Source organism: Artibeus jamaicensis, unplaced genomic scaffold, assembly GCF_021234435.1.
Source record: "Artibeus jamaicensis isolate MK-2021 breed Jamaican fruit bat unplaced genomic scaffold, CSHL_Jam_final scaffold_916, whole genome shotgun sequence".
Classification (NCBI taxonomy): domain Eukaryota; kingdom Metazoa; phylum Chordata; class Mammalia; order Chiroptera; family Phyllostomidae; genus Artibeus; species Artibeus jamaicensis.
Genome location: NW_026522059.1, coordinates 58,389,936 through 58,462,024, shown reverse-complemented (window position 1 = coordinate 58,462,024; position 72,089 = coordinate 58,389,936).

Here is a 72,089-nt window from a genome sequence, read left to right as displayed (position 1 = left end):
TGTCATTTGCATAAAAGCATTTTGGAAAGAGCCAAATTCATCCAGCAGCTACATGTTTGATCTTAGATAAATTATTTTAAATATACCTGGGTAAAAGAAGGGAGGTCCATTGGCAATGTGTGAAAAAAAACAAATTATTATGACTTTGTTTACATTTTGAGAATCAAAATGTTCAGGAATATAATTTCTTCTGGTTTTGATGGGGTCCTAACTTAGGAACACAGGCTTTTAAAAATAAATGATACAGTATTTCTTAGTTCCTATTCTTTTTGAAAATTGTGTCAGTAGAGTATTCTTCAATGCTTGTCAAGTTTTATTTCTCTGGCATAGTTATATAATGTGATCTTGATTCATTGAAAGAAAATCAAAACGCTTTGTTTATTTACCTATCTAGGAAGCTCTCCTAACAACTACAAGTGATCTCACATCAACTGTGGGTTGAGAATGTATGTCCACAGTAAGTTAAGTGGGACCCCTTCCCTCTAACCTTCTAAATAGTAAGGACATGCCTGTTTCATTAAAGTATATAATATTCAATATTGCTGCATATTGGACTGCTGCACACTTAATGGTTTAAACAGCAATCATTTTATTTGCTGACAATCCTGAGTAGTTAAGTGTTTAGCTGGAGTTCAGCTGGGTGGATATTGTGAATGACATGACAGCAACAAGGAATCTACTGCAAGGTTTCAGAGCACAGTGAAACCTGATGAAAATTCCAGCTTCCCTACCTCAATACCTTTTGGCAAGCCATTTATTTAGGTTTCTCTAAACTTCACTTATTCATTCATGAAATAATTAATAACAATAATATCTATTCTCTAGGGAAAGGATGTTCCAGCTTATTTTGTACAGAATGTCAAGCACAAAATTATTCCAAAGACATCTTTGGTTATAAGAAAAACACTCACTACTCTTTACAAATTGCTACCTTGGATCTTTGGATGTTTCTGTTCTACTCCAAATTCAGTGGTGGAATCAACTAGTTAAGGCAGGCTGCAAAGAACTTTTATCTCTACTGGTTCCTTGCAGTTGGATATTTAAATAGAACCAGGGATTCTCTGGGGATCTGCTAATCTCCTTCTCTTTACAAGTATACCTAAGTGTGTGCATCTCAAGCATTATTTTTAGGTGGAAGTTTGAGCCTTTATTTGATGCCCAAGCATACACCACATACATCAGTTTCTTTTATTCAAGCTTTGCTTACATTCTCAGAAATCTTTGTGACTCTTTACTGAAGTCATTTCTTTATTCTCAGCTTGTAATTAAAAAAATAAATTTCATACTAGTCCATTAGGACTGTATTGTAAAAAGGTGATCCAGCCATTCCTGGATCTCTAGTTATAATCCCCTGATAAACAGCCCCCAAATAACCCCCATAAACCCTAAAACCTGTTTTGCAATGTTTTGATAATCAGAATGTACTCAGATTTAGTTGCCCTCCTTTTTAATAAGTCAACTCTTAGATATTCATTATATAAAAGATTGAGTTTCTAAACATTTATGTGGTTAGACATATCTTCAGGAGCTAAATATAAAAATTTTAATCTCATGCAATTTATACAATTTTAGTAGGCATATAAACTAATAATAAAGATGCAGCTGATTTTAGGTTATAGCAGTAGTTAGAAACAACAAGGATTAATGTTAGAGAGTGATCTTTTAATTTTCAATAAAATTCTTACAGATATATTCAAACATTTATTGAGCCATGCTTCATGACCCACTGAGGATTGCAAGATGTGGAGAAGAACACAAACTTCACATGCAAGGAATGTATTATCTAATTACATGGATTGATAGCTGGGGGGAATGGTGAGTCACAGGCATAGACAAGTATACCAATACCCAATATATGATGATTTCTGTGACTGTGGAAGTAGTGGGTGCTATGGAGACAAAGAGAAGTGTCTGAATTCAGAAAGGGTGCCAGGAAGTGTTTCAGAGAGTAGCCCTCTGTTTTCCCTCACTTTTACTTGACAGCCATAGACACACTCTCCTCAAAACCATACCCCACCCCCCGCCTCAGATTTAGTCCTTACCTGCAACTAGCACAAACATTCTCAAATCTATCATCCATTTTTTCATATAGAAAACCTTTCTTGACAACCCTGATCCCAAGTAGCCTAAATAATAAAGTCAAAGGACCTTATTATGGCATAAGGATCCTTCCTGACTTGATCTTTGCTCATCTCCCAATTTTATTTAAAGTATTCTTGTCTATTCTTCATGTCTCCCTAATATCATACTGCTTACATGTTCTTCACGATATTGTATATGCTATTTGTTCTATATGGATTATGTTATCACCATTGTTTGCTTCAGAAATTTAGACTTCTATTTTCACACTCTTCTCACACATTTTCTTTCCTGTGAGACCAACTCACAGGTGGTCTTTTCTGACCAGTAATCTTCTATTCCAAGCTCCTACCATCACATAGACAAAGTCACTCCTGCTCTCATTATCTCTGTTCCTTATTATTTCTTATGCATAAGGTGAGTGAGTTTGCCTACAAGTATCTTTCTTCCACTAGACTTCGAACTATACTGGAGAATAGTGCTCTCTCTCCCAAGCCTTGTAAGATGCATGCCACAGCACATTATTTTTAAGGGCTACCAATTAAAATACCAGTGCAAGAGATTATATCATGGAAACAGTCATGGAGACGAGAGGCAAAATTAGAGGTATGGAAGTAAAAAGCAAATTGGGCCCTATTGCAGAATAAGGTGAAGGAAAGAGATGAATATAGGATATCAGTATTAATGGTCTTGGCAATGGGTAAATACTGGTTGGATTTCTGTAAGTCCTGAGTTTTCTTTATTTTCCACAACAAATTTAAAGTTTTGATATCACATAATATTCTTAGGCCTAATCCTCATAAAGGGAAATGATTGTTAGAATAGTCACCTTAAAATTTAGGTATAAAACTTGAATTATTGATCATAGAAGATTGTTAAGACAATGAAAACACTCTGTATTATACTATAATAGATATGTGGCATTATACATTTACCCAAACCCGTAGAATGTACAACACCAACAAAAACCCTAATGTAAACTCAGGATATTGGTGACTATGATGTTTCAGTGTAGGTTCATTAATTATAATAAACTCTAGTGGGGATGTTTAAAATAGGGCAGCCATATGTGTGTGGAGGAAAGGGTATATGGAAAATCTCTGGATCTTTTGCTCAATTTTGCTGTGAACCTAAAACTGCTACTGTAAAAAAAAAAGTCTTAAAAAATAAAACTGTGGCCCTGGCTGGTGTAGCTCAATGCATTGAGCTCAGGCCTGCAAACCAGAGTATCATGGTTCGATTCCCAGGCAGGGCACATGCCTGGGTTGCAGGTCAGTCCCAGGCAGGGGACACACAAGAGACAACCATACATTGATATTTCTCTCCCTCTCTCCTTCCCTTCCCCTCTAAAGATAAATAAATAAAACCTTTTAAAAAACGAAACTGTTTATTTTCTTAGTTAAAATTAGTCCTAATTCTTAACTTTTATTTATTTTATTTTTATTATTGTTCAACCACAATTGCCCCCATTTTTTCCCTCATTACTCTCCCCGCCCCTGCCCCCCATATTCTTAACCATTTGGTTGTTCACTGTATTCATATTGAGCATAGTGTTTATTACTATAAGTAAAGGGACTGATCTGCCTACATGGCTTACAAAATTCAGCATTTTCTCTTCTAATCCTTTTCACATACAGTATTGCTCAGTTACTTTTCCATTAACTTCAAGGAGGCAGAAACTCAAGTCTATAAACCATGATATTAAAGTCTAAATTTCAATTGTGCTAATTTAGCAGGCTGTTTAAAATATATGTTGAAATTTTTGAAAAAACTTCATACAGTTCTTGCAATTTTTCAAACTGATATTCTAGACCTTCTGGTAAAAGGTAGAAATGAGGGTTTGGAGAATAATCACTGACATTTCAAACTCTTTAGGAATATGAAATTACAAATATGAAAATTTAAGCAGGTAATATTGATGTTCAGCCCAAAATAGAATGATTAATTTTTATATGCAAATTCTGTCTTTTGAACTCAGTTGAAATCTACCCTTTTGTATTGCAGGGAAACTCCTCAGAAACTTAATTTACAGGAAAAGGTAGTTTCCTTTGAGGGAAATATTTCTCATAGATACCTCCCCACTGAAGTTCAACTGAGTGAAACATGGAGCTTTAACCACTTGAGACTGTGATCTGAAAATATCATTTTGGGGGTATTTATGTCAAACTTTTAGAGAAAATAAAAATTAATATAAAGCACAGCTCAATATTTTCTTAGAGTAAAAAATACATTACACAGAGTTGACACGGAGCACTTCTCTGTAAGGAGATATGATGAAATACCTGGCCTGTTTCATTCGTATAAATGGTCTGAAATGGTTTATGTTCTCACATCAGTTCAGTCATTTAAATGCTGGTGTCTAATTCTCATAGCGGAGCCTATATGAATCTGGAATCAGGTAACTAATCAATTGTACTGCCCTGAGCTGCAAGAGCAGAAACAGCAGCATATAAACCAGATGAAACAGCTTCATTTACAATTATGGAAACAAGGACTTTCACAGGACAATACACCTGGATTGTACCAATTTCTTTTTCTAGATGCCAACTTCATTATTTGAGAAATATGCAAAAGCATGTAAAATGAAGCTTCTGTCTTAGAGTATACTAACATTTGAGTTGTTTTATAAAAAAACTTGAAAGCAGAAGAGAGTGTTTAATCATGTACGTATAATTCTGTGGCTGTTTTATAGCTGTCTATTTTGAGACCAAACTGTTACTTTTGAGTTAGGATATAATCCAAATTAAGTTTCCACAATATTATTGGGCACTATCATGCCATCATTGCTGTATTCTCTTGTATTTCAAGATGACATTCATAGAAGATCTTATTATGTTACAAGATATGACCACAAAGGTAGGATAATATTATGAATAAAGTTATTTGTGATTATATTTTCTTTGATTATTTAAAATGATTCAAGGTATGAATTTTAACACAGAATAAAAAGTGTATGCTGTATCAGTAATGTGACTAGTAAAGATCATAACATGTAATGTGTTTTTTTAACATTAATATAATATCAGTGATGCATGATTTTTAGGTCAATGCCCATTGGATGATCATATCCATAACTGAAAATAAAAGGTGAAAGAACACCGTGCTACAGCATTTCTTCAGAGAGAAAAAATATTATAACATTTTATTTTGGGGTTTATATTTTTTAACCTGAAAAAGGTATTCTTAAATGTACCTTAAGGTAACTATCTTAGAAAGTAAACTCTGTAGTCAAATTTTGACATCTGTTAACTGGTTTTCTACAACAGTTTTTGAAGCTGGCTTCAGAGATCATTATGTAACTATATACAAGAACCAATAATGTCAGCATGCCCTAACAACAAATCACTGTGGTTCGATTTCAAATACTGCTGTGCATTTAATAGCTTCCTGAACGCATTGTGTTTTTGTCACAAGAATATGATTGCATTTTGGGGCACAAATTAGTAGATTAGTATTGATAGCTTTTGTGTTCGATTAAAACAATTGTGTATCTCGCTCTACATTTTCAAGCAGAATTTTACATTTCCCTGGAAAGCTATAACATTATTACAGCAAATAATTAGAAAATGGTTTTATTGTAAAGTCCAATTCTCATGATATTGGGTTTATCATTATTTTTTTTCTCTGTTTCCCTCAGTCTTGAATGCCAGACTATATTCTAAAATGGATTTCTGATTTGAGATTTCCTTAGTGATTATGAAAAACAACCATTCGAATTAAGTAAGAATAAATACCTTTGGTATTTCAAAATTTGTTTTGATTGTATTTTTTTCTTCACGAACAAGTAGCAAGGCATACTATTTTTCTTACCAGTAAAGATGCATTCTATCGTGATATAAAATGATGTATTTTACCCCCAAATGTACTTCCAGACATAAAACTAATTATGTTCTTTTTATAGATCTAGTACCCTAGTTTTATAGAAGATGTTCATCAAACTTTGATTATGATTTATATTCATAAAACCCCAGGCTCTCACATACACAACATAGTTGATAAGTTACATTATGCAATGGGAATGTAAAATTCAATTTTATCCATGTAAAAAGCCTGCAAGCAATATTTGCTGGGTAAGAAAAATACAGACAGCATTTTTTATACTACTCTGAATGTAGTGTACCTGAATACCATAATACACTCTAATCTGCTACATATATTATGAACCCAATCATAAGAACACACTTAAGATTTCCAAAGTCAACCTCTGAAGGGAACACTAAGGCCAAACACTCCTTAAATTTTCATTTTACTACATTAGCAAAAATTTCCTGGGGGAATAAAAAGTTCCGAGCTCATTTTGCATTTCCAATTGTCATATATAAACATATAAAATAGGATATGAATGATTTGATCCATGGCGCATATGGATTACAAATAAATACAAAAGCCTTATTTCTTCCAGATCCTGTTCACTTTTAAAACATCTCTGTGATTTGGTAGGTGATTTTACTTTTCCTTAACCATGCAAAAGCTGTATTATTTCAACGCTGCAGATTAGCAATGGTGGCAGCTTATTTCTTTTGGTTATCTACACACCATCTTGGTGTCTTGAAGCATAAAAAATATTATCTGTGTGACAGTTATGGCTGGAGCCATCTAGGCTATTCATAGTATCAGCACTCAAAGTGCTCTGAACAGAAATTATTCAGTTGAAGACCTTTACTGTAATTTCATTAAAACTGAAAATCACAAAGTACTGCATGTTTCCTGTAAAGTAAGGTCATACAAAATTCTCATTGAGTTTCTTACATGAAAAACTCTGTCAGTGGTGGGATTTTGCTTTTTGGGTTTTTGTGGACGGGGCGTGTTTGTGTAGAGGGGCTAATCTTTTGCAGAAGCACTGACCATAGCCAGGCAACCTAGAAATCTGGGGTTTTTTTTTACTTAATTTTCATCATCAATAATGTGCCTCTTTGCTTGTGTGAAATCATTAGGAGTGCCTTCAGTTACTAATGCATGCAGTCTCTCATCATAATTCCTTCCTTCATTCTGAACCTGCATCGAGGGGTGCATGGGATGTGGAGAAAAGAAGCGGGTTGAGTGGCCAGAGCATAAATGCCCAGCTCCTGATGCCTTACAAATGTCGGGTTAGAGAGAGAGTGTATCCATCCCTATAAGATAATTTCGAGCTGGGGTTGTGATTGCAATAATGGCTCCTTCATATCTGCATTTCATTGAAATGCCCTGTTTAGACTCACTGAACAATTGTTGAAGATGGTGGAGCTAAACTTTTTCACGTGACCACTGAGATAATGACAGCATTACATTACCAGGAAACTGCATGACTTGCTGATACTCTCATTTTTCACAGCAGCTTATGAAATAATCAAAATGTGTGCATGAAATGGCGGCCTGCTCTGAATTTATTTTAATACAGATGGGCTTATGCGGAGAGCAGCGTCAGACTCCCAACACAAGAGACAATGACTTTGCACAAAGCTGAATTTCACTAGCAGAGAAGATGGATATATGAGTATTAGACTTTCCATAGCTATAGGAAGGATAATCTTTCAATCAGATTAATGAGAAAATATATTGCATAGGCCCTACAGCCCTTTTTGCTTTCCAGGCTAATGCGTGATTTAAATCCCCAAAGTACATTTTCAGCATTACCAATATCCTTTGATAATAATGTCGCTTGCACAAAGACAGATAAAAATAAAACAGTCCCCCTTGATTTCCCGTTTTAGATTTGAAGTATATTTTCTGTTCTTTGCTGGCAATGAAAGTGAATTCTATTGAAAAGAGTCACATTTAATAAGACAAAGAGAATTTTCTAATTATGCTACCTGTCAAGATTGGAATCTATGTGATTGCAGTTGCAATTGAAGAAACAGAAAAGCAATTGTGTATAGTTCTGTGCACTTTGGTGTATGATAACTATTTGCACTTAGATGTTGCTCAATGTAAATCAGGCAAACATACAGATGCATGCTTTAAGGTAAACATCAAAAGGCAGGTTTTAGAAAGAATCCAACAATCCCCATTTCAATTTCACTAGTTGATTTTCTAAGATTTTATAATTTATCTAATAACAAAACATAAACCACTGGAAATTTTTATCCAAGGACAAAATTGTATGCTGTGTTACAAAACTAGCAAATGTGAACACTTATAAGGCCAAATATACTTGTGCAATAAATATATATATATACATCATAATGCATAATGAAGAGATAAGTGGCTTTCAGGAAAAATTTATACTAGCAAAAACAGATAAAATGACTCTGAAATACAGGCATACATTTTGTTATCTGTACCTAGTATATATTAGAGCTGTGCAGACATTAAAGAAAATCTCACTACTATTCAAATGCTTCCCTGGAAGTTATATGGTGTTCTGTGTGAGTCGCTAGGGAACAGTTGCCTGTGCCCCATCAAACATTACTCTCTTTTTCCCCCAGCATGGCAATCGTTAAAACACTATGGCACATTAGACAAGAAAAATAAATATTATGCTTTCACTGACTTCCTCATATGATGTGTATATACAAACTGACACACAACCAATTAATTAAAAATATTATCATCTGCTAAAAATAACTCAATGAGTAACAGGTGATAATAGTTATGACAAATAAGAATTTAATAAAATCACATTTTCAGAGATGCAATGAAAAGGGAAAAATAGTTAAACAAAATATATGATAGAAGAAAGCCTGTGGTTGGAAATTTAGTTTTTAAGAAAAAATTAACCTTTACTCTTTAAAAGAATAACTGATAGCTCAATTAAGTTCTATAAATACATTGACAAGATATTCAAAGGTTCTCAGCTTTGCATAAATTTCAAATAAGTGTTTCTAACTACCTAAGCCATACTTTTGGTTTTGCTATCCATTTTTTGACTGTGCAGATAGAATAGGATAGTCTGAAAGCATTAAAGCATTAATTTAAAAATTAAACTATGCATATGCTTTTTTAAATTATAAGCTATTAAATGCTTTCAAAAGAAATATGTCAGTTATTACAGCACAACTGTCTTATGTTTTTTACAATAATAAAACCATTAGAATCATTAATAGTATATGATTTAAAATTTACTTTATGGACCAAAGCCATGAATGTATAAAGTTAGGATGGTCCATTATGTATTTACTATTTCACAGTCTAACACCCCCCCAAGTTATAAGCTGAATCCTGGTCCCTTACAAAGTCCATATGTTGAAATCCTAACACCTATTATTTCAGAATATGATTATACTTCATATATGATTATACTTCATATTCTGGAAATAGGATCTTTAAGTAGGTAATAAAGTGTGATATTAGAGTGGACCTTAATGTACTATGGATGATGTCCTTATAAGAAGATGAGATCAGGTTGCAAAAATGTATAGAGGGGACACCATGTGAACACACAGGAGAAAATGGCCATACATAGAAAGGAAGAGAGGCCTCACTGCTGAGGCCTTTGAAAAAGGCCTTAGACTTCAATTTCAAGAATTGTGAGAAAAAAATTTTGTTGCTTAAGCCAACAAAAGTCTGTAGTCTTTTGTTATGGCAGCCCTAGCAAACAAATATACAACACAATATGAAACCTACAGATATGGAATGTTCAAGCCTCTTTTTAATGTTAATTCATATAGCTCTGAACTTTTAATTATGGACTGAGAACAGGATTTCATGTCAGACAATACATATGACTTGATTCCAAGTCCTGTTTCTCAGGTCACGAGACCTAAATTCTTAGCAAGTTTATGGATCAATGTATATTCAAACTGAGTCAGATAAATGGAAGATGCATGTTATGTTCTAAACCCTATTCATATATCAGTACCCACTGATTTAGATTTAGAGATTATTTTGACCATTTATTTACAATGTAGTTAATTGGATATTAATAAATATTCACCTCATATTGCACTAAAAAATGTAGCTATGTCTACCTATATAATGACAGGGATTTTGTGCTTTAATACAATTTTTTCCAATGTGACTTTGATGGCTAATATGAACATTAAAATATAATTTTAACTAATGGTATACCATAATTTGAGTTGCTGAATAATAATTAACATTAAAATTAACAATAGGAGACTTCTGCCAAGATGGAGGCATAGGTGGAAACGCTTTGCGTTCTCGTACAACCAAATCTAAAAACAATAAAGTTTTAACAATAATAAATGCAATCAAACCACACAGAAAATCGAACAACATGGAGTCCGAAAATAATGAACCACTCAGCTAAACTGGTGAGAGGGGCAAAGCCAGCAGCAGAGTGGGTCAGGTAAAAAAGATCCCCCGACCCAGGTGGTGCACAGGCAGATGAGGGCGCGGATCCCAGGTGTGGGCTAGCTATAGGCGGAACCCAGGGAAGAGGCGTGGCTGGCTGTCTGCAGTCGGTTGCGCATTTGCACACAGATAAACCAGTGAAGAGGTGAGCGTTGAGACAGATCAGCAAGGCCCCGGTGGCAATGGCAGGCACAGGGTGGTGGGCTCACACATTTGCGCTCAGATAAACAGGCTCAGATAAACAGGCCGGGGTGAGCAGTGAGGTGGACTGGCAGTTGGCAAGCAGAGAGGACCACCATTGCTCCCTCTCTGACCCCGTCCCCACATCCAGCATCACAAACCAGCACCCTGGGTGTCCCTGCCCTGATGAACAACTAAGGCATGTCTCCTCATACATAACAGGAGCAGACAGATCAAAACATGGCTTAATAACAACTCAGAGCCCCAGAGCCAATAAATCTAAGCGATGAAGAAATAGCCAAACTTTTAGATGCACAGTTCAAAACACCGGTGATCAGGATGCTCATGGAACTGGTTGATTTTAGTCACAAATTAGAGGAACATATGAAGGCTAAATTAATTGAAATGAAGGGAAATGCACAGGAAACCAATAGTAATGGAAAGGAAACTGGGACTCAAATCAAGGGAGTGAACCAGAAGGAAGGAAAAAATGACCAAACAGAAAAGGATGAAGAAACAAGAATTCAAAAAAAGGAGGACAGGCTTAGGAACCTCCCTGACATCTTTAAATGCTCCAACATCTGAATTATAGGGGTACCAGAAGGGGAAGAGGAACAGCCACCAGTGGAAAACTTATTTGAACAAATAATAAAGGAGAACTTCCCCAATCTGGCAAAGGCAACAGACTTCCAGGAAATCCAGGAAGCTCAGAGAGTCCCAAAGAAGTTGGGCCCAAGAAGGAACACACCAAGGCACATCATCATTATATTAGCCAAGATTAAAATGAAGAAGAGAATCCTAGAAGCAGCAAGAGATAAGGGGACAGTCACCTACAAAGGAGTTCCCATCAGACTGTCAGCGGATTTCTCAAAAGAGACCTTACAGGCAAGAAGGGGCTGGAAAGAGGTATTCCAAGGCATGAAATCCAAAGACCTACAACCAAGATTGCTCTATCCAGCAAAGCTTTCATTTAGAATGGAAGGACAGATAAAGTGCTTCTCAGATAAGACCAAATTTAAGGAGTTCATCACCGCCAAGCCCTTATTATATGAAATGTTAAAGGGACTTACCTAAGAAAAAGAAGATAAAAATAGGAACAGTGAAAGGACAGCAAACTCACAGTTATTAAGAACCACACCTAAAACAAAAGCAAACTAAGAAGACAGCTAGATCAGGAGCAGAACCATAGAAATGAAGATCACATGGAGGGTTAGCAACAGGGAGTGGGAGGAGGAGAAGGGGGGAGAAGGTACAGAAAATAAGTAGCATAGACAGTAGGTAGAAAATAGATGGGGGGAGGGCAAGAATAGTATGGGAAATATAGAATCTAAAGAACTTGAGACATGTGGTCATAAACTAAAGGGTAGGGAATGGTGGGGGAGGGGTATGCAGGGTGGAGGGGAATGAAGGGGGGAAATAGAACAACTGTAATGGCATAATTAATAAAATATATTTTTAAAAAAGAAGATTTAAAAAAAACTTGAAGAAGATAGCTACTAACTATTTAAACAGAAGTTATGGAATCACTTACTGTAGACATTATTGACTAGCAGTTGAGAAAGGTATACTCTGTTAAGAACACAGCTCAAGGACCTGGGGTCAATGATCTAGGCTCCCTTATCTTTGTGCGCATTAATTGGTGGAATATAGACATTGACTTTTAAAAAATATATTTTATTACTGTTCATGTATAGTTGTCTGTATGCCTAACCCCCGCTGCTGATCACATACAAGAATAGGTAGGAGCAGAGAACATTAGAATACACACTGGAGAGAAACCACCAAAAAAAGAACCACCAAAAGGTAAAAACCCAAGTACACCAAGAAATCCCACACAAACAGAAGAAAGGGCAAATCTAGAGCATCTAGACAATGAGATCAAGGAAACCACACCACTGAATCCCACAGAACTCCTACCACAGAAGTTCACCCTAAAAAGACAGATGGCAAAGCAAAATATCAGGAAGTACAGAAACAAACAAAAAAGTCACCTAAAATGGGGCAACGAAAAAAGAAACTGCAATCAAAAGGAATGGAAGACTTCCAACTAGAAGAGCTAAATAAAATGGAGGTAAGCAAACTATCAGATATAAAATTTTAAATAATGGTTATAAAGATGCTCAAGGAACTCACAGACAACTACAAAGAACTGAGTGAGATCTACGACAGTGATGTGGACTCTGTCCAGTGGTGTCCATATGTTGTGGATGAGATAAACAAATTCACAAGGACTGCATAAGTCTTGTGGAGAAAAAGGGACAGCATAGCCACTCTCTGAGAGAGAGAGAGTCCAAACTCTTGCCTGGACAAGCTTTTATTGCTTTTCTGGGAGCATTACCTCAAGGAAGGTCTTCATTCCTCATTGCCAGGCAGTAATGATCAAACAATATACAACATTTGAAGAACTAAGAAGTCTTATTCTAAGTCAGGATCAGATAGCTAAGGGCTATAAAACTCTGGGAAACAAGCTCATTTTCTGTTGGGACCCTTATCATTTAAATTGAGGATATTAGCAAAGCAGGTTTCCCAGGACTGTATGCATTCTTTCTTAGGCCTGATCACCCCAGGGAACCACCCATTGTTGCCCAGGGCTGCACTACCCTCCATCATTGTTTTAGGCTTAAGCCAGGCAAGGGAAGTAAGGCAGCCAAGAGATTAGGAAACTTCTTGCAGACAGAATGAGGACTCAGGCAACATCAAAGTTGAGGAGTGAGGGTTCATTACCCCCTTTTTATATAGCCCCCTAAGTCCTTCCCTGAGGGCCCCTTCATGACCATGCCTGTCTTACATCATCCCTCTCTTGAGGAATCTTACCTGTCATTGGCTAACCAGTCATCTGCCTAGAACCAAGCAGGGTGAAGCAAAAGGGGGCAGAGACATCGCCCCTACCAAAAAGATAAGCTTTGTCTCCCTAGTAGGTTATGGTCCCAAGGTCCTTTACTCAGCCTTAGCCATGAGGAATTATAGCTTCTGAAACCAGGCAGAGTCGTTCCCAAATACAACAGTATGAAAAATAAAATAGAAACTATAAACAAAACCAGGAAGAAATGAACAATAAACTTTCAGAAATAAAAAAAAACACACTAGAAGTAATTATAAGCAGGCCGGATGAAGCAGAGAATTGAATCAGCAAGCTTGATGACAAGATAGAAAAAAACACCCAGAAAGAGCAAGAAAGGAAAAAGAGACTCAGAAAGAACAAAGAGGGGTAAAGGGAAATGCAGGACAACATGAAATGTAGTTATATTTGTATAATAGCAATACCAGAAGGAGAAGAAGAGCAAAACCTGGGAGCAAAACAGGGATAGAAAACCTGTTTGAAAAAGAAATGGTGGAAAACTTTCCTAATTTGATGAGAGGAAAAGTCACACAAATCAAGAAAGCACAGAAAGTCCCAATCAAGAGGTACCTAAAGAGGCCCATGCCAAGACACATTATAATTAAAATGGCAAAAGTCCAAGAAAAAGAGAATCTTAAAGGCAGCAAGGGAGAAACAGGAAGTAACATACAAGGGAGCCCTGATAAGGCTAGCAGCTGACTTTTCAATGGAAATGCTCCAAGACAGAAGGGAATGGCAAGAAATATTCCAAGTAATGAAAACCAAAGGCCTGCAACCAAGACTACTTTATCCAGCAAGGCTCTCAACTAAAATGAAAGGCCAAATAAGGAGTTTCTTAGACAAAAGAAGCCTCAAAGGATACACCTCCTCCAAACCTTGCTCCTCCTGGACAAGCTCTGTAAGAGATGTTGAAGGGACTGCTTTAAGAAAAGAAAAAAAAAGAGTGAGAAAGAAACACAGGTTCAAAAAATGCCAATGAATAACTACCTATCAATAATAACCTTAAATATAAATGGATTAAATGCTCCAATCAAGACAGAGAGTAGCTGAATGGATATGAAAGCTTGACCCACACATATGCTGCTTATAAGAGGCCCACCTCCAAACAAAAGACCTACACAGACTGAAATTGAAGAGCTAGAAACAAATATTCTGAGCAAATTAACAGAAAAAAAATCCAGGGTGGCAATACCCATATCAGACAAAATAGACTTTAAAAAAAAAGCCATAAAAAGAGACCCAGAAGGTTATTTCATAATACTCAAGGGAAGAATCCATCAAGAAGAAACAAACATTGTAAGTATATTTGCACCCAAATACATAAAGAAAATCTTGGAGGACTTTAAGAAATATATAGATAGCAACACAATTATAGTAGGAGATTTAACACCCCACTGTCAAAAATGGATAGATCTTCCAAACAAAACATCAACAAAGATATTGTGGCATTGAACAATGCCCTAGATTAAATGGACTTAACTGATATATATATATATATATATATATATATATATATATATATATATATATATATATTTATATATATATAACCTTTCATCCCAAAGAAGAAAATACACATTCTTTTCCAATGCACATAGAACAGTTTCAAAGATAGACCACATGGTAGGACATGACAAGCATCAAAAAACTTAAGAAAATTGAAACCATATCAAGCATTTTCTCAGACCACATAGGCCTAAAACTAGAAACCAACTCCAAGGAAAAATGAAAAACAAAGAAAAGAAAAGAATAAAAACCACTATGGTTGCCCTGGCAGGTGTAGCTCAGTGGATTGAGCACAGGCCTGTGAAACAAATGGTCACTGTTTCGATTCCCAGTCAGGGCACATGCCTGGGTTTGCAGGCCAGGTCCCCAGTGGGGGACACATGAGAGGCAACCACACATCGATGTTTCTCTTCCACTCTTTCTCCTTCCTGTCCTCTCTCTCTAAAAATAAATAAATATATTTTTTTAAAAAACACTATGGTACATCAGTGAAAACAAACACTAAAGGTCACATATTAGTGAGTTTATTTATTTGGACTATGCAGAATAAGTAAAATGCCCTGAGACAGACATAGATGTGTGGTTGACAAGGGCTAGGGAAGGGGGTTGCAAGATGGGGAGCAATTGCTTGATGGGCATGAAATTTCCTTTTGCAGTAATACAATGTTTTAAAACTAGATAGAGATAGTGATTGTACAACATTGTGAATCCACTAAATGCCCAGAATTGCTCACTTTAAATAATTACTTTTGTTATATGAAAGTCATGTTATTTTTTAAAAAGTTAAGGAGAAGTAGCATAAAGATAGAATTACAAACACACACACATATTCATGATTACATCAATACAAATAGTCTACACAAATAAATGCATGCTATTTTTAGGCTAGATAACAAAGAAAGATACTACAGTGTACTGTCCATAAAAATTACTTTAAATAAAAAGACGCAGGTTAAGAGCAAAGGATGGAAGATGTACTTCATGTAAACAAAAATCATAAGATTAAATAGCTGCATGAATGTAAAACATGTAACCCTCAGGACAAGGAATATTACTGAGGATAACAAGGGCCATTTCAAAGTGACAAAGAATCCATTCACCAAAATAATGCAATAATCCTAAACATGTATGCATTTAATTACTATTTCAAAAATTAGAAGCACATAGATAAATATACAATTGTAATGGGAATTTTCAACATTTGGTAGCAATGGGCAGATTGTGAGTCACAAAGATTCAGATATGACAAAAAAAAAAAGAACTCAGGTTGAGCAGATCCAAAATAAGTGTTGAGTTTTGGGGAAAAGTATCTGACTGAATTGGAAAACCCAAGTCAATAATTAAAACCAGCCTGACAAACTCACAATTTCTTTACTAAGACTCCGTCTTTCTCACTTTTATTATTTACAAAAGTGCACATTTGAGATAATTACTTTTATTCTTCATAGAAAATATACAAATACTTTTTATTTTGTAAAATTCCTTTGGCTGGAGGTATTGCTGTTATGCAATCTTGCTGGACATTTCTTCTCAGGAGTCTCCTTTTATAGGATGTGAAGGCTTCTTTTTGTTATAGTACATTCTTTCTTTTTTTATATTGTTATTTACAGATTTCCCCACTTTTTCCCCGATTACTCTTCCTTGCCCTACCCACTCCCCACCTCCCACATTCAATCCTCCCCCACACTTGTTGTCCTTGTCCATGGGTCCTTTACACATGTTCCTTGATTTGACCCTTCTCCTTCATTCCTCCATTACCCCCTCCCCCACCCCTCTGATTACTGTCAGTTTGTTCTTTTTTTCCATGTCTCTGGTTCTGTTTTGCTTGCCTGTTTCAGTAATTAGGTTCTACTTATAGGTGAGATCCTATGAAATTTTTCTAAGAAAAGATGAGATGACACAGAAATCTCTCCTAACTTATTTCTCCATCTCATCATTCCATGACAATTCATTAAAAAATCATATTAGGAATTCATTTTTGGACAATTTTGATGATGATGATGATAATGATTCTCACGTTCCCCAGCCATCAATACATCATTTAATATTACACTTTTTAAACCATGTCTAGTGTTTCACTTGTACTTACACTTGAAAAATAAAATGTTCTACTTCTTGTTTTAACTCTGACATGTAAATATCATATATTTATCACTCTAGCCTTACAACAAGAAAATATTGAACTAAGAAAAAAATCAGTGACCATACTAGTGCCCATCAGGGAGCTGAAGTTGCTGGAAAATTCATCGTCCAATCTGAAGAGACAGGCAAATTCATAGGCAAGATAGGCATACTGAGAGTGTACATCCCCCACTGGAAACACAAACTACTGGAAGCACCTGAATGGTAATTTTGACCCTGGAGGCTGAATTTAGAGAAGCATAAAAGTGAGAAACTCTTTGGAGCTACAGTTGGCACACACTGGGGTTTTTTATTCAGGAACCACAGCATTCAGGAACAAGAAGATCAGTGCAAAAGTCCAAGACAGAGCTCCTTATGGCTCCAGGAAATGAAGGAGAGGAGCAATCATTGTGAAATATGGTCTTCACATTCTCTATAAAATGTCCACTCTCAGAGACACCACTCAAAAAAAAACATCATACCTTCAGCTCCTTCCCTCTCTTGCTTTCTTGGTAATCTAAGGAAAATAAAATGGCTACAACAGTGGAGAAACACTTGTATAGGTCGCAGCACAGAGATAAAGCCCACTAAAAGCTTGTAATTTCATCAGAAGATTATACAAAACTTCTCTTCACATGTAACCACCACATATACAAGGCTCCAGCATGACAACAGTGGATTCACTAGGAAAAAAAAAACAAACTTCAAAATGCAAGCTGTCTGAGTCCTCCAAGGAGGACTTTGAGAAGACAAGGAAGGAAAAAAAAGACACTAGAAGAATTGCAGCCCGTGGCACCTACAGTACAGTAAATATTAAATGCCACCAACTACTTACCTAGGATTTATTTCCTTGCACTTAAAGAGGCTATAAGTACAAGGAAACAAATCCTTGCACTTGTAACCTATTTAATTCGGTCCCTAATACCCAATACAAAATGTTCAGCTTTCAACAACAACAACAAAAATTCCAATGTATGCAAAATATAAGAAAAAAAAAGTCTAAGGAGACAAAACAGTATCTTAAACAGACTTAGATATGACACAGATGATAAAATTATCAGGAAGTTTTAAATAACTATGGTTAGTATACTGGTATCTAAGGTAAAAAGTAGAAGATATATTAAAATAGGTACTAATGAAAGCAAAAAGTGGACATTTTAAGAAAAGAAATGTTTAAAATAAAAAAAAAACACTGAATAAAGGATGCTTTGGATGGGCACACCTATGGAATAGACAAAATTTAGAAATTTTACAAAACATGTTCTTAGATCATATTGAGATTAAAATAGACATTAATAACAGAAAGATAGTTTGAAATATCCCAAAATATTTTAAGATTAATCTACCTACACCTAAATAACATATGGGTCGAGAAACAAGTTTCAAGAAAAAATAAAATATTTTAACCTAAATGGGAGAGAAATTAAATAGGTGAAGCACACATGATTTTAGGGTGGCAAAATATTTTATGACACTGTAATACTGAACATGCAACACTATGCAACTGTCAAAAAGCCATAAACTTTCCAGCACAAAAGTGAACCTTAATATCTGCAATTAAAAAAAATTAGAGGATGTTGGGAGATCTCACAATGAAATAAGAATGTAACAAACAATATTAACTGTATTACAAATAGGTGGGGAAAAAAGCTAACAACATGGTGGGGAAAAGGGCACTAGCCAAAATAAATTTGGAAATTAGCAAAAACTATAAGATGAAAGGCAAAAGCAGCTATACGAAGCATATCTTAGCTGTTAAAGTTGTTATAGTAGCATGTGTTAATTATTCTGTTACTGCTCTACATGACTACAGTATTTCCCCCCTTATCTAAGGTAAATAGGTTCCAAGACCTGTGGAAGCCTAAAACCACTGATAGCATAATACCAAACTCTTATAATACACACTACATTTTTCCTATACATACATACCTATGATAGTTTAATTTATAAATTAGGCACAGTAAAGATCAACAACATGAATATAGAATAATCATAACAATACTGTAATAAAAGTTATATGAATGTAGTCTCTTTGTCTCTCAAAATATCTTGTACTGTACTCACGATCTTCTTATGATGCTGTTGTGAGATGGCAACATGCTAAAGCTATTCTCTCCCCCCTCCCCCTTCAGACCCCGTTCGCTCCCCCTTCCACTCTCCCACTAATAACCCTCCATGTGATCTCCATTTCCATGATTCTCTTCCTGTTCTAATTGTTTGCTTAATCTTCCTCTGTTTTTGTTTTAGGTTTGGTTGTTAATAACTGTGAGTTTGTTGTCCTTTTACTGTTCATTTTTTTATCTTCTTTTTCTTAGATGACTCCCCTTAACATTTCATGCAATAAGGGCTTGGCGATGATGAACTCCTTTAACTTGACGTTATCTGGGAAACACTTCATCTGCCCTTCCATTCCAAATGATAGCTATGCTGGATAGAGTAATCTTGGATGTAGGTCCTTGCCTTTCATGACTTGGAATACTTTTTTCCAGGCCCTTCTTGCCTGCAAGGTTTCTTTTGAGAAATCAGCTGACAGTCTTATGGGCACTCCTTTGTAGGTAACCGTCACCTTTTCTCTTGCTGCTTTGAAGATTCTCTTCTTCTCTTTAATCTTGGATAATGCAATTATGATGTGCCTTGGTGTGTTCCTCCTTGGGTCCAACTTCTTTGGAACTCTGAGCTTCCTGGATTTTCTGGAAGTCTATTTCCTTTGCCAGATTAGGGAGGTTCTCCTTCTTTATTTGTTCAAATAACTTTTCCATTTCTTGCTCTTTCTCTTCTCCTTCTGACACCCCTATGATTTGGATGTTGCAACATTTAAAGTTGTCCTGAAATTCCTAAGCCTCTCCTCATTTTCTGGAATTCTTATTTCTTCATTCTGTTCTGGTCAAATGTTTCTTTCTTCCTTCTGGTCCACATCATTGATCTGAATCCCAGTTTCCTTCCCATCACTATTGGTTCCCTGTACATTTTCCTTTGTTTCACTTAGCATAGCCTTCATTTTTTCCTCTAATTTGTGACCATATTCAACCAATTCTGTGAGCATCCTGATTACCAGTGTTTTGAACTGTGCATCTGATAGGGTGGCTATCTCTTCATTGCTTAGCTGTATTTTTTTCTGGATCTTTGATCTGCTCTTTCATTTGGGCCATTTTTTTTTGTCTTGGTGCTCCTGTTTATGTAATAAGGTGTTGAGCCTTAGTAGTTCACCAGAGTGGGTCAACCCACTTCTCTGCATTGTGACTCTGTATGTGGGGAGTGGTCTGAGAGGGAACAATGGTGTTTGCTCCACTTTCTGCCAGTTTTCAGTCACTTGCACTGCTACCCTCAATTGAATTGGGCTCTCCTGGTGCTGATTCCTGGGCGAGTAGTTTTGTGTACATTCAGGGACCCTATGGGTCTCTCCAGTGAATTTCCTGTGAGGCTGAGAGTTTCTCCTCCTGCTGCCTCAACCTCCACAGTTGTTTTCAATCTGAGGCTTTGAGGCTTTATTTCCCTGGGCTGGAGCCCTGGGTTATACAGTCTGTCTCCCTCCCCAGTTGTTCCTCCTGATATATATGCATGTGAATGAGGGACCGCCTCAGTCCTCCAGCTGCTGCCTTGCCTTGAGTCCTCTCTGCCCAGATGCCCTTCTCTGTCCCTCCTATCGGTATGAATAAATGTTTCTTCTTCAACTCCTTGGTTGTCAGACTTCATACAGTTTGATTTTCTGTCAGTTCCAGCTGGTTTTTGTTTTGTTTTGTTTTCAAATTTGTTGTTGTCCTTCATTTTGTTGCATGAAGAGGCACAGTGTGTCTACCTACACCTCCATATTGGTCAGAAGTCCACCATGAAGTGCTTCTTGTTAGTGAAAAATTAATGTTTTTGACTCAACGAATAAAGAAAAAATTCTATGCTAAAGTTGCTGAGATCTAAGGTAAGAACGAATCTTCTACCTATGAAATTGTAGAGAAGGAAAAATAAACCCCTGCTAGTTTTGCTGTTGCTACTCAAGCCACAAATGCTATGGCCATAGTAGGTGATAAGTGCATAGTGAATATGGAAAAGGCATTGAAATTGTGGGTGGAAGACATAAGCAAAAAGCAGGTTTCCCCTGAGGCGATATGTTGTGCCCAAAAGCATTGTGCCCTTTTTGAGGACTTCAGCAAGGGAATTCCTGAAACAAGTGACCCTTCTAATATCTTTACTGCAAGTAAGGGGTAGTCACACAGTCCCTGGAATATGTACACAGTACAGGAAATGTAGAAGCCAAAGAACTTGCATGTATGACCCATGGACCTGAACTAAAAGGGGGGAATGGAGGGGGAAGGGGTTGTGCAGTACAGAAGGGAATAAAGGAGGGAAAATGAGAAAACTATAATAGCATAATCAATAAAGTATGTTTAATATATATGAGAAAAAAGAAGGGTTTCATGCTTTTTCTTCAGCCTATGTAAATTGTCAGCATCACTAGTGTTGTACTTTGGGGTCCTTATTAAGTTAAACTAGGGTAACTTGAACACAAACCCTGAGATAGCCAACAGTGATCTGATAACCAAGATAGCCTCTCAGAGATTAACTGAAAGAGCCTCTGGGAGAAGGATGCATCCGCTCCAGCAGCAGGAAGCAGAATGCACAATTTCATTATGCTACTCAGAAGGGCAAGCAATTTAAAAGTTACAATTTGTCTATTTCTGAATTTTTTTCACTTAATATTTTCTGACAATGGCTGACCAGAGTAACTTAAACTGTAGAAAGTGGAACTACAGATGGAGGATGGGGTGGGGATTCTATATCTGAATTGAACAACAGTCAATGTATGTTAGTGATGAAAGTCAGATTTTTCATGGTTGTAGTAGAAGATTACATATAAGCAGATGCTGCAGGCTAGAATAATGCAAGCTTAATGAATTTGAGTTGTAGCCTTCAGTATGAACTGATGTTTTGCTTAATATAAATAGAAATATATACATATATAAATATTTATTGATACATGCATATACATTAGCAGGTATACACACGTATATTGCCTTGCACTATCAGCTGAGATGGGCTAGAAGCAACATTTTCAACAATAATAGCACACCTGGTAATGAACAAACCTAGTACCCAGATATTGTTTCTATTACTATTTTCCAACTAAGGCAATGGAGGCTTATTGAAGAAGTTGTAGAATGTGGCAGGAAACATACAGAGGAGGCTGCAGTATTTGAAGCATCAGAAAATAAGAAAGTTTTCCCTGACTGGTGGCTCACTGGACTGAGCGCTGGCCTGTGAACCAAAGGGTTGCCAGTTCCATTCCCAGTCAGGGCACATGCCTGGGCTACAGGCCAGGTCCTTGGTGGGCGTGCCAAGGGGCAGCCACATATTAATGTTTCTATCCTTCTCTTTCTCCCTTGCTTCCACTCTCTCTAAAAATAAATAAGTAAAACCTTTTTTTTTAAAAAAAGGAAGTTCTCCATACACACACACACACACACACACACACACACACACACATTCTGATGAGAATGCATGAAAGGATGCATAAACCATCTGAAAAAGATCTCAATGGCCAAAACTGCAGCAATTTGAACAGCAAAGAAAATAATATAGTACTGAATTATAACCCTAAGTATAAAATAAATACATCTAAGTCTATACTTATATAACTACATGATTAAACAAATGAGTAAATGAGGGCAAATCTCACATGCAGAATTCCAAACACTGTATCACATATGCTGCTCTTAAAGGAGATGAAGGGTAACTTCCCACTCCATCAATGTGGTCTGGACCCAGTGATTACCTTCCAAAGAGAACAATATAGAAAAGGAGATACAGTAGTAACTTTACATTGAAGAATCTTGACAAACAGGCAGGTGGTCAAGGTTAACATCCTGAATAATAAATCAGGTGAATAGTATGGTAAACATTATATCATGTGACATGATGATTATCAGTACATTGAAGTGATTAAAATAACATTTTACTTCTTTGAACTTTGTTCTAATTATGAGGAGAATATTAGACAAATCCTACTAGGAGAACACTCAATGCTCCTCAGTAGGAACGTTGCTCCTTATCAATGCTCTTCTAAACTATCAAGGGCATCAAAAACAAGGAAAGTCTGAGCAACTATCATAGGCACAAGCTATCTGATGAGACGTGGTGACAATGCAATTGGCTAGAAAACAGATCCAGATAAAAACCAAGGGAATCTGAATTAAATAACACTTTTGTTAATAGTAATACATCTATATTGGTTCATTAATTCCAACAAGTGTATAATAATAGTGTTAGATGGTAACAATAGGGAAGACTAGATATGGGGAATGTGGAAAATCTATTTTAGCTTCATAATCTTCCTGTAAACCTAAAATGCTTATAAAACAAAGACTTTATTTTAAAAATTTGCTGGAAATACTGTGGTAACCAGTATGTCTTTTTAACGTATCTAAAATATTGCAAATATAAGTTAAAGAAAATTGATAATTTTTGTTAGAACTCAATTCTTCATGAATGTCTATTTTTTATCCATCTTAGGAAATTATTCTTTATTACTGACTATGTTTGCAATGATGTTTGCATAATAAACAGCTTCAAAGATAAAGCTATTGTCTGCCTCCTTAGGAAAGTACAGGCAAATTTACTACCCATTTAAAAAAAATTGATTTGCCTAAATTCAGGATTGTTTTGTAATGCAACCTACTGTGCATGCAGACTTTAATCTGGGCCTATCAGCATTGCCCAGGTGACTTCAGGGCAAGAGGAACAGACAGAAATATCCCAGTGCTTGAGCTGCTTGCTGAACCATGAGTAATGATATCTTTTTTCTCTGACCCAGTGATCTCAGGTCTTCTGTCAGCTTCCTTGAAATGGTGGCAGTTTATCTGGTTGGCTTTCAAGAGTAACAAAAATTCTTGACAATCGTTATGTATATTCAATATCAATAGTGATTTGTTTTCACTTAGGAGTAAATTAAATAAACTTTGTAATGCATAGTGGTTTTATCTTAAATGATTTATTCTGGAATTTTCTACCAAATATATAAACTTCATTTTTCCTTGTTTTGCATTTTACTTGACTTTTTTATTTTTAATACTGATAACCACTCCATCTCTATGAGCTATTATTCATTACCCCCACTTAATCATCACAAAAAGTGCCATCAACCTCTTCGGCACCAATATACATTTTTTTCCCAAAAAAATTTCTTAGTGTTTTATGACTAAATAGCTGTTGTTTCAAACTTTTCTCCCCAATCTATTGCCATTGCTTCTGATACCCTGGTATCTTACTGAGATACTCACACCTCCTTATATTACAGCAATTCAAGTGTTAATGTTTTTTCCAGCCCCAGGTCAGGCAACAAAGGGTCAGGCAACATATGTTCTAATGGTTCAAAAGTAATAGTTCAAATTTTGAATATTACATCTGATAATACCCACATTGTATTGAAAATGGACATGAGGATCAGAAAGGAAGGTAATTTATCCAGAGTTATATCACATACAAATTCTGAAGCTAGGGTCTAAATGTGGAATTGGTTGAATCAAAAGATCTTTCTTGTGCATCCTCTGTCCTTGTTGTTCTAAGCAGGTGTGCTCTCTTTTAATCTTTCAAATGAGGGATGTTTAATTGCTTTACTCTACTCATATCTGTACCTATGTTACATGACTGGAAATTTTCATTAGGAAAAAGTTCTAGGTGACAGCATAATAGTCTGTAGGCTTAATGTGTGCTAAGTAGCAAAAGATCCTAGGGTGTGAAGCAGAAAATGGTAGAGCCTGACATCCTTCACATAACAGAGCATGTATATTTCATCTACTGTGAGTCATAATACTTTTTTCTGACCTTAACTGGATCTGGGAAATATACCAGGGCAAAATTATAACACTATTGAGACTTGATGCATAATCAAAACCTAGTAAAAATTTCAGTCCATTCAAGCCACACATAATCACTATTAATTTGAAAAATTTAGCATTTCAAGTATTTTTAAAAGCATAATTTTATGAATTTCCTCTTCCTTAAGCCTTCGATATCCTGAAAATATTTCATTTGAAATTATGATTTTATTTCTACTTTCCAAGACTCTAATGGAATCTTGCATAGGTTAGCTACAGATAGCACTTGGTAGAAAAGACCTTTGATAACCCTTTCTGTAGACAGATATGCTCATGTAAATCTATGAAAATCAAATAACAGAATGGATGTTTGTGTTCTCTTTTCATTCATAGCAGTTGAAGGGTAGATACCTGGAGATTCAAAAAAGCAAAACTGAGTTCTAGATATAAAAGTCTAGGACATCGATTTTAAAGTAGAAATTAAGGTATTAAAAGGTTATTTAATCTTGAATTTGCAAAACTACCTAATGACAAATAATAATTTTAAAAAGATTAGAAAAAGTGTATAGTAGAAGCCAGTATTCCCTGTAAGTACCTTTAAAAATTATACTACAGTCAAAATTATACCACAGTCATTAACCTTACCAAATAATCAGAATAAAGAGAAACACCTTTTTAATATAAAAACACTTCTTTGTGGGGGGATGCATTTGTTTCTATTATAATCAACTGAAATACTGATTTTCAAATATGTGAAGAACTTTGTATCAAGGATGTGTATTTAAAAGAGGAAGCTGTAGCCCCTCACTAACAGATTCAATGAATTGGTTTATTGCTTTGAATAGCTAGTAACAAGGAAAATAGTTGGTAGCCTGGATTTTTCAGCATAGGTCATTATATGAAATAACTAATGTAAACCTTTTCAAACTCAATTATCAGCTAGTCAGTATAAGTTCACATCTTCAAATGGATAATAAGAAACATGGTGCTCTGGTTTAGAAGTAGCAGCTACTCCAACCTAGCTTTTACCACAATGCCAATGGACAGCAGGAACTCTCAAGTTTCTATCAAAATCTTGAAATTTCTGGGTATATTTTGTCTAAGTACATTTATTTCTTCTTAGCAAAAACAAAGATGATGATATTAATATAAAATAAAAAATCATTATTTCAAAAAGACACTTTACATTTTAAAAGTTTTTAGCTATGCAATATGAAAAATAGAGACATTTACTAAAGGAGATACACGTTACAAGAAACATTGCACATAGGACGATGAAGCCTCAGTCCCCTTCAAAGTACACACCTTAGAACTTCAAACAGTTCTCCCAGTATCTTTTCCACTGTTCAAAACACTCTGCAAAATCCTTTGTTGGAATCGCCATCAGCTGCCCTGTTGTATTTTCCTGAATAACATCAATGATCTGAAATTTCTTCCCTTTCAAACGTGATTTTAATTTGGGGAAAAGTCAGAAGTCACAGGGCCACCAAATCTGGGCTGTAGTGGTGCCAAGTCACCTGGGTGATTTGATTTTTTGTGAAAAAACTGAATGGGACATGACACATGAGCTGGGGCATGGTCATGATGAAACTTCCAATCACCAGTTGCCCATAGCTGGTGCCATTTTTGTTGTATTGCATCTCCCAACTGATGAAGAACATTGACGTAGTACTCCTAATTGTTTGGCTTAGAGGGTCATACTCATGATGGACACCTTCCCAATCAAAAATCACAGTTAACATGGTCTTGATCTAGCTGTGACTTTGCCTCACCTTCTATGGGCCACGCCATTGAGACAATTGGGCCTTCATTTTTGGATCATTGCTGTAGACCCACCATTCACCTCTAGGTATGACTTTCTTGAGAAAATCTTGTTCGCTGGTAGCAGTTTGAATCAAGTCATTAGCAACTGCAGCACTATATTCCATCTGCTTTGGCAGCAGAAGCCACAGAACAAATTTTGCCATGACATGTTTCAGGCCAAGATCCTGCTTCAAAATCTTGGACACAGTAGTTTTTGGAATCTGCAGATCAGCTTCTAGTTCTCACAGAGTCAGTTGCCAATCTTAGTTGATTATAGCCCATGCAAGTTCAACATTCTTAGCAGTTCTGCTTATTGCAAGCCTTCCAGAATGTGGATCACTTTCTTTTCTAATACAGTTGTCTCCCTTTTCTCACCACCACTTTCCCCCACCCTACCCATGCCCATCTCCCACCCTGAATCTCACCACCCCACCATGGCTCTGCCCATGGGTCCCTCATTCATGTACACTTATGTCCCTTTCAACAGATTTTAGACCATCTTTGAAGCATTTGTGCCACACTTTTATTTGGTCTGCAGTCATTGCATCATCCCTGAAAGCCTTCTGAATCACTGAAATAGTTTCCTTGGAGGAGTTTTCAAGCTTAACAGAAATCTGATGCAGATTCGTTGCTCTATTCACTCAGTCCTTTTGCATATGACAGCTGCACAGTGCCCAGTCTCACTCAATGGCGTCCACCACCCCCAATGACTAGTACAATGAACTCATCATTGTTCTTGTATGTGCATTCCAGTCCACTCTCCTTGGCTTCCAGGTTATATGGATATTCTGCAAACTGTGTTTGTTTATTTTTGTTAACAATGGCTGTATTTTTCCCAGACAGACCTCATACTTCTTAAAATATTTTACCATAGTTAAAATTTGAATTTATAGTTTAGCTAGTTCATGTACACAGGAAAACAGAGGATAGTGTGTTTGGTGATTTTTAAGATACAAAGTAACTTTTTATTCATTAGTAGTATTAAGATTTTAGAGAATTGCTATGGTTGTGAATGGAATGCTATTGACTTATTGTACTAAAATGCTATTAATTTAGGTTTATTTCAGGATATCTATCTACCTATGGCTATATATCATAAATATATGTATATGTGTATGTGTGTTTTTCAATCACTCCACACAATTATTTCTGTCTAATAGGTAAGGATGGTCAATAATGTTTCAGTCTACAAAGAACCACTTCTGTGAATTTTTGCCTTCATTGTTATTGGAGTAAGGCCTCATAATGTTTAATGTGTGAATAAACTCAACCGCTTGGAATCTTGTTACAATGGAGGTTCTTCCTTAGAAGATCTGGGATGGGACCCATAAGTCTTCACTACTAACTAAAGGTATGCTCATGCTGCAAATCACACACCGTGGATGGCACAGTCCTGGAAAACACATCTGAGAGGCTCTGGTTTTCACGTGATATTCTGAACTCAGTAGGACTCTTTTAAACAAAGTGATATTAGTTCATTTTTTAAATTGATGACATTCTAGGAAGGCTTTATTACAATTATTGTAAATGTGCATATAGATTCTAAAATCACTTGTACCAAAACTTAATTAATTGTTTAAGACGTGTTTTAATGTTTATTTTTATAGTATATATTTGTTAAAACTCATCAGTTCACATTGATACCTGCACCAGTAAAGACCTCACTGTCACCTTCTTGTTCTCAATGCTAACTTCCTTTCCCAACAGAGAAACCTGCTTACTATCTACATTTATTCATTCGTTTGCTTAGTCTGAATTCGCACAACATAGTTTCAGAATTTCTTACCCAAACTCTGTTATAAACTCCTATTAACTACAGTACAATAATTATTTATAACCTTATCTGTCTTTAGTTTTGAGTTACATAATCATAAGGTCATGCCCCAAAGTAACTTAGGTAAGTTCTTTCTGAGGACCATTTCTTCTCACCTTTATAGTGTGAGCAATACTCACAATGAAGTACAGGTAGGATTGTTTCCATTTATATTCCATATTGGTTTTTGTCCCTTTATATCCTCTAAATTTTGATAATTTTATGTATCTGTTTTATAAATAAATAAAATACTAACATGTTCTAAAAGTCACAACTTTGTAAAATGTGTATTCCAAAAAGTGTCATTTCCCTCAGTATTGTTGCTCCATTCCCACCCATCTTTTCCACTCTACTCCTACCTCTTCCTGTAGGAAACTAATGTCAATCATTACTTTTTTTTGATCTTGCTATGTTTCTCTTTGTGCAAATGAACAGAATCTATGTCCCAGGACAATTTATTAAAAATTCTGTTTTTGATATGACAATTTTATTATTTATTAAATTTTCATGAGTAGTTTTTCCATTTCTGAACTTTAGATGTTTGTGTGGCTATGTACCATCATCATGTGTTTTAATAACAGAGGCTTCATAATATGTTTACTATATAATAGGGATCAGCTTCTTCATACTCTTCTATGTAAAGCTATCATTTGTAGATACAATATTTTGCACTTTCCTTCCATCCTTTAACAATGTCTTATAAATCACTCCATATCTATTCATAAAATCTTTGTCATTCTTCCAACTTAATGGTATCCCCAAAATTTAATCAACTGCTTTATTTAATATGAGTATTTTATAAAACATTTTGAAACTACAAACAATACAGTGGCTAACCTTGGCACACGTGTTCATGCTTTCGGAGATGTAGCTTCACAATAAACTGCTGGAAGTGGCATTGCTATGCCAACATGGAAGCTTAAAGAGTTTTATTAGATATTTCAATTTCTCTCTCTTAAAAGTTTATGCCAGTTTTCTACCCCTCTCCCACTGGAAGTAAATGAGAATACCTGTTCTATGATAGCCTTGTCGAGAGAATGTGTGATCCTATTTCAATCTCAATGAATATGATAAGGTATCTCTGTCTAGTTTTAACTGGCATTTATCCAATTATTAGTGAGAATAAACATCTTTTCATAGGCTTAAAAGAATATACATCTATGAATTATCTGTCCATATATCTGCTTACTTTTCTGTTGTGTTTTGGGACTTTTTTCTCTCATGTTTTAACAATTTTAGAAGTGCATTCAAAATTCAAGGAGTTTCAAAGACTGCCTGCCTTTACTTTCTGCTGTGCTGATTGGGTCTTCACTGTCCATGTGTGCAGGTTCTTGATCTAACAAGGGGGGAAGAATTTTTAGAGAGTAATCAGAAGCTCTCAAGGTTTTAAAGATCTTGGCTGGGAATGGGTGCACACATCTGCCACACCTTATGTTGATCAAAACAAGTCAAAGAATCAACAAAAATTCAAAATGGTGGTAGTGGGGAAATATCCTTCATTCCTTGAGTGGAGCAAATGTATGTTGTCAAATGAGCAAATACAGTCAAGGTAAGAGAACTTTCACTGCTTTTGCAAGCCATCTACCACAAGCATTCTGAAAGACACTTATGAGAGAAAAATAAAATGTCAGAGAATTCTAATTTTACAAGGGAATAATTCAAGATATATTTTTTAATCTTTGGATATGAGATATAAAGTATAAATAGGAATCAGAGTAATTAGAATAGCAAAACCCAGGCTTAGGAACCAAAGGCAACAATGATTATAGTGCCAACAGTCTGAGGAACCTAATTATAATAGTACGTATGGAAGCCTTATTTGTACACTAATTACTTGATAATTTCCTGTGACATAAACCTCATAACTATCCCATGAGAAAGGAATGATAACCATATGAATGAGGAATTGTGTTCTTGTCCAAAGTTACAATCTTGACCTCACAGAGAGTTAGAATTTTAAATCAAGTATGCTAAACCATGTATTTCTCTTCATAAATACATATGTACCTCAAGCAATATTTCCTCCTGAGACTATATCACTGTTAAAACATGTCTTGCAAAGTGTGTGAATGATTTTTTAAACAGCAAATTACATATATGTTTGTAGTAAAGTTTGTCCTGGATGCATAATTATATTGCAAAATCCTCCTCAATATGTTTTCTATTTAGAAGAAACCACAGAATCATATAAAATACTGAGGCTTTGTCTTGTATACTTTTCTACCAGTGGTGCTATAGCCCAACTAAATATTTTAATTATATAAGGAAGAATTTTAAATAATCTTGATGGAAGAAGCTCAAGTGAAACAAATTAAATTAGGAATTCTAAGGTTGGATCCCAGGAGCAAGTATTGATTTTTAAAGCTCCCAGCAATTCTAAATGGACACTCACAGTTGAGACTCTGATCTGGAATGAAACAAAACCCACTGGGAAAATAACTGATGAACCTCCCAAAACAAAACACTACCCTGAATTTATCATATATAATGTGCCATTCCCAGGGAATAAGCTTATTCTTTGTTGTCCCCTTGCAGGTTAGCATAATCCCTTACTTATGCATTATTTTATTCATCTGACTCACACTGTAGATTTCATACTTTTCATTATAAACATTCTAGTTGTACTAATTGCAGTAGTTTTTATTGTAAACATGAAAACAATTGTTGAGGCCAAGAACATAAAAGGCAGTATAGTAGCCATGTCAGGGATACAAAAATGAACATTCCACTACAGAATTTATTGCACTGATATATAAAACACATACATGAACATAATGAAAAGATCTTTAAGAAACATAACTATGTAAAAAAGAATAAAATGAAATAAGAAAAAGAACCAAGGAATATAACTTTTGATTTAGAATATTAAAGAGGAATTTTTGGAGAAAATGGTTTTTAATCAAGGCCACAAAGAATGAATAAACTTGCTGACTCTATATAGATTAAAATAATCATGTAATAACAGATTCTTGCTTACGATAGCAAGGTACCTGTCATTTTGAATTGTACAGAAAACCAGAAATGTCCATGCTTCTCAACTTTCTGCAGTGGTAGAGTCTAACAGTGCCTTAGAAAAACTAACAGCTTTAGAAACTCTATAGCCTGCACCAGAAATTCTAAGGTGTTAATTGAGATTAATTAGTTCTTTCTTCTTACATGAAATAGCATTAATGCTTCATTACAGTGTTATTCCATTAAAGCTTACTCTATTTAACCAATAAAGGAAAAGTTTTCAGAATTAATAAAAGCCTACATTTTTGAAAAAAATTAGTAGCTCAGTACACAAACTATCAAAGTACTTTATTGCATTTTCATTAGGAAGACTGTTTGAATAAAAATATGGCTTTGCAATTATTATGTTATTTGTTTAGAAATCCTAAAGCAAGAAGAAAAAAATATTCGGAAATTAGATGATCATCTACTTTGATCATGTCAGCACATTTAATTTTTTCAGAACATTACATTATTTCTTATTACTCTGTCATGGTATGTGGTAGGTTATCTTAATGGTTTTAAATATGCTTAGTTTATTAGGTATGTTGAAACATGTTGGAAATAGGTATTTCCCTTTTTAAGGTGATTATGTTATAAGCCTATTTCTCACTTACCCCAGAACTGAAATAAATCATGTAATTACCAAGGATGGTGCTATAGGGAGGAGCTGCCTATGTAAGATAAATTTAATTATTTCCTAAGTAATATGAAAATTAAGGAAAGACTTCCTAGGAAATAGTAGTGGTCCATTCTCCAACTTGAAATTTTGATGTTTTTCTAAAGACTTTCTTTTCCCTGGCTGGTGTAGCTCAGTGGATTGAGCGCCAGCCTGCGAACCAGACTATCACGGTTCGATTCCCAGTCAGGGCACATGCCTGGGTTGCAGACCAGTTCCCTGCAGGCCAGTTCCCATCAGGGGACGCACAAAAGGCAACCATACATTGATGTTTCTCTCCCTCTCTCCTTCCCTTCTCCTCTAAAGATAAATAAATAAAATATTACAAAAAAAAAAAACTTGGGGACCTTCAATTTATGTATTTTTACAAATAAATTCAAAGATAGCACAATCATCTCTTATATATAGGAGACCATATTAGATTATGCTTATTATATGAAAGAAGTTAATTTGAGATTAATAATGTCTTACAAAAAGGAAAATTGGATAATTTGGTCATTCATAACTAAATGATGCTAATATGTATGGATTTAGGCCAGAAGGCAATAAAATAATTCTTGGCATAAATTAGTTATTGAATACAATGTTTTGAACAAAGCTAAAACAGTATTTTTGCTATTTTATTTAGAATCAGCATAATATTATATCTTAACATCAAATTTGTATTCAGTAAAATTACATTAATTTTATCCAAATCACTACTTTGAGAGTGAACAAAATGGCTGGGGTTGGTAAACTAAGTTAATATAACAAATGTGGTTTGTTTTTAGAGTGACTATAGTTTTCTCAGGAAGGTCTAATAATAATCTTTTCAATCAGAATCCTATTGTCACAATTTCCTTTTCATTTTTCCAAGAAAGGAACCCATTCCTAAGTCTACATCTCTTATAGAAACCAGAATGCCATCTACTGGCAGCCTCCAAAATTTTGTAAACTTTTAAAGAAAACAATTTATACTTAATAAATTTAAAATAGAATAAATATTTTGAATGATCTATATTTTAAAATAAGTATCTATGTTAACATGTTTAAAAGTTGAAGTATATTCTGCATCCACACTACCTTTTATTACCACTATAAGAAAACACTTTATAGAGTAATAAATAATATAATTCTCAAATAGCTTATATCCCAATGTGTTCATTAATTTGAAAGGTATTTTTTAAATCAAAAAAGTTTTCAGAGTTGAAAAATATTGCTTAATGTTTGGAGATATCATTACATCACCAATTTACTTCTCACCTTAATATTTACTTCCAAAGATTGCTGGAAATTATACCTAGTGTAGATATGAGAATTTTATTGAAAACTGATTTTGTGACAAAATCAGGAAAAATATGATAAAACTATTCCATATTTAGTTATATAATTAATTTACTTAATCAGGCTTGTTAAGGGAAAGCTTTAAAAATGTATTGTTACCAAATATGTAATCATTATTTTTAAATAGATAATATTGAACTTATACCTTTGATACCACAAATATATATAACAGATGTTTTATTCAATTGATTCTACAATAAAGTAATGAAGATGTAAAATCAACTTTAGTTTTTAAAACAATAAGCTCTTTCAAAATTAATCCGTGTGTCATTTTAATGTTTTTCTACAAGCATATTCCCATCTTTTTATTATTTTTATATATAATTTTACAGACTTGTAAGATTTAATTCCAAGAGTAGAATTCATATGAAGATTATGAAAGCTGTGATAATAGATTCATATCACAATCTATGTCATAAGACACCCAGTCCTCCTAAATTTTGCAGAAGACTTGTCCTCTCAGTGTCAGTAGGATGCTTCATGGGGCAAAAACCTAAACAGAGCGTAAGAATGGATTTTAGGAACTCTTGAGATCTTGTCATGTCTTTTTCACTTAAAGTATGAAAGAGTATTTAAAAAGTAAGCTCTATCAGTCCAGAAAGGCATTTTTAAAAGGCTATTAAAAATGAAGTTCTCAGAACTCTGGCTCCAGCAAAGATATAAAGGTTAAAAATTGCCTAGGCAGCCTTACTCCATGACCATCTTATTTTAAATGCAGATTGTCAGCACCTTTGAACCATGCATGCTCATGATAAAGTTTAGAGAAATGAAAAGATATGATAGAAGGAACAAGAGCATTTTCTTGCACAGAAATTTGAGAGCCAAAATACTAAATCTACCAGCTTTAAAATTGTAATCATTCTTGTACAAGTCAAAGAAGATGCTATTATTTTCCAATTGCTCATGCTATTAAAAGTAGGTATAATTTTTTTATTTAAATATTATACTTTATAGAAAAAGTATTGTTTAATGACATACTCAAATTTAAAATGATCCATATCAAATTATTTTTCATAAGAGTTTCATAAGCTGCTTTCAAAATACTAAAAAGATGCTGAACACTCATTAATAAAAGATTGAAATTAACTTATACTATACACAGATATATGTGTGATCCCTTATTGCTTAAATTTGAAAAATGACAAAGCAACTGTACTATCTTGTTCTTATAAAGGAAAGTGCACGAGTTTTAACCACAGAACAATTTTTTAAAATAAATTAAAATGTTCCATATCATCTGCTCTCCTTGCCTTCATGAAAAAAATTTCAGGTAGCCAACTGTTTTGAAATAAATATCCCTGCAGTTGCTATAGTGATGATAATAAAATTCTTGCCTCTATTTGTGTGATACGGGTGCTTAGCAGAACACTTGAAAAGGTAAGTTAATGAAAATAAAAACATCACTAGTTCTCATTTTCAAGGTGGTTTCATTGAATTTAGTTTGTAATTACAGGACTCAACCATTGTCAACAATATTATTATATGTGCATTATCATAGTCTTTCTCCATGTAGCCCTAAAAATTATACAGGAGAAATGAGCCCTCTTTTTTATTATTGTAAGTTACTGTCATTAGACAAAGGATATTTAAGTTCATTCTGGAAATTTTGTGAAAAAAATCAATGATTGAATCAAAAGTCCTACTGCATTAGCTATTTTTGTCCATTACAAAGCTTTATTTTTCTGACAATACAATGATTGTATGTTATTTTGCTTCAATGGCACACGTTGTTCAAGTCTCGTTTCATCTCAGTGTTGATGCAAACTACAGGGCTTAAAAGCAGACAGTTACTTGTCAAACTAGATAAATCATCAAAGACATGTCATAAATAAAGCATCATTGCTAAGATTCATATCCTACCATACTGATGTAAAAAATAATAGTATTTATCTTAAAACATTTGGAGAATTTCAATAGCTTTAAAAATTGTTGGTTCAGAGAGAAAACATGTAAAATAGCTCGTATAAGTATAGAAGGCATTTTATGTCATTTTGATAAATAAGCACAAATGTTTATTCTGACTTTCAAAATCCAAATGGCTAAACATAATATGCATAGTTCAAGCAAGCATTTTACTAAAATAACACTTTCCAATCATTTTGTACACTAATAAGACCTGTGGTTATTTTATTTCATAAGTAGGAATATTCTTTTATATTTCCATAAGCCCCAAAAGAACAAATCTTTTGCTGGTAAATACGTTATAGTCTAAGTGGTATCTTAGTTATCTACTGTTGTGTGACAACTCTTCACAAATTTAATGATCTAAAACAACACCATTATCGAGTCCATGCACAGCATGCTGAGCTCAGGATTCCTGGTCCTGGTCAAATTACGCCCCTTCTAAGGCTGAAATTAGGGTGTTGGCTAAACTGAGTTTGCATCTGGAGGCTGGCCTCAAACAGGTAAGATCGCTTTCAAGTTCATTTCAGTTATTGGAAGAAGTCAGTTCCTTGTGCCTGAACTCCTCTCATGGTCCCTCTGCCTTCAAAGCCAGCAATGGAGACTCGTTCTCATGTGGAATCCTTCCCATGCCCTGCACCTCTGATGACCTCTGATGGCAGGAACAGCCAGTGCATTTTAAGGGCCCAACTGATTAGGTCAGGCTCACCCAGATAATCTCCCTTTATTAAATTCAACTGTGGCAAATAAATTAATCTAATTATGGAAGAAAAATCCATCATATTCACAGCCCTAAAGCGTGTGAAACAGAGAGTAGATATTTTAGGGATTACTTATAATTGTTCTATCATGTGATATAAATATATTTGGTTATTCTTTGAAACAGAGGTATTTATTTATTTATTTACTCAACAATTATTGTACATAATAAAGTTATCTAAAAAATGATTTTAGAAATCAGTTTGTAACTTTTTCCAAGAGAGAAGTATATTAACTTAGGGAATTACTAATATTCATACAATATTATTTGAGAAGGAGAAGGTAATTGGGGCCTACTCTTCCTTTTCAAAATTACCAATAATAGAACATAATCACAACCCAGAATCAAGTGGCAGTGAAAGATGACTCAATAATTTAAAGTCCTAAATGCCAGAGGACTTCCTGTGGTCAAGAATTCTGACTCAGGTCAGTTTTCTCAGAATTTTTTTTTATTGGTAGAGATTTGAGCAGGCTATAAAAACATGGACATGCCAAAAAGAGTTGAATATGAGAGTCAATTTATTTTCATTAACAAGTTAGGAAAAGTTATGTGCATCAAAGTATTAGTTTTGGAGTCACACAACATGAATTTGATTTAATGCTCTGTCACTTACTAGCTTTGTGATCTTGACTAGGCCCATTTGATACTTACCTTTATTACATGTAAAATGAAACAATAATAGTATGCCATATGATTGTTGTGAAGATACTGCTTGGGACAAAGCATGTAACCCAATTCTTCCATATAGCCAAGTGCTCAATGAATCACAATTATTATTATTGTTATCTTTACAATTACTACCCAAGACTTCATGTGAGATATTCAGGAATAACAAAATTATTAATGTTGATTGAATGCCTGCTGTGATCTGTACTTGGGTGCAACATATGGAGGATTTTTTAAAAATTACATTTATTGTGACAAAATTGGTTAGTAAGATTATGCAGATTTCAAGAGTACATTGCATTGCATGCCCACCACTCAAAGTCAAATCTTCTTGTGACATCAAATATTTGACTCCCTCTACCCTTTTCTATCTCTCTATCCTCCTCCTTCTGGTAACCTCCATACTGTTGTCTATGTCTATGAGTTTTTTATTTGTTTTTCTTGATTGTTCACTTGTTGCCTTCAGTTTTATATCTCACATATGAGTGAAATCGTATGTTTTTTTACTGTTTTTGTCTGACTTATTTTGCTTAGCATGATATTCTTAAGGTCCACCCATGTTACATGAAGGATTTTAATTGATCCTCACAACATTTTATGACATGGATATTATTATCTCCATTGTGCAGGTAAGGAAACTAATTAAAGTTGTCATGAGACTTGCAGTAAGCCCAGGACTGTTTGGAGGCAGACTGGGGATACCAACACAAGCCTACACTTGCAGTCATTTCCATCTGCTACACACCTGTCTAAATGCCACAAGAGCCCATTCATTGCAAGTACCTAACCTGCTCTCAAACACAGATGGCTGCTTACCTCCTGATTATCAGAAAAAACTAAAAATTGTCTCTGTTGAATGGAACAGGTATCAGAGAACATTATCTAAAAGAGAAATCCCTTATACTCTGGTAGATAGAGAAACTATGTTGGACAAATACAGCAGGAAATTGAGAACACCAAAGATCATCTCCATTAACTGTAACATTTTGGTAAGGGTCAGTCCTGGATTGATATGCTTTGGCATTCTTTCTCAATAAACCAAAAACTGGACTATTATCTAAATAGCTTTATCTATATGTGTTTATTTAAAGAAATTTCAAGTGAAACTTCTATTAATATTAGGCACCACCTCAACTGAGACAATTAATTTCATCATTGACACAAAGTCCTGTTACATTCATTGGTAGTTTTAAACCCTGAAACAAATTATAAGTGATCTTGGTGACAAAAGCAACTCTGTGCACATTTCTGATAATAAAGTTAATGATTTATTTTACTATGGACACTGTAAACTAGAAGTTTAAATTTAAAATAAGAACTTTACAAAACAGCATACATTTATAGGCCAGCGATGTAAATCCATATGCTGACCAATGACATTCAGGTCATGAGTAAACATATGGTCTGCCACAGTGACTCAATTAACCATCCATCAATGTAATTGCATAATACATCAGAAGGGGTAGTCTCTCCTACCACTGAGGGTCAGCATCACATATTAAATTTAGAAGAAAGCATTGCTTTGCTGTAGCTCATTTGGTGACATCATATAGGAATATTTTTAAACAGTACATCTGATATTTTATTTATATTTTATTTACAATGTCTCCTGTAAAAAATTTTGACAAACTGAGTTTTGGGCTACTGTTAAGAAATGATTCTTCTTATAATAAGCTGGAATAGGTGAAAAACACAATTTACAAGACAAGTATAGCACTTTAATCAATTCTAATCGTGTTAATGTTGAAATAAGAAAGTAGAGGGTGAATCATTTGCACATTATACAATTATGTATAAAGTTAAGATGTTGCAAACTTCTAAGAAGGGCCCTGGCTGAAAGTTGATTAATGCAATTTTCCAGATATTGAGTCTTTCTGGAGTACTACACATGACAAAATAATGACAGTACTTTATAAACAATTTTTTCTTTAAAAAGAATGTGTGTGTGTGTGTGTGTGTGTGTGTGTGAATTAACCTAGACTAGAAGTATGATAGTGATAGAGCCTGAAATTACAAGGAAATAAACATGGTGCTGAGTTTATAACTCATAATTAAGATGCATTATTGAATCAGGAAATTCCAGGTTCCTATCTAACATCCTTCTCCTTCATTTAAGGTTCATATCCTGAGGAATGGTTACACATCATTAATATTATGTGAATTTACCCATAAGCCTTCATTTAAATGGAGAAAAACTGGAGAGTACTTAAAGGGGATATTTTAGTCAATCAATACATAGTTTCCATTTACATTTATGCACTTGGCATGACCTTTGGCGAAAAGAAGCAGCCGTTGGTCAAAGCCCTACTCCTTAATTTTTGATATGAAAAATTTTATGCCACTAGGTTTATTTTAACCTTTTTCAGGATTTGACCTTCCTCTGGTAGGATTCAATTATTTCTGACTTACAGTTATTTGATATAAAATTTTAACTAAACTTTTGGTTTTGTTTATTTTTCTGAAACTAACCCACTATTTTAGAATAAAGTATAATATTTTATATAAGAATGTTAAAAATGTTAGCATGTCTGCCTTCCAATGAAACAAAAGCTGTTTCATTGGAAGCAGCTTTTGGTTAACTAATTACCAGTTGTGTTGGTAACAGTTTGGAAAAAAAGATAAGTGGCCAAGAAGAAATGAACTACAAAATAAAAACAAATTAAAACAAAAATTATTTCTTCTATAGAAACTGAACTACATACAGTGGTTATCAGATCTGATGATGATGGTCAAATTGTTTGAATGAGAAACCAGGCACTGCAATGAAAATGTATTCTCCATTACTAAAAATATGTGGAAAAACCAGCATCTACATAGATACTATTGGTCCAGCTGGGCCCCAAATAGAACTAGTCCCTGTTTGAAAATTGTCAGTCCTCCCAGCAAGCCTGTATAGACTACTGAAAATCCTATAAGTGTTGTGGATTCTTCTTCTTATTTTCCCAGATGTTGAGATTTAATAAAAAAATAAAGTCCTTTTGGAGTTCTCTGCTCCTGGGAAACAAGCACCTTTGGCCATAACTTTACTGCTTTAATCATGAGGCTGCTGAGATTATTTTTGCCCATCAAAATCTTGGCCACATTATGTCATATGACCTGAGAAAATTACCTTGGATGTTCTCTTAACACAAAAGCTAGCCAGCGGGTTCGGTGCCAATGCCAAAGCCATTCAACTGGCAAATTTCCACTTTAAAAAATATGAACCAAAACTGGCTTTCTTTTACCATTATGGATGGGCATGCAAGCAACTTTGAATCATGTCACTGCACTAAAGAACAAAATTTGTTATCTCTGTCTGATATTGCTCCCTACTTTTATCCACTAAAAAAAGGAAGACAAAGACTTGATAGAGTTCCCATAATAAAATAAAATCTTTCTGTTATAATAAAATTTCATAATACTTCATTTTGAACAGATGACCCCGCCTTTTAATTGAGTGAATGTATGAAAGTCATAGTAATTTAATTCTGGCAATTCCCTTTATTCTACCTCTAAGCATATTTGTATCTTCATGTAATTTTATCCCTTTTTTTAGACTTTAGGGGCCTATAATTTTTAACCTGAGGATTTGGAGGCAGTAGGATCATAATTACCAGAACACCACCTAATTACCATGGAGATACTGACATTTCAGACCCCAATTAAGTAACCAGGTGAGAATAATTATCATGGACAAATTCTGTTCTGCATGAAATGATGCTACTTCAGTTTAACATCATAAGTCATTAGAAAACTTCAGATTAAATCTAAAATGAATTACCTAATTGAATGGCTATAAAATAAAACCTTCTTGTGCATGATTACAGCAGCTTTATTTGTAGTAGCACAGAACCTACAACAACCTAAATGTCTCTCGGGTGAGAAATGAAAAGACAAAATGTGGTACATTGATATAAGGGAATGTTACTCAGCAATGAAAAGGAACTATTTAAATAAGCACAAGGTGAATGAATCAAAATGCAATAAGGTGACAGAAACTGAAAGAAGGCCACAAATTCTACCATTCCTCTTATAAAACAGCCCATAAATGGCAAAATTATAAAAATGGAGAACAGATTATTAGTTTCCAGGATTAAGAGTGAAGGGAGGGTTTAAATACAAGGAGCAAAACTAGGGAAGAAGTGATAAAACTATATTTCATCTTGATTTTGGTAGTAGTTTTAAGTATACATATTTATTAAAACTCATAAAATGATTCACCCAACAGGATGAATTTTAATGTATGTAACTTTTAAAATTTAAATAGCATATACTTGGTAAATTTTAATTTTGCAGAACTAGGAGGGTGCTGCAGTGGAATAGTATGTTTTTTTTTCCCCTGGCATAATAGAGAATTTGGGTGCAGATACTAGGATGTGATGATGGATGAAAGTTCTTGGAAGTGGCACTTTTTAGGGAACAAGGTTTAGTCAGGAAAAGTTTGGCATGAGCCTGGAACATCTTGTGACATGAGACATGCCAATAATGACACAGAAGTCAACTTAAAGAGGCCCCTACTTACAAAATCTGGAATAATTTGAACATTAAAATACTTAACATTATCAATGACTTATAAACTATTGAATAAAATAGGAATCCATAAAGACATACTGATGTAATTAAATATGTATTGATAGATGAAGTTTTTTTCTTATATTAGGATGCTAACTAACATATTTAATAGGAATCATGGAATTAGAATTATAAAATAATTATTTGGTAGCTATCACAGTAAGTATCAAGCCCTGGCTGGTGTAGCTCAGTGGATTGAGCATGGGCCTGTGAACCAGAGGATCACGGTTTGATTCCCAGTCAGGGCACATGCCTGGGTTGCAGGCAGGTTCCCTGCAGGCCAGTTCCCTGCAGGGGATGCACTAGAGGCAACCATACATTGATGTTTCTCTCCCTCTCTCCTTCCCCTCTAAAGATAAATAAATAAAATTTTTAAAAAAGAATAAAAACAGTAAGTATCATTAAATGCTAAACTTTTTTAAATGAATGGAATATTTACATAAATAAAGTCAGTTTATCGCAGGGTGAGTTCAGATATTGACCAAATACAATTTCTGCATAAAGATAATGTAGAAGGTCAGTAATGTATTTATTTCTTACTGTTGAAGGAAATATTCTTATGATGGAAACCAGTTCATATTTCAGCTTTATATTAAAGCTTGGCATATACCATTCTTATCTAACTGGTATACCACTAACACCATCAGATTGGCTTGACTGTGTAGCCCAGGTAGCAGGGAAAACTGTCCTTTAGCTTAGGCTCTATTTGAAACTGGCCAACTTTCTCAGTCACCTAACAAATGGGCTGGATTGTCATTCCTAGGGAAGTACAAATTGTCTTCAAAATGCACAAAAATCCACCAAACTCTGAGCCTCCTTATGGCAACGGTGAATTGCTAAAGACATTGAAAGAGAAAAAGAGGAAGGGGATGTCTCAGGATGAATGTCTGACATTTTAAATTCCTACAAATTTCCCTTTTTTTCCCCCCTAAGGTTTAGTATTCCACATTTCACACATGATTTGTGGTTTACTACTTCATCAAATACACTTCTCAATCTTTGCTCCCCTGGCCAATTGAAACAGTATCATCAATACTGTGAACCAGTATGATGGTGTGGCATCTGCACAATGTCAAATTAATTCTATCAGAGCCTTCGCAGGGATGGTCACTACATTAGTGGATGGAGTAAAAGACAGATGAGGCCAACAGGTTCTGAAGTGATGCATAAATGGTGTACAAAATAAGCCAGAGCAAATAACAGAATCTGGAGAACAGAACACATACTTTTCCTACTGCTGTCATAAAAAATTACCACAGAAGCTATGGTTTAAAGTAATCCCCATTTACCATTTCACAAGCTCTTTGGTTAGGGCCTATTTTGTCCCTTGCAATTCTACACAGTTTTTGCTCAGTCATCTTGGCCCTTGGATCTATCCTTTGAATCTTGTTTATTTTCCTAAAAAAAACCTGCCCATATTTTCAGTTCAGTGGTCTTACAACTTTATTTATTCCTTTTCATAGAATAGGCTTTATTTTGTTTAGTGTATATCAACACCCTTAAGTCCTTCAGTACAAGTCTCTTAAAACCTTGAAATTGAAGGTGCTATGGACAATGTCTTTAAGATTCTAAGAAGCTCCTTCATCTAGCTCTCTGAAACACAGCTTCTAATCTTCTCAGATATCAGAAGATGCCCTTCATTCCCACACTAGTTTTGATGTTTATTACGAAGTCATGTATTATGAGTGGTAACCAGAATTTTATCTTTACTGAATTAATTTTTAATTTTGAAAGTCTTTTTCAGAAAAATATGCTGCTTGAACATTTTTTTTAACAGACAAGTCTTAGTTTCTGTATATTTTTTATAAAATATGCTTAAAAACTGAAGTTGTTTCTTAGGTCATCTGATTTAACTCACACATTTTATGGCAGGAAGCTAAATGTATCCAGTTAGCATCTGCTATTTTATTTCTAGAAATCCTACCAGAGCTGCAAATACATATTTTTTTAAAGATTTTATTTATTTATTTATTTATTTATTTATTTATTTATTTATTTATGTTATTGATTATGCCATTACAGTTGTTCTATTTCCTCCTTCATTCCCCTCCACCCTGCACACCCCCTCCCTCACCATTCCCCCCCTTTAGTTTATGACCACGTGTCTCAAGTTCTTTAGATTCTATATTTCCCATACTATTCTTGCCCTCCCCTTTATCTATTTTCTACCTACCGTCTATGCTACTTATTTTCTGTACCTTCTCCCTGCCTCTCCTTCTCCCACTCCCCTGTTGCTAACCCTCCATGTGATCTTCATTTCTATGGTTCCACTTCTGATCTAGCTGTCCTTTTAATTTGCTTTTGTTTTAGGTGTGGTTCTTAATAACTGTGAGTTTGCTGCCCTTTCACTGTTCCCATTTTTATCTTCTTTTTCTTAGGTAAGTCCCTTTAACATTTCATATAATAAGGGCTTGGTGATGATGGACTCCTTGAATTTGATCTTATCTGAGAAGCACTTTATCTGCCCTTCCATTCTAAATGAAAGCTTTGCTGGATAGACCAATTTTGGATGTAGGTCTTTGGATTTCATGACTTGGAATACTTCTTTCCAGCCCCTTCTTGCCTGTAAGCTGTCTTTTGACAAATACACTGACAGGCTGATGGGGACTCCTTTGTAGGTGACTGTCCCCTTATCTCTGGCTGCTTCTAGAATTCTCTCCTTCATTTTAATCTTGGCTACTATAATTATAATGTGCCTTGGTGTGTTCCTTCTTGGGTCCAACTTCTTCGGGACTCTCTGAGCTTCCTGGATTTCCTGGAAGTCTATTGCCTTTGCCAGATTGGGGAAGTTCTCCTTTATTATTTGTTCAAAGAAGTTTTCCACTTGTGGCTGTTTCTCTTTCCCTTCTGGTACCCCTATAATTCGGATGTTGGAACGTTTAAAGATGCCCTGGAGGTTCCTAAGCTTCTCCTCATTTTTTTGAATTCTTGTTTCTTCATCCTTTTCTGTTTAGTCATTTTTTTTCCTCTTTCTGGTCCACTCCCTTGATTTGAGTCCCAGTTTCCTTTCCATTACTATTGGTTTCCTGTGTGTTTCCCTTCATTTCAATTAGTTTAGCCTTCATATGTTCCTGTAATTTGTGACTAAAATCAACCAGTTCTGTGAGCATCCTGATCACCAGTGTTTTGAACTATTTATCTGAAAGTTTGGCTATTTCTTCATTGCTTAGATTTATCAGCTCTAGGACTCTGAGTTGTTCTTGAGCTATGTTTTGATCTGTTGTGCCTGTTACATATGAGGAGCAGAGCCTTAGGTGTTCACCAGGGCTGGGCCACCCAGGTCACTGGTTTGTGACACTGTATGTGGGGGCAGGGTAAGAGAGGGGCAATAGCAGTCCCCTCTGCCACTTCCCACCACTGGGGCCTGCATGGTCTGTCTCACTGCTCGCTCCTTCACCGGTTTATCTGCAGGCGAATGTGTGACCGTAGTCAGGCCTCAGTGGGTCCGCCTGCTACTCCACACCTGGGATCCACCCACAGCTGCTGGCGTACCTGGGTCTCGCACCTGGGTGGGTCTGGTGGATCTTTCCTGCCCAACCCTGCTCTGCTGCTGGCTCTGCCCCTCTTACCGGTTTGGCTGAAAGGTTTGTTGTTGTCAGACTTCCATATAGTTCAATTTTCTGTGGTTTGGCTGCATTTTTGTTGCTAAAACTTTGTTGTTTTTAAACTTGGTTGTGCGAGAAGGTACAGTGCTTCCACCTATGCCTCCATCTTGGCGGAAGTCTTATTTACTTATTTTTAAGAGAGAGGGAGAAGGAGAAAGAAAGACAGGGAGATAAACATTGATCGGTTTCCTCTTGTATGAACTCCAACCAGGACCAAACCATAACCCAGACATGTGCCCTGACTGGGATCAAACCAGTGACTTTTTGCTTTGTGGGACAATGTTCAACTAACAGCCGCACTGGTCAGGGTGAGCTACTAATACCTTTCTTCACATTACTTCAGGTAGCAGTCTTACTACTCACCCTGTTGTAAGTGAGTAGTAAGGACTCAAAACTCGAGTCCTCTTTACTCCAGTGTCTAATAGCAATTTGTTGTATCCTCTTCAACAGTCTGCTCTGTCTCAAAGCTTATGTCATGTATTTTACTATTTTGTTATAATAATACCCTACTTCTAGGCACCAATTTCTGTTACGGTTATATGTTGTTGTATAAGAAGCTACCTTCAAATCTAATGGCTTAAAACAATAAATATTTACTTGTGCATGATTCTTTAACATTGACCAGGCTTGATTGGAATAGCTCCTTGGGGTCCCGCATGGTATCTACCAACCCTGGATGGCTATGGGGTCTCCTTCTTTCACATATCTGTTGTCTCAGCAGGGATAGTTAGAATAACTGGTGCCAGGCTAGGCCTTCTTCTCTATTTTCATATAGCTTTTCAATATTTTCCTCAAGACTTGGCAACTGGGTTCCAAAATAGAATACTCCTAGGAATAGAAGTTCTAATATGAAAATGCTCATTGAGCTTCCACTTGCATTATGTTTCTAATGTCCCATTGGCCAAGGGTAGTCACATCTAGTGCCATGGTCAAGGTCAAAATCAATTGGGGGGGGGACACATGAAAGTGTTATTTGCAAGGGGCTTAGTCCCTTGTAGGTAATTACTATCTGCCACGAGTTTTGTAAATAATTTTCATGCCTTCAATCTCATTTTCCTCATCTATTTCAAGGCTGCTAATTGAGTGTATTTTTTGTTTTTATAAAATGGAGATTTTATACAAACCATATAATTTGAAGAGTATATTGAAATTTGAAGAGTATATTAACATTTGAAGAGTTGTTTATGTATATAGTTTTATTACAATATAAATTTAAAACTTCAGAAAAATGAGGTAATTTTAATGTAGTTCAATACATAGGATTTTAACCAAGTTATTTCAATTATACCATGCCACTTATTTTTATTAATAATAACTTATAAGCATTGGATGTTTATAATGACGGAAACAATGGTGGGTGATTTACATGTGTTATATTTAAAGAGGAAAATGAAACTTACAGAGATGAAATAAAGTTCAACAGTTGCCAATACACAGAAATTGGGAGGCAAATCTAGGTCTCTATTGCTAGAATACAAGGTACTATTCATTTAATACCTTGTGTTTTATTTCTCATTTGCTGATTCCTTCTCAAACACCTTCAATTGATCCCTCTGTTCCACAGGCAGAGAAAAAACTAAATGTTAGGTCTTCCATAATTAGGACACAGCTCCAGTTTCCCATGTCTTCCGCCATTCACTGGACAGCCAAGGCACTTCCTCAAATCTCTCCCATTGCTCATGCTTATTTGTCCAGGAAGTGAATTTTCTTCATCCAAAATAAGATCTATTTCCTTCAGCGTCTTGACTCATATGTCACCAATTCCTTCATCATTTTCTTTCAACAATTCATACCTTACCCTCTTCTCTTATAGCCAAGGTGACAACATGTTCCAATTCACTTGAAATAACCCAAATTTAATTTTATTGCCTCAATGTATGAATGACCTACTTTTCACTGACAAGTGTACCATGGTTTAGAGATGACAGCTGCCCATAATTAATCAAGCCTTCCTTTGAACCCAGAAAGTACATTAGTAATATTTTAAAGAGTATTTATAGGATACATATTGTTCTGTTTACAATAGTATATATATATATATATATATATATATATATATATATATATTACACTTGGAATTGGTTATTTTTAGTATCTATGTCTCTAAGGTTTGTTATAGTATTAGTGCTAAATGTTTCTTTAGTAAATAAAAGGTAAGAATGCTTAGAATAATTAAAACAATTTCTGTATTCCAGCAAAACTAATAATGACGATACTCATGTAACTGATAACTGTATATCTGAAGTCAAACAATTAACCAAATACACATCCTTGAGTGCCAAAAATAACTGTGAATTGGTCTTTCACTAAATTTGACATTTATCAGTTTGCTTTTAGGCAAATTGGCATCCTATGAATTTATTCTTGGTAAGTTTACTAATGCTCTCTATGTTCAATGACCTTAAAAGAATCACCATATGTAATTGAAGCCCTTGAACCTAGGTGGTTTGATTTGTAGGAAGACAAATTAAGCTGCATAAAATTGATTTCATGGTTGTTTTTGTCGGGATATCAAACAATAATTTTAGTTTTTTTCAGGCTTTTAGATATCAAAATTCTAATCCAATTAATTAATCTTGTTTTTAAAATAAAAGAAAAAATAAAAACTTTACCTTAATACCAAAAATTGTGTTGAAAAGCCACACAGGATTTAAAGTCTTAAAAGGTATGTAAGCATTATACTTTGCTCCTGGTTCTCCCTTCTTATTCAAAGCACTTGTTTTCAAGTGTTAATACAATAGAAAAGAGACTGGGCATCAAGTCTATCTCTCTCATATGTACTACATACTGGAAATGTCATAAATATATTTATTCATTTTAAACAAATTTTACCACCACTGTACAATTTAGAGGCCCCATGGAATCTATTATAATGGGATTTTACCTGCACTTTGGTCGAATTAAATGATCCTATATAGAAATCAGCTATTTAAACATTATCCGCAGTGACCCAAATAACAATGTTCTTCTTTAAAGGAGCACGAGATTTACTGTAGTTTTACACAGAGACTAATTAGTGAACGGTTTGGATGGTACCACAGCTGGTTTCCGACAACGTGCTCTGCACCCCGCCATTCACGTAATTTCTCTCCGTAGGAAACCTATATGAAAATTTCTAAGCAGGCATCCACATGAATTGCTTGGAAAGCACTCAGACTTTTCATTGTGCCTATGATGTTTATAGGGGATTATTTTTTCACATTAAGTGATATCATTTATTTAGGATCAGAAATTTGTTTACACAATTTTGTCCTATCCATTTACCTTCCTGATGTGTGTTTAAATATCCATGGTCAATGCAACATGATTGCTTTAGATAGCCATAACATCAATTGAAATAAGATAAAATAATAAGCAATAAGCACCAGAAAGCCATCTATCTCATTATGATTGTTTTAGCATTTGGTAGAGGCTAAGCCTAAGCCAGGAGCTTCATCTATTTCAAAGAGATAAAAACAAGGAAATATGCAAAATTTTCATTAAATATTATTATGTAATCAAGGCCAATGAGAGGTGGACTGGAAACTTATATTCACACATACATTCATTCTGACTTCAGATACTGCCTAGTGTCAATGGGGACACTGCCGCCTTTGCTGTTCCACAAGCTAGCAGCCAGTTTGAAGAGCCAAGGACTGCACACATCTTTGTAATAACATCAGATTCTCCTTTGACAAGACATTTGCTATTACATGTTATTTTTTTAATTGCAAAGCTGATGAGTTGAAGTCAACATATTTCTTTCCTGTTCCTTCTGCTTGTCAGCTGTAGCTGGATTGATAAAATGCAAATGAACAAATCATTAACGAGTACTGGTTATGAATCTCTCAGGCAGTTCAGGACCCTATCAAATCCTGCACCTATTACTTTGTGTGATTGATGTACTATTGTAAGTGATTGTTCCTGATCTTATTAAATCTCATTGATTTTTTCCCAGTTTCTATTTTATGCAGGGCCAGGCTCAGACTATTATGAATGTTGCTGAACACTGTTAATCAAGCTTACACAGCTATTTTGATGGCAAACAATTAGAACTCTGCGGCTCTAACTTGCAATTAGCTTCAGGGATATGGACCTCAGCACCATAATAATGAAAGAGACCTCCTTCAAGCACAGTAATAAGATTTACAATTATGACCCAAAATAACCTCTGAAAATAACCAATCTGCAAATTTAGATGTGTTTATCAATAATTTCTCCCCTCTTATGAAAATAAATTTGAGAATTTTCCTAAATAATAATATTTCTGGCAAAATCATTCTTCCCATTCTTTTAATATGTCACCAACAATCTTAACTGGTTTTGATTATATGAAATTGTTATTAGTACTTTACATGATAGCTGACTTGTAAACACATATGCAGATTTAAAAAAAACTATCAAACAATCTCTCGAATATTTGAAAAACATTTATATTTTCAAATAAAAAAAGTAGAATGTGTTAAATGGTGAAAAAACTGTAAGCACTGTTTGTCTTTCACTCTATTCAGTGACAAAACTTTTATTAAGCATCTACTATCTAAACAGTACAGTGATAGACCTATGGATCAGATGAAGATAATTGAACATCATTTCTTGTTCTAGACTGGTCTTACATAATATTAAAAATGTATAAACTAATATTATTTGACTATCCATGTCAGTGTAATTCCATTTATATCTATCTGAAATACCTTCATGAATAAATTATATTTAAAATCTTTTTAGCCACAAATTCTTTTTAACTAGTATTCCTATCAAAAGGCATCATTTCCTTCTTCATTTAGAATATAGTACCATGTGAGGTTTTTCTTATTCAGCCACATCTTTTCCCTTTTGTCACTTAGGAAGAGATATGTGTCTTATTTCTTAGCCATGATTTTATTCCCATACCTTCTTTCCCTTGCAGTTACCTACCTTAATTTTCTCTCTCCTACTTCTAATTTCCTTCTATTGACACTTTTTTCTTTGTGACATGCACAGGTTGCTCACTCTCTAGAACAAAGCAACTAACTAATTAACTAATCACCTAACCTACATTTGACGCTAATGTGACATAATTCTACAATTTCTCTTATTTTTCTGTTGACAATTCGCCAACCGACATTTGATAACTGCTGCCTCACGCGTAAAGCGTTTGGCATTTTGAAGAACAGCTTTGTTGGCAAAGGCTAAAAATAAACCATTAAACTTCCAGAGTATTTAATAGCAAGAAGAGTGTTAAGACAGACTTTACCCACACTGGAACTTCACTCTATGTCAGGCATGGATAAGGGTGCTACAGGGTCATGGCTGTGATAAGATTCAGGGCCCATTATTGCCTGGCCTGCGTGACTCCTGATCAAACAAACAGCTATTCTGATTTTAACTTCCTTGTTTTTCTTAGTGGTGTCTTGTGATGAGAATTAGAAAGAGCAAGATGGTCACGGTAGGGCCAGAAATTGGTGGACTTTGAGTCTTGTCTAAAATCACTTCTGAGCTGTGTAACACTGTGTAAATTATGGGAATTCTTTGAGCATCTGATATTATGAACTCACCAATGCGTCCTTGTCAAAGATTAGACATAACATATATTGCATTACACACGGCCATAAACTGCCCACCTTACTTAGGCCATCTTCCCAGAGAATGTGTCCCTACAAGCCTTCTTCGAGAGAAATAAGCCCCAGAAAATCTGCCCATGTTCTGATGGCATGAATCTTTATCACCTTAACCCTGCCTTACATTTAAACTGTTTTATTTGTGCTAATGTTGGTAATTTTTTGTCCAATAAATTATAGTTTCTATTATTTATTCATTCAATTGGGATTTATAATGACATATTCTGGACTCCAGAGAGCCATCAGTGTAGAAGTCACACAAAAACCCTTTCCTTTAAACTTTTCATTGTACTGCTTCTTTTATAATATCCCAATCTTAAAACCTTGGAGTAATTTCTGTCACTTAGTGTTTTAAAGTTCTTACCCAGTTTATCAGTGAACCTTGGGAATTCATACTTGTTATTACCTATTTTTTCAACTGACTCTGTCCCTGGCCAGATCCTGGTGGCAACATACACACCTACCAAGACAGGTCTCTTCATCTTTGTCATCATGCTAATCCAGACTATCCTACAAACTTCTGGACAAATCTTTACAAAGCCAGCTTTGTCTATGTTATTTCCTTGTTTTATAAAAAGTATGACTAAGTGTACTTACCATGGTGAAATAATTCTAAAATATTGATGACTTTTCTTTGATCCATAAATGCAAATTCTAAAATCCAAATATATTAAAAGCTCACTAACATCAACCAATTTTTCCAACTAGATGACCTACTAACTGCTAAATCAATTTCTTTCCATTATTAATACTATGTATATTTCATACTCACACTTCTGTTTTGTGCTTATATTCTATTTCTCCCCTAGAGTGTACTTCTCTGATTGAATTTTAACTTCTGGGAATCTTAGATTTTGTAGTAATACCTTCTGAGTTTGAATTCTAGCCTCCTCTCTCTTTTTTTTTCAGCTTTGTAGCATTGAGACAGGTATTTAATCAACTTGTACCTTTGTTGTCTTATCTACATAAAATTGAGTTTATTTATAAGGTGATTTTACTTTACTTTCTTAGGATTGTGGTAGACTCTAAGAAAAACCTCAAGTTCTCATTTCCCCTTGACAATGAGCAAATTTCTTGACATTTCTAAGTGAGTAAATTTGGGCAGAATTGATGGATGTCACTTCTGAGATTAAGTTACACTTGACTGTCACCGCCATCCTGGGTGTTCTTCCTAGTTCTTTAGATTGTTCCCATTGGAGAAAGTCAGCTGCCACACCATCACCATGATGCAGCCCTGTGTAGAGGCCCCTGGAGTGAACTTGGAAGATCTGAGGCCTGCCAACAACCCAGTGCATTTGGAAGTGCATTCTTCAGCCTGATGAGCCTTAAAATTCCCGCAGCATTTACTGACTGACAGCTTAAGTCGAACTTAGACTCATGATCCTCAGAAGCTGTGAGAAAATAAGTGTATGTTTTTTTCAGCTGCTAATTTTGGACATAATTGTTAACTACAACAGAAGACTAAAAAACATTAAATGAGATATTTCATGTTAAAAGCTTAGTAACTAACAAAAAATATGAACTGCTAATATTATTTGCTAATTTTAATTACCAATAATATGGACCATCTTTCTCTCTTATGAGTTTTCATAGAGTAAATATTTTATAATCCATAACAATCCTATACCCTAATCAATTAATTTTAATTAAGTTTATCCAATATATGGTTATAATTTTATACCCTACATTGTTAAAGTTATTATATATGCATATATGTATTTATGTACACACATGTTTGCATGGCTGTATAAGTGTGTATATATTTGCATATCTATATCTGTACCTATATGTACATCATATATACTATACATATGTATATCTATATTGATGTTGATAAGTACAAATATATGTATGTCTTTTAGATCAAGTCACTTTTGAATTTTTTTGTGAGCACTGTGTTAAGGCTCTACAAAATATGAATTTATTGCATGATGAATAAATTGATGCTGGATAGAATGACACACTTTGATCCATTAGGCTTGCTTTAAGAAAACTCTGCAAACTGCAGAACTGGTATTTCTGGAATCCATTTAGGGGTGACTGTGAACTGGGTCAAAGGAAATTAAACAGATGGAATTATCTGGTTTCATCTGAGTCAGCTGAGAAAATAGAGATGGCGTAGCCTTGGTTTCCACAGTCAGCAACATATAACCTTTCATTTAATATTGAACAAAACATAGATGATTAAGACCAACTGATATTATCAAAAATAATTTTAAATGCTAGTAAATACTAAATTCATATACCAGTAATATTAAAAGCTTATTTTGCTGGGGAAAAATTTGAATCATTTTGTGTGTGCTTTAAATGTTGTCGAACAGCAAAACCATTTGTTTACATGGCCTTTTTTTAATCACATCCATTAGTTTAAATATTACACGGTTGCACAAATTAAGCTAATACAGACGTTCAGTTAGAAACCTGGAGGCAAGTTCCTGACCTAAAAAGCATGCACACTTGGTACATTGACAGATTTGGGCTCAAATCTAGGATCAGCCACTTAGTAAATTTGCACTTTTCAGCAAATAATATAAATTTTCTTGATTTTGTTTTCTCATTGTCAAAAATAAGATGATGATATTCACCTTGTGAAATGTTTTTGTTGATTACGTCAGCTTAGAAAGTATCTTCCACACAGAAGTCACTAGTCCCTTGTCCCTATTAGTGTCCACACCTGTTCATACATATGTTCACATTAGAAAACAAAAATCAACTAATTAGCAAATACCACAAAATATTATAGTTCAGAAATAATGCCTGATATCCAATGAGTTTTTGTTGACTGTCCCACTGGGGCAACGTCACATGCGAGGGATAAGAATTGTGACCACCCTGCCAAAGGACTATAAATGCACTCTGCTTATCATAGTTCCAAGCCTCAGAGCTGTCAAATTATTTGAAGGAAGTTTACAAGAGAAATTATTTTAATCATTGCTGAGCAAATGGGAAGTTTGATTTTCTTCTTTGCTATTAAGTTTTCCTGGGTCCCAAATATACAATTTCAACTCTCATCTATATTTATTTCTTTGTTTTAAAATGTTTCCTCAAATGATTTGGTAATTTGTTAAAGTAATACTAACAAATTAGGGTGAATAATAATAAAACAATATTTAAAATAATTTTAAATAAAGGGGTTAACCAAGGAGGGTAGGATTGAGGGAAGGAGGTGAGGGTAGTTAGGCTGGGGAAAGTGGTGGTGGGAAAATGGAGACAACTGTATTCAAACATCAATTAAAAAATAATAAAATAAAATAAAAAAGAAATAAAAAATTAGGCAGTTGAACTTTGTAGAATGCCTTTTCATGCTGATTAAAATAATCATGTAGTTTTTAAAAATGCAATAGTTGGATATATAATTGTATTTACTAGTCATATATCAATAAGAGCAAAATGCAATGATTTTAATTGAATTACTGTATAAAAAGTAATATAAAAAATAAAATAAATGAAAAAAGGAGTTTCTGATAAATTTATACTAGCATTTTGAAATGGAAGTTTAAGAAAAAAATTAAAGAGTTGATTCAAAATAAACCATTTTTCTGCCATGTTTGTAATGACTTCCTTGCAACTGACCTCAATTTCCTTGCATTCTTCTCCATCCTTGTAATTTTTTGACCAGACCACAACCATAGTTAAAAGCTAAACTCAAATATTCATCTACTCTGTGCCTATTCGCAGGGAAACACCCTCAAATGATCAGTATCCTTAATTCATGATCACAGATCTCAAGTGAGCACACAACAGAAACTGATCATCTTACCACCCTTACCTAATATATTAGTATTCTTTCCATAAAAATGACTCTTTCATACCTGCTCTTCCACTCAAACCTTCCAAATGCTCCCTAACCTTCCAATGTCTTACCTGTAACCCATATCTACATCACCACACACACAGGAGCCTACGCACCCAGAGATAGAGAGGCACACAGACCCTCTGCTGATATTTTTGCTTTAAAAACATCTTCAACTTCACACTAAGTCTATCTACTCTCTAGCCCCTTCCCTTCAGTCACAGTGTAGGAAGTATACCCACTCATATCCAAGATGAAATATTTTCCTGCAGTTCTGGGTCTCAGTTCCTTCTCACATTTTCAAGGATTTCATCTTGCAGTCATAATGAGATCTTTCAAGTTATTATTTTTCCTTTTTACTATATTGTGTCCTATAGCATGCAAACAAATTATAGTATATTTCATATTAAAGATTCCACTATTGATCTCACATCCCTTATTTTTACTTCCTTCACACAAAATATTGCAGAAGAGTTGTCTACATCCACCCACTTGAAATCTTATACTATTTTCTTTCATCAGCCTTTCCAATGAAGGGACAGAAACCACTCTATAAACCAAACTGGTCTCCTCAAAATCATACCATGACTTTATGTGCAGAAATACTAAATAGTTACTTTTCTGTTCTGGGCTCCTCCCATCTGAAAACCCAGTGTTTTTCCTTTGCTTCCAAACCCCACTGACAGAAGGATGACATTTGTGCTATAGGTATAACCTTGCAATGTTCTAAAGCCACATGCAAGATGCCAATATGATACTGGTTTATGGAGAGGCTCAGTAAGTCAAGAACTTTCCTCGGCACTTTCTTAAGCTGCCTAACACTTTGTCACCTTGCTTCTTGCAGCCATGCTTTTGCTCCAAAATAACACCCCTAAAAATAAGTTTCTTTGTTTTATGCATTTAGAGCATTATTCCCATAAGGCCCCAATGTAAGTTCTTTATATTTGAGACAATCACCATGCTCTCATTCTCCTTGTCTTTCCTCTCTATTGAATGTACCTCTTACCTCTAAAGCCTCAAAATCCTTAATAAAAATGATTTAGAGAAGAATGTCAGTGACATGCTGAAGAAAACATACTTCTTTGCCTCCTCCACCCTCAGCAACAACCATTTAGCATTCACCCATGAAAAAAAAACCCCTTGTGGGAGCTGTGGGATCCAGCATGCCAAGGGACCCAGGATCGTATAGACTTCTGTCCTGGTTCCAGCCCCTCTCAGTCATGATCCAGGAGCCCTTGGAGAACACTGCCTTAGACAGTCACCCATGAATGAGAGAACCTTTGTAAAAGTCTAGTTTCCAGTGGATAAATTCCAACACACTACTGGAGAAAAAAAGTACAAGTTCAGATGCATTGGAAAGGGTAAAAAGAACAGTGTACTTACAACAACCCTCCCACAAGGTCACAGAGCTCAGAGCCATGAGAGATCTTCTCAAGAAGAGATTTCTGCTGCAGGTGCGAGTAGGTAAGACAGCATCCAGGTTCCCCAGCTATGTGAGACACTGCCAGAGAGGACCATTTCTCTCATCCTATCCAAAGCACCATAAAACCCAGCAATCCCACTTCTGGGTATATATCTAAAAAAAATTTTAAAAGGGCCTTGAAGAGATATATGTACTTCCACATTCTCTTTAGTGTAACTCGCAATAAATATCCTTTTATTAAGGATATGGAGACAACTTAAGTTTCCATCAGTGACTGCACAGCTATATGGATAAAGGTGGTATGTGCATGTAAACACATGTGCATGTACAGTGGAGTGTTATTCAGCCACAAGAAAGAAAGAAATTCTGTCATTTGAGTCAACTTGAATGGAACCTTAGAGCATAACACTAAGTGAAATAAGTGAGCTAGAGAAAGAAAATAATGCATAGCCTCACTTATATGTGGAACTTTAAAAAGTCAACCTCATAGAAACAGAGAGTAGAATGTTAGCTGCCAGGAGCTGGGGGTGTGGAGAAAATGGGGAGATATTGGTCAAAGGACACAACTTTCAGCTAGAACAGGAATCAGTTCTGAGGACATAATGTACAGCATGGTGACTATACTTATGGTACTGCATTAGATGATGTCTGTCCAGAAAAAGTCCAGCCATTGTTAATACAATGAGAATGGTTTATGAGACATCAGTATCACCTGGCAGTCAAGGAGAGTGACCTGGATTGCACATGAGTGAACAATGATGACTTCACTGTACCAGTCGGTGGGGGCAGTAGATGCTGTTCAGTGGACATGTGTACTGTGTGAGTTCAAAACGACTGAGCAAGTAGAACAACAAATCTGTATCAAATTTTGCCTTAAGCTTGAACATTCCTCTGCAGAAACTATTCAGATGATTCAAAAGGCCACAGATATGGGTAACTGGTGATTGACAGCTTCATCACAACATACACCCACTCATGCATCATGTCTCATGCAGAATTTTTTTGGTGAAACATCAAATCACCCAGGTGACTCAGCCCACTTCAGCTCAGATTTGGTGCCCTGTGACTTCTGGCTTTTCCCAAAACTAAAACCACCTTTGCAAGGGAAGAGATTTCAGACCACCAATGAGATTCAGAAAAATGCAGTGGGGCAGCTGATGGCAACTGAGGGAACTGTGTGAGGTCCCTAGGTGCCCACTTTGAAGGGGACTGAGGCATCATTGTCCTGTGTACAATGTTTCTTGCATCTTGTATCCTTTCCAATAAATGTCTCTATTTATCCTATTACATGGCTGGATACCTCTTGGACAGACCTCATACACTTGAAATCTCCCAAGACAGTAAATCTTAAGTATTCTCACCACATAAAAAGAAATGGTAATTATGCGAGGTGATGGAAGTGTTAATTAACTATAGATTGGTAATCATTTAAAAATGTATCAAGCTATCGGGTTCTATAGCTTAAACTTACTCAATGTTCTATGTCTATTAAACCTCAGTATAGCTAAATAATAGATTTGGCTATATTGGATTAAATAGATTAAATGATTCATTGACTGCTAATGGTTTCTTACTCCACATTCCTGCTATGTATTGCAACACTGGCAACACTCTTTGGGCGAACATAAAAGAGGCAATACTTAAACTTTGGAAGTAGGAAAATTCAAATACATGCATCAGCTACAAGCTAAGTACCTATGAACTTATTACTGGTATTTAACATATTGAAATTTAAAGGCAAGGTACTATGATATTATTATTGAAAGTTGGATTTCTTAGCAACACGAACATGCTCTAGCAATATATGTTTATGGAACTTCTTTATGTTTTTCTTTCTTTAGAATTGTCCTAATAATCAGCTGCTTGTCAAAATGCCTAAGTAATATTAAAATATAAATATCTGTATTTTCAAAGTTAAAGCAACTTAAATTTAATCAAGGCACATTTTAAATTTAGATAAAGACATATCATACGATGACTAAATAACAACTTCCTCTACTTTATTTCAAAATGATTAGATGTAGAAATATTCAATACATTCACAATTTCAAGAGATATTTCTACTCTGAGAAGCAATGATAAATTAGAGATTTCAAACATTACTTTGTATACTATGGGTTACCTAATAAATAATTAACTTTAATAGCGACTGGATAAATAATAGTGAAAATTTTGAAAACTGTGATGATGTAAAATGACATTAATAATATTTTATTTCTCTTTCTCCTTTCAAAAAATTAGTGAATTACTATCATATATAGATAGCGCCTGTGTTTCAAAACCATTGAAGTATAATAAGTGTTATTTTACTTACATTTTCTAACCAATTTTGACAATGTCCATATATGGGTAAATGTGACAAATGTGTAGCTGAAGTAATTGAAGAGGAAAACACTAATGTGCAATTTTTGCAAGATAGAAAATAGTACTTACAGATTAATACAGACTAATAAACAAAACATGCACTGTATAACATGGTAAATAACTTGTCATTTACTTCATTTCTATCAATATCTATGTTGCCATAAGTAATGACATAATTTTTATATGAGGACTTAATTTATCTCAAAGAACATTTTGCTTTCCTTGTAGTATCTTGAGAATCCCTTCTGGTGTAATTAAGTGTGGAGGCAACTTTTCCTGAAGTCCCCCCCCCACCCCAGTCCACCACGGATAAAATTAAACACTACCAAGACATGATCTGCTTGGGGAGGAAAGGTGGCTGATCCCTCAAAGGGGAAGAGCCAAGGGCCCCCTGCTGAAGAGGCTTTTATTGGGTTCGTTTGCACAAGAATACAGGTAAGGATCAAACAATAGATGCCATTCAAAGAATTATGAAGGCTTACACTCAGTCAGGGTCAGATAGCTAATGAGCCATAAAACTTTGAGGAACAAACTTCTTGCTTGGACCCTTATCATTTAAATGAGAGCATTCTAAACAAAGCAGATTTCAGGGATTGTTACATATTCTTTCTTATGCCTAATTTACCCTGGATACTCTCCCTTTCCAGCACAGGGCTGCACCACCTTCCTTATCATAGGTTTTAAGGCTTCAGTGGATTACAGCCAGGCATCGATTCTCCCAGATGGAAAGGGGGACTGGGGCTATGTCACAATAGCTGGGGAGACGAGGGTCCATCACTCCTGCTTTGTCACAGCCCCCGAGTCCTTCCCTGATGGCCCCCCAAGTGATTGTGTCTGGCCTAGGTTGCCCCTCTCTGAGGGGTCATACCTGCCATGGACATCGACCATGCTTTGGGGGCCGGGGAAGAAGCAGAAGCAGCACTTGCTGCCAGAGACAAGCTTTGACTCCTGTGGCCTGCATTCCAGAGGTCACTCACTTAGCCATGGGCAATTACAATTCCTGAAACTAGGCAGGGCAGTTCTCAACAATTAAGGGCTGCTTCCTTACATAAATAAAGCAAGCTTTTTTCATTTCTTAGGCTGATATTCAGTTTACAAAAGCAGGTGATTTGAAATCTTCAAAGAAAGCCTATTTTTACTGAAATATAACAAAAGGAGGAAAATTAACTACAATGCTCAAGACCTTGCATACACTACACCCAGTATCTTATGTGCATTATTTCATATAATTCTCACAACACCTCTGCTATTGTTACCGAACAACAGGAGGAGGTTCGAGCGAGGGGCAATACAATATTTGGCCCACCTAGGGATGCTCAAAACTGCTATACAACAGGGGCCCCTCCCAAAAACAGAATACTAAAATCTACTGGGCCCTTCTGTCCGCCGCCAATTGGAAAGACATCTCTTAATGCCAGAGATTTGTGAAAAGGAAACAAAATGTTTATTTAATGCTATTCAGGCCTAATGCCTCCACTAAAATATCAAAGTCCTTTAGGGTATATACACCTACACCCACACAGCGTTCCCTTCTCCCACTGTCCCAACTCCGGGTACCGTAAATCAGGAAAAGAGCACACGTCTGTGTTGCAGGTCGCTGGCACCGTCAGCTGTGTCACTGTGCAGGATCTCGAGTTAATCCAAAGTACTGTGGTACCCTCTCATGGTCCACTGGCAAGAGTCCTTTGTACCCAGTTCCAGTCAAAGTCTCTGTTGCTTTTCAGGCCCCTCGGCCAAAGGGGGCACCCCAAAGCCGCGTGGGCCTCTTCTACCAAAGCTGCAGGAGTCCGCACTCCACCAAAAGCATGTGGCTTTCTTCTTCACCTGGCTGCAGGGATCTCCATTCTGGCAAAGCTGCGTGGTTTTTCCCTTTCACCTGGGAAAGAGGGGGTCCGCACCCTGCCAAAATCACGTGGCTCCCTCTTTCACCTCACCAAGAGGGGGTCCTCACTCTGCTGAAACCGCGTGCCTCTCTCCCAGGCCTTCTCACTCGGGAGCGCAGCCCCTAGTTCCCATCTTGAGTCCCCTAGTTCCATCCTCAGTCCCTGCTAGTTCCTTCTCACTCAGGAGCGCAGCCCCTGGTTACATCCTCCTGAGTCCCAGTCCACTACCTTCTCCCTTCTTCAGGAGCGCCGACCCTAGTTACATTCTCCTGAGTCCAAGCCCTTCTCCCTCAGGAGAGCAGCCCCTAGTTCCCATCTTGAGTCCCTGCCACAACCTTCTCCCTGGCTCCAAACTTGGCCACAGCTATTTAACATATCTATGAAACCAGTTAAAGGTTATAGATATGTTAAATAACCATTCCTCCAGAGGTTAGCTCCAAAACTGTTGCTATGCAAAATAGCTCTCAATGGCCTGGCTCTATTCATCCCTTCCCCCTGGGGGGGGGGGGCGGTGAGGACATCTTATATGTCTCTCCAATATTTCTATACACTTTGAATTCTGGACACCATTCCAAATCTTTTTTTTTTGGGGGGGGGGGGGCCTGGCTGCACCCTGTATCACTATCAGACAGGGACAGGCCCAGAGGGGCTCTCCCTCAGACTAGCCCATAGTGTGTGGGTTCTTGGCTTCATGTAGGAAACATTTCACAAACTTGAGTTCAGGTGATGTTGAGAGTATGCATATTAAAGCTGGGGACAGTGAAACAAAGGAAGGATTTAGGGTAGATGAAGCAACAAGAGAGAGGGTAGGTGGTACTTTTCTTTGGCTCCCTAGAAATAAGAAAAGAGTGAGCTGAAGCAAGGCTGTTAGCTCACTGGGAAGTCAGAGAATAGAAGGCCTTGGAAACAGGACTGGGGGTTAACATGGTGAGTTGTTGCTGCCTGCTGCTCCCCTACCTGCAGGTCTTGCGGGGACCTTTAGAGTTTAGGAGGAAGTTAAATGTCATGCCCAGAAGGAGCATGGGCATGCGCTAGAGCAGGGATGTCAAATTCATTTTACCTGGGGGCCACATCAGCCTCCAAGTTGCCTTCAAAGGGCTGAATGTAATTTCAACTCCTTAACAGTTAAGGAGTGATTGTATATATATGGTCCTAAAATTACATTCAGCCCACCCCAATATTCTTTGTTTTGGTGGTTTTATTTTTTTCCTGCAGGTGAGAATCTTAGGGAAGGTTTTCAGCAAAATATATATCAGCATTCCAAGTGTATTTTTTAATATTAAATTTTATTTAGTTACTTTTCAAGTACTTTTTTTTTTATCTATTTCTCCCATCCCACCCCCCCCACCCGGTCTCTCCCCTCCCTCCCATCCCCCCCCCCCAGTCCTCATCTCTGTGTCTTTCATACTTGTTCCTCAAAATCCCTCCCCCTTTTTCCCCTTAACTTCCCTTCCCTCTCCCCTCTGGTCGCTGCCCACTTGTTCTCTATTTCAGTGTCTTTGTTTTTATTCTGTTTGCTTGTTTATTTTATTCTTTAGCTTCCTGTCAAAGGTGAGATCATATGGTATTTGTCCTTCAGCACCTGGCCTATTTCACTCAGCATAATGCTTTCCAGTTCCATCCATGTTGTTGCAAAAGGTAGTAGCTCCTTCTTTCTCTCTGCTGCATAGAATTCCATGGTGTATATGTACCACAATTTTTGGATCCATTCGTTTACTGATGGGCACCTAGGTTGCTTCCAACTCTTGGCTATTGTAAATTGTGCTGCTATGAACATTGTGGTGCATAGGTTCTTTGAAATTGATGTTTTAGGATTCTTGGGGTATAATCCTAGCAGTGGAATTGCTGGGTCAAAAGGCAGGTCAATTTTTATTTTTCTGAGAAAATTCCATACTGTTTTCCATAATGGTTGTACCAGTCTGCAATCCCACCAACAGTGAACTTAAGGTCCCCTTTTCCCCACACCCTCTCCAACATTTGTTGTTTGTTGCTTTGTCTATTATAGCCATCCTGACTGGTGTAAAGTGGTATCTCATTGTGGTTTTAATTTGCATCTCTCTGATAGCTAACGATATTGAGCATCTCTTCATGTGTCTCTGGATCTTCTGTATGTCCTCTTTAGAGAAGTGTCTGTTCAAGTCCTTTTCCCATTTTTTAATTGGGTTCGATGTCTTCCTAGAGTGGAGTCGTGTAAGTTCTTTGTATATTTTGGAGATTAAACCCTTGTCTGAGGTATCATTGGCAAATATGTTTTCCCATACAGTTGGTTGTCTTGCTAATTTAATACTGTTTTCTTTAGCCCTGCAGAAGCTTTTTATTTTGATGACATCCCATTTGTTTATTCTTTCCTTTATATTCCTTGCTCTAGGGCACATATCCGTAAAAATGTTGCTGCGTGGAATATCTGAGATTTTCTTGCCAATGTTCTCCTCTAGGACTTTAATGGTGTCGTGGCTTATATTTAAGTCTTTTATCCACCTTGAATTTATTTTATATGCTGATGTAGCAAAATGAGCATATAAAGCAGTTTGGGGTTATTCTTTGGTCTGCTTTACTGTTTTACCTTTATTTTGGGTCTGTCTGGCTCTAATGCTTTGTTTTGTTTTGTTTGTCGTTTGTTCCCCTGACTTTATCTGCCCTTGGGTTTGGCTGGCACAGATGGCATTAATTGAGTCTCTGTCCTCTATTTCCCAGACTAGGGTGATTTAAGCTGTGTATTCTTTGGTTAGGGAGGATAGGTATAAACCAATTGCAAGACATTATCTCCACTAACCAAGGAGAGATAAGTTCTAGCAATTCACCAGCTGACTATAAGTTGCTCAAACTATTTGGTTTTGTTTATTTATTTTGTTTGTTTCAGTTCCCCCATTCCACTTGCCCAAGAATTTTCCTAGCTTCTTACTCTCCAGCTTCATCTATAAGAAACACATGTTAATGGTGAATGTTATAGATAATGTGATTGAATTGTGGGAAGTTGATGGGGAACTAGGATGCATACCCAGGTGTTAGCTAATTGCACACTACTGTGTTTGCTTTTGCAGAGTTCACCCACTGCGTGATACCACTGACTATTGCCCTTGCACCTGAGTAACACATCTGCCACCACCTTTCCATACACTCTCAGGGCTATGAAGGCAATTAATCCCATACAACTGAGCACATTCGACTTACACTGTAAAAACACTTCTATAACAATATAGGGAATGCCTTCTTCATATTCTTCTTCTTTACATCCTATTTTTTCTTCTCTAACATACAACACAGCACTTTCTCTTACATGGAGAACAGCACTTATGTGAAGAGGATCCTTTTTGATGTTCTTCCACATAGGAAGGAACACACAAAATGATACACTGCTGTTTTGATAGGTCTGAAAAACTGGCCTGTTCTGTAACTTAAGCACAGCTTGTCTCTATAGGCAGGACTCTCCTCATTTTTGATTGGGATAAATATATGTGATAAAACTGTGGGAATAAGTGGAAAATGATTGAAAAAGATGTGTTCTAACTTGTGCACCCAGGCTTGCAATTGCATTTACTAATTTTCAACAATTATCATTGGGACTACTTTGATGACAGCAAAGAAACCTGTCTCACTGAAGTTCTTGGCAATCAGGAGAGGAGATCTCAAGTCATCAAACTAAGCAATTCTGCATTTCCCATCATGTGTGTTAAGGCTCTAATAATAATGGTGAATCATTACCAGTTATGCACATTAAATGCACATATATCAAAGTATACTACTCTGTGCCATGTAGCAAATACCATTACTTTCAGAGATTGATGTTTTTCCAAAATGTATTCTTCAGTTTTTTTCCAAAAGAAGGTGTTTATGTGTTTTCTTTATTTTCTGTTTGTGTGAATAGCCATTTTTTATAGCATGATAGTGATGATATTTTAACAGTTTTGATGATTCTATATAAATTAAATCCAAGTGGTGTGCATATAAAAAGCCACCCATCCATGAGTGATTGGGTGTATAATATTAGATATTCTATGAGTTAGAAGAATTTTCAACCCTGCTTGTAGGGCATGGTGAATTCAGCAAAGTTAGTGTAAAGCTTTTTTAAAAAAAGTCTTCTAATCTTTTATTTCAGGAGGGACATGACATTTTGGTAAATGAGAAAGTGGAGGGTGCTGGTGCCTTTCAGGAGATGTAAAACGCTTCACTTGGTACTAATGTACTTAAAGCAATTAGTTACTTGTCATGATGTGTGTTCCCTAAGGCAGTGCACTTCCTCCATTAGTACTTACATCTACATGCCATTATACGCTGGGCCGCACTAAATAGATGAGATACATTCAGAGAATTACTCAAGTACATGCCATCAGGAAAAGAGATATTAGCAAACATTATTAGCATACAGGTGGAGTTGGACGTCTTAGACAGTTTCCAGTGAGATATGTATTTATAAGTGCTTGCTGAAATTGAGAATTTGAAACTGATTAATTAACCCTTAGAGAAGAAGTTATTTCATTATTTATCATGTCAGTTTTGTTAGAGGTCATCTCTGTTTACCCTTCCCTGAATACCCTTCCCTCCTCAGATGCAAAATTCAAGTCTCTTCTGTTTAGAAAATACTAAAAATATATTAAGAAAATTTCAATTAAAAGATGAAATAAAAAAAACAATCACATCCTGACATATCTTATGCTTAAGGTATGTATCCAAAATAAAAGCAAGACCATGTTATTTTATGTTGTTTGCTTCTAAACATTTATCTCTCTCTTCTAAGATCTTGAAGATTCATATGTCTTAAAAGATAATCTAGTTTCAACTTGGCTCTTTTCAAATACATATTCTTTAATTTTTTTAAAGATTTTATTTATTTACTTTTAGAGAGAGGGGAAGGGAGAAAGAAAGGGAGAGAAGCATCAATGTGTAGTTGCCTCTTGTGCGCCCCCAACTGGAGACCTGGCCTGCAACCCAGGCATGTGTCCCGACTGGGAATTGAACCAGTGACCCTTTGATCCACAGGGCATCACTCAATCCACTAAGCCACATCAGCCAGGGCCAAAATTTGTTCTTTAAAAAGCTATTATGTTTTCATTAATCAGATTTTCCAGTAAATTATTAAAGGATAATCTGACACATTCACCAAGATTGCAGAAAATATGTATAAGTATCTTGTATATTCAAAGTGTTGAAAATTATCGGACAGAGTTTCCTCTGGGCTAGCTTCCATAAGATTCACATTTTGTTTAGAACTCCTCACTACATGGTGTGCTGTTAACTCTATACAGGGTTCCCCCTCGTTATTGTTCACAATGTATTTTCAGGCCAAGTTGAATAAACTTGTATAAATAACACTGAAAAACTGAAATGCTGAATCCTTGAATCAGAGATATTATCGATGTTTTAAGAATTTGAAAACATTCTTAGTTATCATTCATCTAAAAAGCAAAGCCCTTTTCAAAGTAAGTTCCCATGCTCCATTTTGGAATAGGAACTGAAAGAAATGGTTACTTGTCTTAGAAATTGTTGGCTTGCTTATAAAAATATACTTTTATAGAAAATAAAAATATAGAAAATATTTCTGTATTGACATCGATTGGCAGTATAGCTAAGTAAATTTACTGTTTTTTTATATACTTGGAAATGCCAAATATACATACATGGTAACTTAAAAGTAAAACAAATAATTTTGATTTGAGACATACAGAGGTTTTGAGTTTTAAAGAACTTATATCACCATTTATCTACTGTATATTTTCTATCAATATATATTTCCCTGATATTTAGCCATCAAAAATTGTCCATGGCTTAAAACATACATTTCTCTAAATCATGTTCTGAGCTTTGGAAATTAACTATCATGACAGCTAAATAAAAGTCATCTTTACTTATTATAGCCACTTAGATTGTAAGACATAAATTAAAGATAATTGGACTATAAAATATAAATATATAACTTCTCAAATAGGAAGAGAAAGATGTTTGTGCTCCCTTCCTTGCAGGAGCCACTGCACAAAACCACGGAGAGCGGAGTCATGCAGGGCCCCGAGAAAACACACCATGTCCTTGAGAGGTCTTTCCATTGTGAATCTTGGGCAAGGAAAGTTGAACTTTGAATATGTACTGAAAACAAAATCGATAAAGAATTTAAAAAAACTGAATAGTCAGGGAATATTTCTGGATCAACAGCCCTCGAAACCACTGAGAGAGGAAAATTCTTGCCAGAGAGATTGAAACTACTGCGTATGGTGATCCACTCAGCCTCAGAGCTAAGGGTTGTCAGCCTTCCCTTCAACTATAAAATCCTACACAATATTGTTTCATTACTGTTTTCTAAATAGTTATTATACAAATGTGCTTTAGAACACTACAACAGCCTCACAAAGTCTAACAATTTAGCTAATGTAGCTGAGTTTATTTTGAATAGTGAATCACTGCTGTTTGCAACATATTGTTTGATTTTTTTTAGGTAATTCAGTAAAGCATAACATTAACTATATCTATCAATTTCAGGGTCAAATATGAAAATTCCAAACCATCTTTTTTTTTTCTCCATGTTGGGACAGCAGTCATTTTCTAGGTGAGCATAAAAGCCCAGCCCAACCTCTATGCAGAGCTGCCAATTTTATCTTACCTAGGGTAACACAACTGGGAAAGCATTAATACTAATTTCTTCACAATATTTTTACTTTAAGAATGTCTTTTTTAATAAATTATCATTGCAGGATTATTAAAATAAAAGCATCAATGAGTTATGGGTCAGGTTTTCACCTAATGTTGTGTAAGAGGGGAGAATGAGTTCAGAAATTGGCAAGTAGTCCATTTAACACATATTATTTGAGCAACTACTTGGTGAAAATATACTACTGCTAGTCAGAACTGGGTGAGGTCCAGTGGACCTTTACATCAAGCATGGGACATTTCTAACAGTGAGGAGCTGCAAAGTCTCACACTCACGAAGCCAACCTTCTTCCCGGACAGTATGAGTACCCTTGGGTGAATTCAGTGTTTCATACTGGGTGATGATGAGGATAGGCAGTGTGTTGCACTATCCCTCAGTTGGAAGCTAACCTAAATGTTTAATTTCATCTTGAAGAATTAAGAAAGGTTTATAAAATAGTTAGTACCAGAAGGGGACTCTAAAGGATGTGTTAGGTGTAGCCTGATAAAAATGTGGAAATGAAATTATTTTAGACAAGGTCATGTCACTGAGTATAAACTTGGGGAAAGAAAAGAGCAGGGTGTGCTGGATGTAGCATAGATCAAGTTCGTGTAGAGCAGACAGGAGAGAAAGTAAAAATTATAGGTTGGGATCAAAACAATGAATTACATGAATGCTAGTACAGTAAGTTTGAATTTCACATTGTAAGCAAATGGAAGCCTTCAGTAACATGATCACGAGCAGGCTGCAGGGTGAAATGGGAGTAGAAGATGAGTGGCTGGGGTCCAGTGTCTAATTAGGAAGCAGTTATGCTGGTTATTGGATTAGAGAGGCTGCAACAGTGTGGAAAACAAGGAATAAATATGTAAAGCTGCAAATGCTGTGTTGATATACATGGGAGGCAGTGGAGACGGGTTACTTAAGTTATCATAACTCTCAAGCCGCTCCATAAAAATGGAAAAAAAAAAAAGCAAAGTTCTGGAACAATTCAGAAATGATTCCCTGAAAACCAAAACAGTGAGTCTATTAATAAACTTGGACATAAGAAATGTACAATGCAATAAGATGGCATTGTTTGAGCATAAACTAAAGGATGTTGATTTTATTTTGGGGGAAATTGAGGAAAACCATAAAATTCAAGAGCATTGATGATTCTTTCTGGGGTTAGGTAACAGTTAAGAAAGTATATTTTTATGTTACTATAATTTCCTGTAGCGGGACAAAAATCACATATATACATCATATTGTCTGGTTGAACATGTTCTCAGCAAATTAAGCAACATCACTTTCTACATTACGTAAGCACCATGTGAGCCCTGGCTGGTGTGGCTGAGTGGACTGGGCACCATCCTACAAAGCGAAGGGTCACTGATTCAATTCCAGGTACAGGACACATGCCTGGGTTACAGGCCAGGTCCTAGGGTGGGGGTGTGTAGAGGCAAGTGAGCTCGGCAATGTTTCTCTCCCTTTCTTTCTACCTCCCTTTCTCTCTAAAAATAAAATTTTAAAAAATCTAAAAAGAAAAAGTGCCGTGTAAGAGGAACAATAATCCAGTCATCTTTTTTTGAATCTCTAACACCCTCATAGTCGTCAAATCAATAAACATGTACAGATCTCCTATGAAGTACAAGGAACAGTAGAAAGTACCAGAAGGAAAATGTAATTATTAACGAGGAAACTTGTCGTCGGATAGCCCATAGTCCTGTAGGGAAAACCGATGCCAATACCCATTTGGATAGCATTTTGGGGTACGTGGAAGAAAGAAGAAATGAGTGCTTCTGAGTGGAAAGAAATGAAAGATTCTTCCACAATTTTGATCCTTGCACAGTATCTTTAAAGGGGTAATTTTGCCAGTCTTACATGTGCATTTCATTATATACATTATATACATTTCATGTATAATTTCCATGTACATTAAGATGTTCTGGAATTTGTAGAAAACTATTTTGTTAAAGTTCTTCTGAAAACATAACAAAATCAAATACTTGAGTAATAATAAAATACTTTGTTTAAATATTTTTGTGCCTTTTTGCTAAAAAAATAGAAACATTGTTGTTTTCAAATTAAGAATATGCCCTGGGTGGTGTAGCTCACCAGACTGAGCATAGGCCTGGGAAACCAAAAGGCTGCCGGTTTGATTCCAAGTCAGGCAGCACACACGCCTGGGCTGTGGGCCAGGTCCCCAGTTGGGGACACATGGGGGGCAACCACACATTGATGTTTCTCTCCTTCTCTTTCTCTTTCCCTTCCCATCTCTCTAAATAAATAAATAAAATCTTTAAAAAATTAAATTAAATTAAGAATACAGTGTACTAAAAATATAAAGGCATCGTATGTGTACTCCTTCTCTGATGTTTTTTGTATTTTATAAACTTAAGTATTGTGGGTTTTTTTTTAGCTCAAAACCTCTGTTTTATACCCTTTTATACAATGCCCAAACATTGCAAATTAAGCCATGTGTGTTTCAGGACAAATATTGGGAGAAGCAATGTTCAATGCCAAAGTCTATACCATTTAAACAATGGAAGCATCAGGTAAGTAACAACATTTGGACAGCAAGTCAATACGACTATGAAAGGTCTCCAATAATGAGCAAATTCAGAGCAATACACAGTTTGAGTATTTGCCTTATTATTGACAAAGGTTGTTTTCTATCACACTGTATCTATTACCATATAAATCATTACTCTAAATGAATACAATGTTATCATTGACAAAGACATCACTTAAGCTGAGAAAGTAAAGATTCTAAATAACAGAATAATGAAAGTTATTTTTTTACAGTCAGAAAATGAAAAATATACCTGAAAAATGTATTCATAGGAATGAAAATAAATTGGGGACCAACATGAAAAAAAGTTTACTGTTCACAAGGAAATAGAGTGGAAATACAGTACAATTAATATCACATTGTTACTCATTAAAGTTAATGGAATTGGGTATTTTGGTATACAAATTAAGACATGGGATTGAACAGATAAAAATGATTTACATGCAGGATTAAAATATTGGCAGCTTTATAGAGTGAAATGTCACTATTTCACTGTACGCTCAAGCTTTACATTTCCTCCTTTGAACCCCTGTCAGCCTTCATGAACGGCAGAGAGTTTAATTAATGCTCAAGGTAACAGTAACATAACACTGACTATTTCTCTTGCTAATAATCAAAATGTTTACTAAACATCATTAAGTAAAATGATACACATTCATATTCTAATTTTCATATCACAAATTAAATAGAATTCTAAGTTTGGAAAATGATGTGCATTTAAAGAACCCTGAATTGCCACTAAGTATTCTAAGTAAGCTGGTGCACAGTCACTGGACTAGCCTAAGACATTTGACGTGTAATGAGGAATTTGCAGATTAGAGAATTCAAAATCCTTAGTTATCACACTTGAAACCACATTTATCTTAAAAATTCTGCGATGCAAAACTTTCATAGAATGAGACTGTCTGTGCGTGTGTGTTAATGTTCTTTATAGACTTGGTTTCAGTTTGCAATTTGTTCCGTCATAAAAAAAAATCCTGTTAAGATTCATGTTCAGAAAAAGGAAGGAAAGGGTGTTGTCTTGACATCAGGAATGTTAGATTACCAGTTCATGTCAGTTTGTTAAGATAGTAAAACAATATAGTCAGGCATAAAAAGAAGGGGAAAGATGGTGTAAAATGACAAAGGAAACCCACGGCAAAATTTTCAGTAGATTCAGAAGAATGAGAGGACCGCATATGGAATAGCATGACACATTTGGCCATTAAAGAGAATCATACAAATGAATGTGAGAAATGGCTGGACAATTTTATGATGAGGAGTAGGAAGAGTGTGCAAAGTGTAGAAGCATAAAAGGTCACAAAAAAGGGAAATGGGAGGAAAGAGGCTTCCAGCAATCTACCTTTATTAGGCCAACGATTACTCCTCACCTCGAAATTGCTTCTCAGACCTATAAAATATCTGGGCTTTTAAGTAAAAAGAGAATGCTGTTGCTACTTATGAATGTTTTAAAATGATCAGAATGCATGTCCTCTTTTCAGGTCTGCAGAAAATATTTTAAATGGAAAGTGAAACTCCTTTTGTTTTCAAATTATTTTCTATAGGTTAACTTTGCTTTGCCATTATAAATACAACATTTAAAATATTAAGTTTACGACTTTTGTATAATAAAGCAAAATAACAAAAATTAGTGAGCATGTTCCTTTTTAAATAAAAATATATAATACATATTTTTGCATAATACAAAGCAAGGAAATACATCTTCAATAGACAAAGAAGATAGAACACATATGCAATATAGACTATATTTGAAACTTTTGTGTGTGTTTAAATTACATCCTTTTCTCTTGAAACTCACGGTATTAGAAGTATATCTCAAAATTAACTCATGCCAGAAATTTCATTCTCTGTCTCATTGCAACACACCCTTCACTCTCCATCCCAGATCCTCCCTGCATATCCAGGTCTTCTTGGATTGACTTATACCAGGTAGACTAGCTTTTGATATTAGGCCTTAAAATGGCATTTCTGTTTACGCATCCACTTTTGCTCCAAATACTAACACATTTTTACCTTTATTGTAAATGTATTTGCAAATACATTTTTCATATGTTTCATAAACTACATATTTCATATAGGGAAATAACAGACCATTCCTCCAACCGATGGGAATAGCACTAAACCCTGGTCTGGGTCCTTCATTAAATCAGAGTTTGAACCTTGATTAAGAATCTTACAAAGCATAGTGCAAATGAAAACTTTTACTGTTATTTCATGAAACACATAGCCACAACATTTCTTAAAGTTTTATGGACATCATATTTAATATCTCTTTTTGGAAGGACTAACTTATTGAAACAAAAAAATATATAAAAAATAAACCTATCATGAGACATATTTTGTAATTTGAACAGATGCTTCAAAGATCGGGTTACTCTACCAGAGTAAAATGAGCAGAACACAGACAGTCTTATCTGGTCACAATCCAGAAACAGAAGCCAGGAGACACTGAGAGGGGTTCCTGATGAGTCTGAAGAAAAGACTGCATGTAGAGCTATTTTAATTTCCCCAACATAAAATAGTGATTTAAAGAGAAGATGTTGGTTTAAAGAAAACATGGCTTAAATGTAGAAAAAAATCCCTAAAATTATAAAAAGGTAAGAAGAATTAGTAATCAGAAAAACATTATTTTCTAATAAATTCAAAAGGAATTTCAAGGTGTATTATAAACCATGATCTATACCTATAGCCAGGAGTGAATGAGAGAAAGCATTTGAGATGTTCCTCCACCTAGGCCTCAGAAATACCATCTAACCATTAGCACAAAGCAAAAAAGTAAAATGAAAATGATACCAGAAATATAAAATAAGTACTACATTTTTTCAAACAAGATATTAAAGACCCAAACATAATTGTCCACAATTTTATTTACTTATGGTTATTAAACCTAAAATACCACAGAAGATTACTAGCTCTAGCCCAAAGTTTCAAATAAATATGGTATTTATGTCTTCATTTTTATAGTGGAAAGAGCTGAAACCCAGGGAGTTCTAAAAAAACAATTGTAGCAACAGAAATAGCTACT